The sequence below is a fragment of the Bombina bombina genome, chromosome 5, assembly GCF_027579735.1.
Source record: "Bombina bombina isolate aBomBom1 chromosome 5, aBomBom1.pri, whole genome shotgun sequence".
Taxonomy (NCBI): domain Eukaryota; kingdom Metazoa; phylum Chordata; class Amphibia; order Anura; family Bombinatoridae; genus Bombina; species Bombina bombina.
Genome location: NC_069503.1, coordinates 957,527,133 through 957,599,221, shown reverse-complemented (window position 1 = coordinate 957,599,221; position 72,089 = coordinate 957,527,133). Strand labels below are relative to the sequence as shown.

General features: G+C 38.3%; 2 protein-coding genes across 2 annotated transcripts; both read right to left on the bottom strand.

Annotated features, from left to right (window-relative positions):
* Positions 1–14,200: 14,200 nt before the first annotated feature.
* On the bottom strand, positions 14,201–28,354 carry LOC128661016 (fatty acid-binding protein, adipocyte). Its single transcript, XM_053715159.1, has 4 exons — positions 28,199–28,354; positions 24,388–24,560; positions 15,847–15,948; positions 14,201–14,401 (listed from the first exon to the last, which is right to left on the bottom strand). Exons 1-4 carry the CDS (start codon positions 28,278–28,280, stop codon positions 14,351–14,353), a joined length of 408 nt encoding a protein of 135 aa, XP_053571134.1. The 5' UTR covers positions 28,281–28,354; the 3' UTR covers positions 14,201–14,350.
* Positions 28,355–38,786: 10,432 nt separating this feature from the next.
* On the bottom strand, positions 38,787–51,382 carry LOC128659574 (fatty acid-binding protein, adipocyte-like). The gene is made up of 4 exons (XM_053713166.1): positions 51,233–51,382; positions 43,990–44,162; positions 43,585–43,686; positions 38,787–38,989 (listed from the first exon to the last, which is right to left on the bottom strand). Exons 1-4 carry the CDS (start codon positions 51,312–51,314, stop codon positions 38,939–38,941), a joined length of 408 nt encoding a protein of 135 aa, XP_053569141.1. The 5' UTR covers positions 51,315–51,382; the 3' UTR covers positions 38,787–38,938.
* Between the last annotated feature and the right edge of the window lie 20,707 nt (positions 51,383–72,089).

Genomic DNA, 72,089 nt, shown 5'->3' with positions numbered 1-72,089 from the left:
TCCACCTTGGCATTGGAACAAATGACACAGATATCCTCTGAGTCAGACATGTTTAACACACTAGCAATAACTTGCAACCTGGTTATAGTCTTTTTTAGCAAAAACGTACTGTGCCTCAAAGAGGTACTTAAACGATTAAAGATTAAATGACAGTTGAGATAATATACTGAGAACAGTTATAGCATCAACTTTAAAACAACACAACTTTTAGCAAAGGTTTTGTTCCCATTAGTAAGATAACATAACTAAATTTGACATAAAAATTACTGAGTAACGTCTTTATCCACAGTCAATATAACAAATTCTCACAGCTCTGCTGAGAGAATGTACCTCCCTTCAAAAAGTTTGAAGACCCCTGAGATCTGTCAGAGATGAACCGGATCATGCAGGAAAAATAATAGCTGACTGGAAATTGTTGATGCGTAGCAAAGAGCGCCAAAAACGGCCCCTCCCTCTCACACACAGCAGTGAAGAGAAACGAAACTGTCACAATTCAAAATAAACTACTGCCAAGTGGAAAATAAAGCCCAAACATTTATTTACTCAGTACCTCAGCAGTGTAAACGATTCTACATTCCAGCAAAAACGTTTAACATGATATAATACTTATTAAAAAGATTAGTGACCTTTAACAAAGTAGTTCCGGTGAAGTACCATTCCCAGAATACTGAAGTGTATACATACATGTCATTATAACGGTATAGCAGGATTTTCTCATCAATTCCATTCAGAAAATAAAAACTGCTACATACCTCAATGCAGATTCATCTGCCCCTGTCCCCTGATCTGAAGCTTTTACCTCCCTCAGATGGCCGAGAACAGCAATATGATCTTAACTACTCCGGTTAAAATCATAGCAAAAACTCTGGTAGATTCTTCCTCAAAGTCTGCCAGAGAAGTAATAACACGCTCCGGTGCTATTATAAAATAACAAACTTTTGATTGAAGTCATAAAAACTAAGTATAATCACCATAGTCCTCTCACACATCCTATCTAGTCGTTGGGTGCAAGAGAATGACTGGGACTGACGTAGAGGGGAGGAGCTATATCAGCTCTGCTGGGTGAATCCTCTTGCATTTCCTGTTGGGGAGGAGTTATATCCCAGAAGTAATGATGACCCGTGGACTGATCACACATAACAGAAGAAATATCTGAAGGAAACACCTTTATACCACAGGGGGAAGGCTGTGGGACAAGTCTGTATCATTCAGTTGTTATAAAGTCTCTCTTCTGTCTAACTTTGTGAATAAAAATTCCCAGGGTTTATGGGTCTCACATTGGTCTGAGCTTCCACATTTAAATTCATAAGCAAGTAGCTGGAAACACATTCTCAATCTAGAGAAACTATTCTAGCAGAAGAAATAGACAAAGGAAACAAGACCTTCAAATACAAAAACCATATATCCAAATGATGCACAGGTCAAAAGAAGAAACCTGCAAAAATCTTAAAATCAGATTTATATTACATAGAGGGGATTTTGGATTAATCACTGGCTTAAAGGAACATTAAACCCAAAAAATGTATTTCATGATTCAGATAGAGAATAACATTTTTAAAAAGGTTCCAATTTACTTCTTTTATCAAATGTATTTCATTCTCATAGTGTTCTTTGTTGAAGAGATAGGTAGGTAGCATGCACATGTCTGAAGCACTACATGACAGGAAATTTAAAGACCTCACAAAATATCTGGGAAGTTTCTTATAAACGAGAAGCCATCAGATCGATTTCCAGAAGACACCACAGGTCCACAAACTGACTGAAGATTTCCAGATGAAGTTACCATTCCCCTGGATAAAGGGATTGGCAACTGAGAAAATCACTCCTGGAACATGAACTGCAGAAATTAGAGGAATTGCTTTCTGCCCAAGTCAGAATTTGGTAAACCTCCCTCATCGCCAGAGAGCTGTGAGTTACCTCTTGATGATTGATGTAAGCCACTGCTGTGACATTGTCTGACTGGAAATGCATATGTCTTTTTTTCAGAAGAGGCCAGAACTGAAGGACTCTCAAAACTGAATGGAGTTCCAGAATATTTATGGGTAACCTCATCTCCCAAAGTAACCAAACTCCCTGTGCTCTCTGAAATTGAAGGTGATCCCTGTGAATATGGATAAGATAAGCATCCTTCCGATCTATAGAGCACATTAACTGCCCTTGTTAAACAAGAGGAAGAATAGTCTGAATAGTTTCCCTCTTGAAAGAACTCTAAGAAACAGGGCCATAATACCCAAATGTTTAAACACTTGAAAGTGATGCAGCATAGCTGTAAAAAGATGACTAGAAAATATCACCTTAACATCTCTATGTAAAAAAGAAGCATAGTTTACCTCAAAAGTTCCTCAGTAGCCACCTCCCATTGTAAAGGATTTCTAAGCAGCATATTAGTATGTCTGTCCTAGGACAGCTTAGGGGATGAGCCTTGTGCACTCTCATATTATTTCACCAATCAGGTAAAGGAAGCTTACTATGAAATCTCATGAGAGCTAAGTCAAATCTCATGAGATCATAAAAGAGTTCATGACCTCAGCACTGCTGATGCTGATTGGCTGCAGTTAATTTCTTCATTTTCTTTTTTTTTTACCTGCAGCTGGGAGCAGTTGAGTATAACTTTTTACACAGAACTTACTCTGCTGAGCTGAGGAGATTGTGAGGTAAAATATCTTCCTTTTTTACATAGAGATGCTCAGGTGATATTTTCCTGTCAGCTTTTTACAGTTATACTGCATCAGTTTCAAGTGATTTAGCATATGAGTATTATGTCCCTTTAATGTTTTCAAATCTAGAACAGGTCTGTAAGTTCCTTCTTTCTTGGGAACAATAAAGAGGTTGGAATAAAATCTGTGACCCTGTTACAATTCTGGAACTATTTACCCATAGATTCCAGATCTAAAACGGACTGAAAAAAAGCTCTTGCTTTCACAGGATTATTTGAACACGAGACAGGAGAAACCTTTCTTTTTTAGGTCTTGGGGGGATATTTATCAAAGGTCTGGCGGACCTGATCAAACAGTGCGGATCAGGTCCGCCAGACCTCGCTGAATGAGGAGAGCAATGCGCTCTTCATATTCAGCATTGCACAGCAGCTCTTGTGAGCTGCTGGTGCAATGCCGCCCCCTGCATATTCTCGGCCAATCGTCCGCCAGCAGGGAGGTGTCAATCAACCAAATCGGGATGAATTGCAGCAATATCTGTCTGCCTGCTCAGAGCAGGCAGACAGGCTTATGGAGCAGCGGTCTTTAGAACGCTGCTTCATAACTGCTGTTTCTGGCGAGCCTGCAGGCTCGCCAGAAACACTGGCCCTCAAGCTCCATCCGCAGCTTGATAAATGGGCCCCTTGATCTGCAACCTATTCTGTTTCCTTGGGAAATTATGCTCAGAATCCATGGCTCTTGAAAAGACTAAAACCAAGCCCCCTGAAAAAGGCATAATCTGACCCTTATTAGAAGATCTGGATAGGAGGCCACACCTTCATGCAGATTTGGTAGTTGAAACAAGCTTCTTCGGTAGTTTAGACCTGTTCCAATTAGGGTTTGGTTTCCAGGAAAAAACGGAAGAACCCTATTTCTTGAATTACTGGTTATTTACAAAGGGGGTGGGACTGGGACCGGCAAAGTGTAAGGGAAAGAGGGAGAGAGGGGAAATAAATGTTGTGAAAGGGATCGGGGAGGGGGAGGGTATTGAGGGGGGACAGCTACACTACAGAAAATTGACATTTAGTGATAAAAATGAAAAACATTTTTTTAGCAAAAAGGGTACTGGCAGACATTTGCCAGTACCCAAGATGGCGGCAAAAAGACTTTCTGTCAGTACTTGAAGGGGCAGTATACACCAATTTTCATATAACTGCATGTAATAGACACTACTATATAGAATAATATGCACAGGTACTGATATACAAATCCAGCATAAAAACGTTTTACAACTTACTTAGAAGCTTCCAGTTTAGCTCTGTTTCAAAGGTTACTGGAACACCCACTGCAAGTGGAAAATATTAGACACTCCCCTTCCACTGCATATGAAAAGACCCTTTACACAAACAGAAGCAAGCTGGAGTAGGTATACGTTGGTATTCTCATAAAACTTTGAGTCTTGGTTAGGAGTCTGAAAATCAGAGCAATGTTGTTTAAAAATAAGCAAAACTAAAAACCTGTATGGGCTATATAAATAGATAATCTACAAAACATTTATGCAAGGAAAAATCTAGTTTATAATGTCCCTTTAAGATGGAGGTGACAATTGTGAGGGTGGGGGGGAGGGACGAGAGCTGTTTGAGGGGGATCAGGGGGTGGGATAAGTCAGGTGGGAGGCTAATATTTACACTATAGCTAAAATTAACCCTACAAGCTACCTAATTAACCCCATAACTGCTGGGCATAATACAAGTGTGATGCACAGCGGCATTTAGCGGCCTTCTAATTACCAAAAAGTAATGCCAAAGACATATGTCTGCTATTTCTGAACAAAGGGGATCCCAGAGAAGCTTTTACAACCATTTGTGCCATAATTGCACAAGCTGTTCGTAAATAATTTCAGTGAGAAACCTAATATTTGTGAAAAAGTAAAAAAAAAATTAATTTGATCGCATTTGGCAGTGGTCAGGAATTATACCAAAATGGGCCTAGATCAATACTTTGGGTTGTCTACTAAAAAAAAAAAAAAAATATATATATATATACACATGGTTATTCAGGGTTTCCTGACATATCAGTGTTACAATTTAACTATTGCTAGTTTAAATAAATAAAAAAAATGGTTTGGAAATAGCGAAGTGCTACTTGTACTTATTGCCCTATAACTTGCAAAAAAAAAAGCAAAGATCATGTAAACTTTGGGTATTTCTAAACTCAGGACAAAATTTAGAAACTATTTATCATGGGTGTTTTTTGGTTGTTGTAGATGTGTAACAGATTTTGGGGTTCAAAGTTAGAAAAAGTGTGTTTTTTTCAATTATTTCATAATTTTTCTTAAAGCAAATTATAAGCTATGATGAAAATAAAGGTATCTTTAGAAAGTCCATTTAATGGCGAGAAAAACGGTATATAATGTGTAGGTACAGTAAATGAGTAAGAGGAAAATTACAGCTAAACACAAACACTGCAGAAATGTAAAAATCGCCCTGGTCCTTAAAGGGACAGTCAAGTCCAAAAAAACTTTCATTTTTCAAATAGGGCATGTAATTTTAAACAACTTTCCAATTTACTTTTATCGACAATTTTGCTTTGTTCTCTTGGTATTCTAGTTGAAAGCAAACCTAGGAAGACTCATATGATAATTTATAAGCCCTTGAAAGCCACCTCTATTTTATTTACTTTTCACAGCAGGGGAGAGCTAGCTCTTGTAGGCCATATAGATAGCATTGTGATCATGCCCGTGGCTAGTGGCAGACACTGCACTAATTGGCTAAAATGCAAGTCAATAGATAATAACTAAAAGTCATGTGATTAGGGGCAGTCAGAAGATGCTTAGATACTTTTTACTTCTGTGACTAACGTGTATTAATATAACAGTGTTGGTTTTGCAAAACTGGGGAATGGGTAATAAAGGGATTATCTATCTTTTTAGATAGAAAATTCTGGTGTTGACCATCCCTTTAACAGTAAGGAAATTAAAATATGGTCTGGTCACTAAGGGGTTAAAGGGGCATTCTACTTAATGTTTAAATAGAACAAAAATAGATAACGCTTTTACTACCCATTCTCCAACTTTGAACAACCAACATTGTTTAATGAATATACTTTATAAACCACTTAAGATTGTTAAACTCCTGCAGGTGCCCCTTATCTCAGTGCTTTTTAAAATTTGCACAACAGCCAGACAGTGCTAGTGCATGTGTGCCATATAGATAACATTGTGCTACCTACCATGGAGAAAAATGGTTATACAAGAACCAGCAATGAAGGGCTAAAATGCAAGATTTTTAAAAAGCACTGAGATAAGGGGAAGTCTGCAGGGGCTTAGCGTAATCAGAGGCAAAACCAAGTAAATTAAATGTGTTGGTTCTGCAAAACTGGGGAATGGATTATAAAAGGGATTATCCCTTTTTAAACTTACTTTTCAAGTAGACTGTCCGTATAATTCCGTTGTATGGAAAAATAAATTTGTACAAGAGGGAAACAATTTCTGGTGCAAAGTAGAAATTTTAATAAAACTACACAGCAGAGCCATTATTGCAGTGGTGGTTAATGTATGACCTATAAGCACATCAGGCCAATACAGCTTTCTCCCCATAACTGACAATTAACGTAACGTTTCTACACATAGCATATGGACCCATGGTTTAGGTGACTATCCAATGTCTGTATGCCAGCAAATGCAGGCACTTGTCTTGCCCACTTCCCGTTGTGGACTCCTGTCTTCTCAAGTTCTCTTCTGTTCTCACCAGCAACTCTCCTCACTGGTGACTCGCTCAGCTGTCTGCTCTCTCTCTTCCTGCCCAGACCTAGATGAGAGAGAAGAGACTGACAGACTCAGTCACGTGAATGCGGCAGCCTCTATTGGGAGAGGAAGAGCCTTAAACGTCAATGGGTGGCACTGTTTCGCGGCTCATCCATTGCGCAATATGATCAATTTGCCAGGCAGCCTTTGCTTTACATCATGGTGGCAGATTACAGAATTTTTTTAAATTTAACATTATCACACAAAATAAAAATTACACATCGCTGCAGTGGACTGCACAGGAGTGTTTCATAGTGTATTCTGTAAATACCCTCAAACCAAAAAACCTGCATACAAAAATAGAAGTAAATGTAGGGTTATACTCAAAGTAATCAGATTTGTATTGGCAGCAGTATTTACTTTTAAAGTGCACCTCCCTGTTAACTTCACTCTCCCTAGCAAAGTTTCTCTTTCCGGCAAGTTTCAGAACATTCTATGGGAGTTCTCACAGGTAAAGTCCCACCACCTTTTTTTATTCCCAGGTCTGACCCAGAAAAACAATTTATGTAAGAACTTACCTGATAAATTCATTTCTTTCATATTAACAAGAGTCCATGAGCTAGTGACGTATGGGATAATGACTACCCAAGATGTGGATCTTTCCACACAAGAGTCACTAGAGAGGGAGGGATAAAATAAAGACAGCCAATTCCTGCTGAAAATAATCCACACCCAAAATAAAGTTTAACAAAAAACATAAGCAGAAGATTCAAACTGAAACCGCTGCCTGAAGAACTTTTCTACCAAAAACTGCTTCAGAAGAAGAAAATACATCAAAATGGTAGAATTTAGTAAAAGTATGCAAAGAGGACCAAGTTGCTGCTTTGCAGATCTGGTCAACCGAAGCTTCATTCCTAAACGCCCAGGAAGTAGATACTGACCTAGTAGAATGAGCTGTAATTCTGAGGCGGAATTTTACCCGACTCAACATAGGCAAGATGAATTAAAGATTTCAACCAAGATGCCAAAGAAATGACAGAAGCTTTCTGGCCTTTCCTAGAACCGGAAAAGATAACAAATAGACTAGAAGTCTTACGGAAAGATTTCATAGCTTCAACATAATATTTCAAAGCTCTAACAACATCCAAAGAATGCAATGATTTCTCCTTAGAATTCTTAGGATTAGGACATAATGACGGAACCACAATTTCTCTACTAATGTTGTTGGAATTCACAACTTTAGGTAAAAATTCAAAAGAAGTTCGCAACACCGCCTTATCCTGATGAAAAATCAGAAAAGGAGACTCACACGAAAGAGCAGATAATTCAGAAACTCTTCTAGCAGAAGAGATGGCCAAAAGGAACAAAACTTTCCAAGAAAGTAATTTAATGTCCAATGAATGCATAGGTTCAAACGGAGGAGCTTGAAGAGCTCCCAGAACCAAATTCAAACTCCAAGGAGGAGAAATTGACTTAATGACAGGTTTTATACGAACCAAAGCTTGTACAAAACAATGAATATCAGGAAGAATAGCAATCTTTCTGTGAAAAAGAACAGAAAGAGCGGAGATTTGTCCTTTCAAAGAACTTGCGGACAAACCCTTATCTAAACCATCCTGAAGAAACTGTAAAATTCTTGGTATTCTAAAAGAATGCCAAGAAAAATGATGAGAAAGACACCAAGAAATATAAGTCTTCCAGACTCTATAATATATCTCTCGAGATACAGATTTACGAGCCTGTAACATAGTATTAATCACGGAGTCAGAGAAACCTCTATGACCAAGAATCAAGCGTTCAATCTCCATACCTTTAAATTTAAGGATTTCAGATCCGGATGGAAAAAAGGACCTTGTGACAGAAGGTCTGGTCTTAACGGAAGAGTCCATGGTTGGCAAGATGCCATCCGTACAAGATCCGCATACCAAAACCTGTGAGGCCATGCCGGAGCTATTAGCAGAACGAGCATTCCCTCAGAATCTTGGAGATTACTTTTGGAAGAAGAAGAACTAGAGGTGGAAAGATATAGGCAGGATGATACTTCCAAGGAAGTGATAATGCATCCACTGCCTCCGCCTGAGGATCCCGGGATCTGGACAGATACCTGGGAAGTTTCTTGTTTAGATGAGAGGCCATCAGATCTATCTCTGGGAGCCCCCACATTTGAACAATCTGAAGAAATACCTCTGGGTGAAGAGACCATTCGCCCGGATGCAACGTTTGGCGACTGAGATAATCCGCTTCCCAATTGTCTACACCTGGGATATGAACCGCAGAGATTAGACAGGAGCTGGATTCCGCCCAAACCAAAATTCGAGATACTTCTTTCATAGCCAGAGGACTGTGAGTCCCTCCTTGATGATTGATGTATGCCACAGTTGTGACATTGTCTGTCTGAAAACAAATGAACGATTCTCTCTTCAGAAGAGGCCAAAACTGAAGAGCTCTGAAAACTGCACGGAGTTCCAAGATATTGATCGGTAATCTCACCTCCTGAGATTCCCAAACTCCTTGTGCCGTCAGAGATCCCCACACAGCTCCCCAACCTGTGAGACTTGCATCTGTTGAAATTACAGTCCAGGTCGGAAAAACAAAAGAAGCCCCCTGAATTAAACGAAGGTGATCTGTCCACCACGTTAGAGAGTGCCGAACAATCGGTTTTAAAGATATTAATTGATATATCTTCGTGTAATCCCTGCACCATTGGTTCAGCATACAGAGCTGAAGTGGTCGCATGTGAAAACGAGCAAAGGGGATCGCGTCCGATGCAGCAGTCATAAGACCTAGAATTTCCATGCATAAGGCTACCGAAGGGAATGATTGAGACTGAAGGTTTCGACAGGCTGTAATCAATTTTAGACGTCTCTTGTCTGTTAAAGACAGAGTCATGGACACTGAATCTATCTGGAAACCCAGAAAGGTTACCCTTGTTTGAGGAATCAAAGAACTTTTTGGTAAATTGATCCTCCAACCATGATCTTGAAGAAACAACACAAGTCGATTCGTATGAGACTCTGCTAAATGTAAAGACTGAGCAAGTACCAAGATATCGTCCAAATAAGGAAATACCACAATACCCTGTTCTCTGATTACAGACAGAAGGGCACCAAGAATCTTTGTGAAAATTCTTGGAGCTGTAGCAAGGCCAAACGGTAGAGCCACAAATTGGTAATGCTTGTCTAGAAAAGAGAATCTCAGGAACTGATAATGATCTGGATGAATCGGAATATGCAGATATGCATCCTGTAAATCTATTGTGGACATATAATTCCCTTGCTGAACAAAAGGCAATATAGTCCTTACAGTTACCATCTTGAACGTTGGTATCCTTACATAACGATTCAATAATTTTAGATCCAGAACTGGTCTGAAGGAATTCTCCTTCTTTGGTACAATGAAGAGATTTGAATAAAACCCCATCCCCTGTTCCGGAACTGGAACTGGCATAATTACTCCAGCCAACTCTAGATCTGAAACACAATTCAGAAATGCTTGAGCTTTCACTGGATTCACTGGGACATGGGAAAGAAAAAATCTCTTTGCAGGAGGTCTCATCTTGAAACCAATTCTGTACCCTTCTGAAACAATGTTCTGAATCCAAAGATTGTGAACAGAACTGATCCAAATTTCTTTGAAAAAACGTAACCTGCCCCCTACCAGCTGAACTGGAATGAGGGCCGTACCTTCATGTGAACTTAGAAGCAGGCTTTGAATTTCTAGCAGGCTTGGATTTATTCCAGACTGGAGATGGTTTCCAAACTGAAACTGCTCCTGAGGACGAAGGATCAGGTTTTTGTTCTTTGTTGAAACGAAAACGATTGTTAGTCCTGTTTTTACCTTTAGACTTTTTATCCTGTGGTAAAAAAGTTCCTTTCCCACCAGTAACAGTTGAAATAATAGAATCCAACTGAGAACCAAATAATTTGTTTCCCTGGAAAGAAATGGAAAGTAGAGTTGATTTAGAAGCCATATCAGCATTCCAAGTCTTAAGCCATAAAGCTCTTCTGGCTAAGATAGCCAGAGACATAAATCTAACATCAACTCTAATAATATCAAAAATGGCATCACAGATGAAATTATTAGCATGCTGGAGAAGAATAATAATATCATGAGAATCACGATTTGTTACGCTAGAGTTTCCAACCAAAAAGTTGAAGCTGCAGCAACATCAGCCAATGATATAGCAGGTCAAAGAAGGTTACCTGAACATAGATAAGCTTTTCTTAGAAAAGATTCAATTTTTCTATCTAAAGGATCCTTAAACGAGGTACCATCTGATGTAGGAATGGTAGTACGTTTAGCAAGGGTAGAAATAGCCCCATCAACTTTAGGGATTTTGTCCCAAAATTCTAATCTGTCAGGCGGAACAGGATATAATTGCTTAAAACGTTTAGAAGGAGTAAATGAATTACCCAATCTATCCCATTCCTTAGCAATTACTGCAGAAATAGCATTAGGAACAGGAAAGACTTCTGGAATAACCGCAGGAGCTTTAAAAACCTTATCCAAACGTATAGAATTAGTATCAAGAGGACTAGAATCCTCTATTTCTAAAGCAATTAGTACTTCTTTAAGTAAAGAGCGAATAAATTCCATCTTAAATAAATATGAAGATTTATCAGCATCAATCTCTGAGACAGAATCCTCTGAACCAGAAGAGTCCAAAGAATCAGAATGATGGTGTTCATTTAAAAATTCATCTGTAGAGAGAGAAGATTTAAAAGACTTTTTACGTTTACTAGAAGGAGAAATAACAGACAAAGCCTTCTTTATGGATTCAGAAACAAAATCTCTTATGTTATCAGGAACATTCTGCACCTTAGATGTTGAGGGAACTGCAACAGGCAATGGTACATCACTAAAGGAAATATTATCTGCATTAACAAGTTTGTCATGACATTTAATACAAACAGCTGGAGGAATAGCTACCAAAAGTTTACAGCAGATACACTTAGCTTTGGTAGATCCAGCAGGCAGAGGTTTTCCTGTAGTATCTTCTGGCTCAGATGCAACGTGAGACATCTTGCAATATGTAAGAGAAAAAACAACATATAAAGCAAAATAGATCAAATTCCTTATAAGACAGTTTCAGGAATGGGAAAAAAATGCCAAACATCAAGCTTCTAGCAACCAGAAGCAAATGAAAAATGAGACTGAAATAATGTGGAGACAAAAGCGACGCCCATATTTTTTGGCGCCAAATAAGACGCCCACATTATTTGGCGCCTAAATGCTTTTGGCGCCAAAAATGACGCCACATCCGGAACGCCGACATTTTTGGCGCAAAACAACGTCAAAAAAATGACGCAACTTCCGGCGACACGTATGACGCCGGAAACGGAAATGAATTTTTGCGCCAAAAAAGTCCGCGCCAAGAATGACGCAATAAAATGAAGCATTTTCAGCCCCCGCGAGCCTAACAGCCCACAGGGAAAAAAGTCAAATTTTTGAGGTAAGAAAAATATGATAATTAAAGCATAATCCCAAATATGAAACTGACTGTCTGGAAATAAGGAAAGTTGAACATTCTGAGTCAAGGCAAATGTTTGAATACATATATTTAGAACTTTATTTATAAAGTGCCCAACCATAGCTTAGAGTGTCACAGAAAATAAGACTTACTTACCCCAGGACACTCATCTACATGTTTGTAGAAAGCCAAACCAGTACTGAAACGAGAATCAGTAGAGGAAATGGTAAATATAAGAGTATATCGTCGATCTGAAAAGGGAGGTAAGAGATGAATCTCTACGACCGATAACAGAGAACCTTATGAAATAGACCCCGTAGAAGGAGATCATTGCATTCAAATAGGCAATACTCTCCTCACATCCCTCTGACATTCACTGCACGCTGAGAGGAAAACCGGGCTCCAACTTGCTGCGGAGCGCATATCAACGTAGAATCTAGCACAAACTTACTTCACCACCTCCCTTGGAGGCAAAGTTTGTAAAACTGATTTGTGGGTGTGGTGAGGGGTGTATTTATAGGCATTTTAAGGTTTGGGAAACTTTGCCCCTCCTGGTAGGAATGTATATCCCATACGTCACTAGCTCATGGACTCTTGTTAATTACATGAAAGAAAGTTTTAATACTCAGACTCTGTGTGAAAGGATGTTAGGTCAGAAGTAAATAGATATAAAGAGAGCAATCTGCATAAACATTAATTAAAATCATATCACAAGCTTCTGAGAAGAGACTGCATCCCTTAGACTAATATCCAGTGATATTTACCAATACCAGGAATGGGGGGGGGTTAAGAGAAGAATCTGATAATGTATGGAAAGCTGCAGCTACATTACAAGATTTTGAGAGTTTTTGGGGTGCAGCTGGAACAGTGGAAGCCAGATACCAGGATATAAAGCAGACAATGGGAGTTGAGGGACTGTAGTTAGTGTTCGAGCAAATCCATGAAGGAAAGAGCGATCAGCTACACAGGAAAGTTGACCTTTGGCTAATTTTGACCAGAGATCTAAGAAAAGTGAAGAAAAAAAAAAAGTTATTTCCCTCTGTCACAGGGGATGAGAAAGGAGTAGTGACAGAAAAGATAAAGCTGTGTAAGAGGCAGCAGAGTGAAACGGAAAACAAATTTTCCGTTTCACTAGCCAAGTGCCAAACAATTGTTTCACAAAAAAAAAAAAAAAAAAAAAAAAAAAAAAGGTCCCTTTCAAATGTACACACCAGTGTGTCCAAAACAGAAATGGTATTGCATCCATTAACTCAATGTTTTGTTCTTCATGATGCACGGTTAAATGTGACCACTTGCCATGATCTCTAGACTTGTGCATCTGCATCTCTCGCACCAATGTGTTTCAGCTCTTGCTGAAAACGCACCACTGGAGTGACATTTTCCACTTAACTGAGAAGTTATTGAATTCTTCCTACAATTTATTAAAAGGAAGGTAAAATTAATTTCTCTTTCCCCTAATCAGGAAAGATGTTTCATTGTCACCAATCTACATCATAGCTCCTGCTTTCAGACTGACCACACACTTTATTTACCATTCCTCAGTTTTGCATTACCAACACAGTTATAGAAATCTACTTTTTAACTCAGAAGCTTAGATACAAGGTAATTGTAAACTGCATCCTTCTCAGATCTTTTGACACTTTAATTTCAGGCAATCAGTGCTGACTCAACTCCATGGGCACAATGTTATTTATATGAAACATTAACACCCTCTAGCTGTTAAAAACTCAAATGCATTCAGATAAGAGGCAGACTTCAAGGGTTTAGAAATTCACATGAGCCTAGCTAGGTTTATCTTTCAACTAAGAGAACAAAGTAAATTTGATAAACATAAATTAGAAATTTGTTTAAAATGATATGCCCTATCGGAATCATAAAAGTTTAATTTGGACTTAACTATCCCTATAAACATCCTTTCATCTGTTATAGCTAACCATTTTCTGTGTCTAGCCTTGTTCCTTTGTGTTCCTGTAGGTTAGTGTGGGAAACCAATTACTAGAGTTAAAATTAAATTATCTATATCTATCAAATAAAATGCAAGAGCACATTCCACAAGCATGCAGATCCTATGGGGGGGGGGGTAAAAACTAAACCAGACCCACCCCCCAGAATACTTTTTAGTTGCTATAGAAGCTGTACGCAGACACATACCACTTACCTATTTTGCCATATGGATATGTTTCACAACTCACTGTGCAAGTAACCTTTCCTAAAAAAGGATAATTTGTACCTTTATTCCACAAACCAGATTTGCTCACCTGAGACCATACTGTCTCAAAAGTGCTTAAAGAGGTTGTTTTCCTTTAGCCACACAAGTTTAACAATTCACTTTCAATGAATCAGACAAGAATACTGGAGGCCAAAAACACTTTAATTTTATATCATGGCACATCCAACTGTTTACACCAATGCTATGTCACACATTCATATTGTACACAAGCCACTGGGATGAGTGCTCATTGAACTGAGCTTAGTTTAACTTCCAGACCAAGGCTGAAATTCTCATTTTTTCTCATAAACACGAACACATTTCACATCTCCAAAGATGCAGGTCTAGGGAGGAAAAAAAAATAAAAATAAATAGAAAATAAAAATGGCATTTTGTAAGAACATTCAAAATGATGAAGTCTCTGAAGACAGATTCAGCATAAAAGCTGCAGTGAGTTTTACATTTTAGTTTAACCTAGGAACCTATTCACATGCTAGTGAATTTAGACCAGCAAACAGTACAGTTTACCACCACTAAAAATGTGCTAGTATAATTACTTACACATTAAAATGCCATAAAAAAAAAAATAAAAAAAAACACACATTAGTATTTTTGAGAAGCTATCATCCTGAACGAACAATAAGGGTTCCAGATATTCATGTGTTCCATCACTATGGATCTCACTTTATTGAAGAGGGATATTAAACAGTGCCGCTTCAGTAAAAAGAAAAACTGAAAATTCAAGTAAACTTTAACAGATTGAGAATTTGTAAACAAGTTTAATAGTCTAGCCCAGTCCCCAGTGTATCACTGAGCTACCATTGCAAAAATTAAGATTTTACCTTATAACTTTTTAAGTATTGAATACATATTGCAATGATTTCTCTCAAGTAAAACACTGCTTAATGCTTTTTTATTACAACAATGAACAGACCGTTTAATATCCCTTTAAAGCAGTGTTCTCACTAGTGAATTGATCATTTAATTTAGGGACACAGAAACCAGCCTTGTATATAACATGTCTAGCTTTGATGTAGAAATGTTAGACTTTCTAAAGAACAATTTGACCAGATTTGATCTAATGGAAAACAAGTAGAACAGTTACCAGATACAGGGAAACCACTGAGGGGGCTATTTTAGCAACCCAACATTTTGCTTTTAGACACCATAAAAATGATTTTGAACTTAGTTTTATGATATACCAAGTATTCAATTTAAAAAAACAAAAAAAACCTTCACACATTACCAAATATGTTAGAAGTCCATTAAGACTACAGCACAGCGGTGTAGTGTGTTTCAAACACTGTTTGAAACACCAGACCTAAAAGCTTTAGGGGGTTAGCCTTAAAGGGACACTGGACCCAAATTTTGATTCGGATAGAGCATGCAATTTTAAACATTCTAATTTACTCCTATTAATTTCTTTGTTCTCTTGCTTTCTTTATTTGAAAAAGGTATTTAAGCTATTTTTTGGTTCAGAACCATGGAAAGCACTTGTTTATTAGTAGGTGAATTTACACACCAATCAGCAAGAACAGTGTTCACCAAAAATGGGCCGGCATCTATACTTACATTTCAAATGAAGATACCAAGAGAATGAAAAGAATTTAATAGGAGTAAATTAGAAAGTTGCTTAAAAAAACTGCATGAGCTATCTGAAGCACGATAGAAAAAAAATTTGGGTTCAGTGTACCTTTATCTTGGCTGTACTAAAATTATTATTCTTAATTATCCAGAATTACATTTAACTTGTTAATGCCCTCCACAATGTACCCGAGGAGTCACTTACCGCTATTAGCTCAGAATTTTTCACTTCTCGTGTTATTTTAGTCTCTTTATCATCCCATTTCTGCGTCTGACATAATACACCATTTTCTAAAGTCACTATTGTCTAAATGAAGACAAAGAAACACAAAACCAAAATTTTAATGGCAAGATAATGGACTTTATAAAGAGGTCTCACAAAACTGTAGAAAATATGGATATCTAATCTAAACAAATCCAGTGTGATTTACAAATTGTAGGTGGTATCGCCATTGGAGAAGGAACACCTAGAAACGCATGCAGATTTCACATTAAACACAGCTAAACTTATGCCAAACACAAGTGAGGCACCAACTATATTTGAAAGGCAGTTAAAAAAAATAAAAAAATTAAACTTTAAAGATTTACGTTGTGAAACAAAGTATTACAGAATCTAACATTTGATGGTATATACACTTTTTAACCCCTTAAGGACAAGGCCATTTTTCAATTTCTTTCCCTTAAAGGGACATGAAACCCACATTTTTTTATTTCATGCTTTAGAAAGAGCATGTCATTTTAAACAACTTTCTAATTTACTTCTATTATCCAATTTGCTTCATTCTCGATATGACTTGCTGAAAAGCATATCTAGATATGCTCAGTAGCTGCTTATTGGTTACTGCACATAGAGGCCTCATGTGATTGGCTCACATGTGCATTGCTATTTCTTCAAAGGATATCTAAAGAATTGATCAAATTAGATAATAGAAGTGAATTGGAAAGTTGTTAAACTTTCATGATTCAGATAGGGCGTGTAATTTTAAATTTTGACTAGACTGTCCCTTTAAGGAACAGGGCTAATTTTACATTACTGCGGTGTTTGGCTGTAATTTTCCTCTTACTCATTTACTGTACCCACACATATACCGTTTTGCCATTAAATGGACTTTCTAAAGATACCATTATTTGCATCATCTTATAATTTACTATAAAAAAAAAAAAATTATAAAAATATGAGAAAAAAAAAAAAACAATTTATGTAAGAACTTACCTGATAAATTAAATTCTTTCATATTAGCAAGAGTCCATGAGCTAGTGACGTATGGGATATACATTCCTACCAGGAGGGGCAAAGTTTCCCAAACCTCAAAATGCCTATAAATACACCCCTCACCAAACCCACAAATCAGTTTAACGAATAGCCAAGAAGTGGGGTGATAAGAAAAAAAAGTGTGAAAGCATATAAATAAGGAATTTGAATAATTGTGCTTTATACAAAAAAAAATCATAACCACCACAAAAATGGTGGGCCTCATGGACTCTTGCTAATATGAAAGAAATGAATTTATCAGGTAAGTTCTTACATAAATTAAGTTCTTTCATGTAATTAGCAAGAGTCCATGAGCTAGTGACATATGGGATAATGACTACCCAAGATGTGGATCTTTCCACGCAAGAGTCACTAGAGGGGGAGGGATAAAATAAAGACAGCCAATTCCGCTGAAAAATAATCCACACCCAAAATAAAGTTTAAATTATAAGCAGAAGATTCAAACTGAAAACAGCTGCCTGAAGTACTTTTCTACCAAAAACAGCTTCAGAAGAAGAAAATACATCAAAATGGTAGAATTTAGTAAAAGTATGCAAAGACCAAATTGCTGCTTTGAAAATCTAATCAACCGAATCATTCCTAAACGCCCAGGAAGTAGAAACTGACCTAGTAGAATGAGCTGTAATCCTTTAACAGAGTTTTACCCGACTCGACATAAGCATGATGAATTAAAGATTTCAACCAAGATGCCAAAGAAATGGCAGAGGCCTTCTGACCTTTCCTAGAACCGGAAAAGATAACAAATAGACTAGAAGTCTTTCTGAAATTCTTAGTAGCTTCAACATAATATTTCAAAGCTCTAACTACATCCAAAGAATGCAATGATCTCTCCTTAGGATTAGGACACAATGAAGGAACCACAATTTCTCTACTAATGTTGTTAGAATTCACAACCTTAGGTAAAAATTTAAAAGTTCGCAACACCGCCTTATCCTGATGAAAAATCAGAAAAGGAGAAACCTTTATCCAAACCATCCTGAAGAAATTGTAAAATTCTCGGAATTCTAAAAGAATGCCAAGAAAAATGATGAGAAAGACACCAAGAAATATAAGTCTTCCAGACCCTATAATATATCTCCCTAGATACAGATTTACGAGCCTGTAACATAGTATTAATCACAGAGACAGAGAAACCTCTTTGACTAGGAATCAAGCGTTCAATCTCCATACCTTTAAATTTAAGGATTTGAGATCCTGATGGAAAAAAGGACCTTGTGACAGAAGGTCTGGCCTTAACGGAAGAGTCCACGGTTGGCAAGAGGCCATCCGGACAAGACCCGCATACCAAAACCTGTGAGGCCATGCTGGAGCTACCAGCAGAACGAGCATTCCTTCAGAATCTTGGAGATTACTCTTGGAAGAAGAACTAGAGGCGGAAAGATATAGGCAGGATGATACTTCCAAGGAAGTGACAATGCATCCACTGCTTCCGCTTGAGGATCCCTGGATCTGGACAGATACCTGGGAAGTTTCTTGTTTAGATGAGAAGCCATCAGATCTATTTATGGAAGTCCCCACATTTGAACAATCTGAAGAAATACCTCTGGGTGAAGAGACCATTCGCCCAGATGTAACGTTTGGCGGCTGAGATAATCCGCTTCCCAATTGTCTATACCTGGGATATGAACCGCAGAAACTAGACAGGAACTGGATTCCGCCCATACCAGAATTCGAGATACTTCCTTCATAGCCAGAGAACTGCGAGTCCCTCCTTGATAGATGTATGCCACAGATGTGACATTGTCCGTCTGAAAACAAATGAACGACTCTCTCTTTAGAAGAGGCCATGACTGAAGAGCTCTGAAAATTGCACGGAGTTCCAAAATATTGATCGGTAATCTCACCTCCTGAGATTCCCAAACCCCTTGTGCTGTCAGAGACCCCCAAACAGCTCCCCAACCTGTCAGACTTGCATCTGTTGAAATTAGTCCAGGTCGGAAGAACAAAAGAAGCCCCCTGAACTAAACGATGGTGATCTGTCCACCACAGAGAGTGTCTTACAATCGGTGTTAAAGATATTGAGATATCTTTGTGTAATCCCTGCACCACTGGTTCAGCATACAGAGCTGAAGAGGTCGCATGTGAAAACGAGCAAAGGGGATTGCATCCAATGCTGCAGTCATAAGACCTAGAATTTCCATGCATAAAGTTACCGAAGGGAATGATTGTGACTGAAGGTTTCGACAAGCTGATATCAACTTTAGACGTCTCTTGTCTGTCAAAGACAGAGTCATGGACACTGAATCTATCTGAAAACCTAAAAAGGTTACCCTTGTCTGAGGAATCAATGAACTTTTCGGTAAATTGATCCTCCAACCATGATCTTGAAGAAACAACACAAGTCGATTCGTATGAGATTCTGCTAAATGTGAAGACTGAGCAAGTACCAAGATATCGTCCAAATAAGGAAATACCACAATACCCTGTTCTCTGATTACAGACAGAAGGGCACCGAGAACCTTTGTAAAAATTCTTGGAGCTGTTGCTAGGCCAAACGGCAGAGCCACAAACTGGTAATGCTTGTCTAGGAAAGAGAATCTCAGAAACTGATAGCTATCTGGATTAATCGGAATATGCATCCTGTAAATCTTTTGTGGACATATAATGCTCTTGCTGAACAAAAGGCAGGATAGTCCTTATAGGTTACCATTTTGAATGTTGGTATCCTTACATAACGATTCAATATTTTTAGATCCAGAACTGGTCTGAAGGAATTCTCCTTCTTTGGTACAATGAAGAGATTTGAATAAAACCCCAGCCCCTGTTCCAGAACTGGTATAATTACTCCAGCCAACTCTAGATCTGAAACACATTTCAGAAATGCTTGAGCCTTCGCTAGGTTTACTGGGACACGGGAAAGAAAAAAATCTCTTTGCAGGAGGCCTTATCTTGAAGCCAATTCTGTACCCTTCTGAAACAATGTTCTGAATCCAGAGATTGTGAACGGAATTGAACCAAATTTCTTTGAAAAAACGTAATCTGCCCCCTACCAGCTGAGCTGGAATGAGGGCCGCACCTTCATGTGGACTTGGGAGCTGGCTTTGGTTTTCTGAAAGGCTTGGATTTATTCCAGACTGGAGATGGTTTCCAAACTGATACCGCTCCTGAGGATGAAGGATCAGGCTTTTGTTCCTTGTGACAAAAGGAACGAAAACGATTAGACCTAAATTTACCTTTAGATTTTTTTATCCTTTGGTAAAAAAGTTCCTTTCCCTCCAGTAACAGTTGAGATAATAGAATCCAACTGAGAACCAAATAATTTATTACCCTGGAAAGAAAAGGGAAAGCAAAGTTGACTTAGAAGACATATCTGCATTCCAAGTTTTAAGCCATAAAACTCTTCTAGCTAAAATAGCTAGAGACATATACCTGACATCAACTCTAATGATATCAAAGATGGCATCACAAATAAAATTAGCATGTTGTAGAAGAATAATAATGCTATGAGAATTATGATCTGTTACTTGTTGCGCTAAAGCTTCTAACCAAACGGTTGAAGCTGCAGCAACATCCGCTAAAGATATAGCAGGTCTAAGAAGATTACCTGAACACAAGTAAGCTTTTCTTAGAAAGGATTCAATTTTCCTATCTAAAGGATCCTTAAAGGAAGTACCATCTGCCGTAGGAATAGTAGTACGCTTAGCAAGAGTAGAGACAGCCCCATCAACCTTAGGGATTTTGTCCCAAAATTCTAATCTGTCAGATGGCACAGGATATAAATGCTTAAAACGTTTAGAAGGAGTAAATGAATTACCCAAATTATTCCATTCCCTGGAAATTACTTCAGAAATAGCACCAGGGACAGGAAAAACTTCTGGAATAACTACAGGAGATTTAAAAACCTTATCTAAACTTTTAGATTTAGTATCAAGAGGACTAGAATCCTCAATTCTAATGCAATTAGGACTTCTTTAAGTAAAGAACGAATAAATTCCATTTTAAATTAATAAGATTTATCAGCATCAACCTCTGAGACAGAATCCTCTGAATCAGAAGAACCAATATCAGTATCAGAATGATGATGTTCATTTAAAAATTCATCTGAAAAATGAGAAGTTTTAAAAGACTTTTTACGTTTACTAGAAGGAGGAATAACAGACATGGCCTTCTTAATGGATTTAGAAACAAAATCTCTTATGTTATCAGGAACACTGAGTATTAGATGTTGACGGAACAGCAACAGGTAATGTAACAGTACTAAAGGAAATATTATCTGCATTAGCAAGTTTGTCATGACAAACAATACAAACAGCTGGAGGAACAGATACCAAAAGTTTACAGCAGATACACTTAGCTTTGGTAGCTCCAGCACCAGGCAGGGATTTTCCAGAAGTATCTTCTGACTCAGCTTCAACGTGGTACATCTGGCAAAATGTAATAGAAAAAACAAAGCAAAATTGATCATATTCCTTAAATGACAGTGTCAGGAATGGGAAAAAAAAATGCCATAGAACAAGCTTCTAGCAACCAGAAGCACAAAATAATGAGACTTAAATAATGTGGAGACAATAGTGACGCCCATATTTTTTTAACGCCAAAAAAGACGCCCACATTATTTGGCGCCTAAATGCTTTTGGCACCAAAATGACGCCACATCCGGAACGCCGACACCTTTGGCGCAAAAAAAACGTCAAAAATGACGCAACTTCCGGCGACACATATGACGCCGGAAACAGAAAAAAAAATTTGCGCCAAAAAAGTCCGCGCCAAGATTGACGCAATAAAATGAAGCATTTTCAGCCCCCGCGAGCCTAACAGCCCACAGGGAAAGTTAAATTTTTAAGGTAAAAAAAAAAAAAAAAAGTATTCATATGCATTATCCCAAATATGAAACCGACTGTCTGAAATAAGGAACGTTGAACATCCTGAGTCAAGGCAAATAAATGTTTGAATACATATATTTAGAACTTTATATGAAAGTGCCCAACCATAGCTTAGAGTGTCACAGAAAATAAGACTTACTTACCCCAGGACACTCATCTACATGTAGTAGAAAGCCAAACCAGTACTGAAACGAGAATCAGCAGAGGTAATGGTATATATAAGAGTATATCGTTGATCTGAAAAGGGAGGCAAGAGATGAATCTCTAAGACCGATAACAGAGAACCTATGAAATAGACCCCGTAGAAGGAGATCATTGAATTCAAATAGGCAATACTCTCCTCACATCCCTCTGACATTCACTGCACGCTGAGAGGAAAACGGGCTCCAACCTGCTGCGGAGCGCATAACGTAGAATCTAGCACAAACTTACTTCACCACCTCCATAGGAGGCAAAGTTTGTAAAACCGATTTGTGGGTGTGGTGAGGGGTGTATTTATAGGCATTTTGAGGTTTGGGAAACTTTGCCCCTCCTGGTAGGAATGTATATCCCATACGTCACTAGCTCATGTACTCTTGGCTAATTACATGAAACACTTTTTCTAACTTTGACCCCCAAAATCTGTTACACATCTGCAACCACCAAAAAACTCCCAATGTTTACATGCTCTTTGCAAGTTATAGGACAATAAGAACAAGTAGCACTTTGCTATTTCCAAACCACTTTTTTCCAAATTTGCGCTAGTTACATTGGGACACTGATATCTTTCAGGAATCCCTGAATATCCCTTGACATGTATATATATTTTTTTTAGAAGACATCCCAAAGTATTGATCTAGGCCCATTTTAGTATATTTCATGCCACCATTTCACTGCCAAATGAGATCAAATTAAAAAATTCACTTTTTCACTGAAATTATTTGCCAAGAACTTGTGCAATTATGGCATAAATGGTTGTAAACGCTTCTCTGGGATCCCCTTTGTTCAGAAATGGCAGACATTTGGCTTTGGCATTGCTTTTTGGTAATTAGAAGGCTGCTAAATGCCACTGCGCACCACACGTGAATGCCCAGCAGTGAAGGGGTTAATTAGGGAGCATGTAGGGAGCTTCTAGGGTTAGTTTTAGTGTAGTAGACAACCCCAAGTATTGATCTAGGCCCATCTTGGTATATTTCATGCCACCATTTCCCCGCCAAATGCAATAAAAAAAAAAACCACATGTTCACTTTTTCACACTTAGGTTTCTCACTGAAATTATTTACAAACAGCTTCTGCTATTATGGCACAAATGGTTGTAAATGCTTCTCTAGGATCCCCTTTGTTCAGAAATAGCAGACATATGGCGTTGCTTTTTGGTAATTATAAGCCGCTAAATACCGCTGCGCATCACACGTGAATTATGTCTAGAAGTTAAGGGGTTAATTAGGTAGCTTAAAGGGTTAATTTTAGCTTTAATGTAGAGATCAGCCTCCCACATAGCTCTCTTCCCTACCCCACGATTGTCTCTCACCCCCCCCCCCCCTGCTCTCTACCTTATTGGTAGCCATCTTTGGTACTGGCAGCTGTCTGCCAGTACCCAGTTTACTAAAAAAAAAAAAAACATTTTTTTACTGTAGTGTAGCTTCCCCCCAGCCAAAGAGCAACCCCCCCCACCTCCCAGATCCCTTAGATGTCTTTAAATGTATAATTGTTTTATCCCACTTATTTTTTTACATTTCTGTAGTGTAGCCGTTCCCACCCAGTGCACGCACCCGCCCTCCCGTGCGCCCCCCTCCATGTCATAGCACACATCGATGGCCGCCCACTGCAGCTCCCACCCACGATACCAGCCATCGATGTCGGGTGCAGAGAGGCTCTCTGCATCGGATGGCCAAGGGGTGTTCTTGCAGGATGCCTCAATATCGAGGCATCATTGCAATAACCAGAAAGCGGCTGGAAGTGAGCAGGATCGCTTCCAGCCGCTTTAAACCCCTAATTTCTTACAGGGTACGTTTCTGGTCTTTAAAGACCAGGTTGTGTGTGACGTACCCTGTACGACATGTGTCGTTAAGGGGTTAAATACTTTTATAGTTTACCAAGTATAATAGAATGGTGCAATTTCCAAATTTACTTATATCAAAATCATGGAAAACTTGTGGAAATTAAACCCAATTTTTTTCATGATTCAGACAGAACAACTTTAAATATTCCAATTTACTTCTATTTTTGAAATTTGCTTCATTTTTAGTTATCTTTTGTTAAAGAAATAGCAGTGCACATGGGTGAGCCAATCACAGGAGGCACCTGTGTGCAGCCACCAATCACCAACGGTTAAGCCTATCTAGATATGCTTTTCTGCAAAGGAAGCAAATTAAATTGAAGTTAGAAAATAGTTTAAAATTTTGGGTTTCATGTCCCTTAAATTTTCCACACAAAAAAAAAAAAAAAAAAAAAAAAAAAAATAAACATAAAAAAAAAAAAGTTCCCAGGTACCAGTGCAGAGGACTGGCTGAAGATTTCCCAAGCCTAGTATTTAGTAATAGTGGTGACTTCAACTCATTTTTAGATGTAATAGAGCAAGAACCCACATAGTAATTGACATTCATTGCAGTGGTTCATTAATTTTATTCAGAAGGTTTTGACTTTTTAAAAAAGGGCACACAAAACTAACCTTTGTTTTTCTGCCATCAGGTGTCTCTTCATCAAACTCTTGACCCAGCTTGAAACTAAATTCTGATTTTTTGAAAGTGCTCTCTGTCCTCACTGTCCACACCCCATCATTACAAGATATGATCACATCAGGTTTCAGAGTTCCAGCAGCTTTCCGGGTTATCATGCTAACACCTGAAAAGGAAAGGAGGGAGAAACGAATTAAAGCCACCAGTCAACATATACTTGTTTAAAGTCAGCCATTATTTTCTAGGGATAGACTAAGAGCCTGATTCTCAAACTCATTGGCATAGAGAGAATTCTGCTTATTTTACTGAGCATATTGTAAAAGTAGTGTCTCTCCTTAAAGCATATTAGTGGACTCTCCGGAATGAGATGCTTAGTTCTCAAGGTAAAAATGGTCTTAAAAACACAAGCCCTGAGGGGCTTTGCAATACAGAACAAGCATCTTCTAGAATCTGCCAAACTAGAGAGCTTCAGAGAATCAGGACCCAAGCATCTGAAAATAGACATTAAATTGTGAAGGGAAGAAACTTTCAGATTTGTTAACATTTAATGTCCCTACACAAGACAAAAAAAAAAAAAAAAAAAAAATCCAAGCAGCCCAGGTCATACAAAACAAGGGTTTGTCAACATTTTAGCCCATTCTTAAAATTTAGTAGATACAATGTAACTACTAATCAAAGCAGTAAATTATCTTAGAATTTTGCCTTTAACCCCTAACAACCAGGGACGTACCATGTACATAAAGGGTTTTTTGGCCTGTAATAGTGCGGGTCTCACTGCCAGCAGCAAGACTGGCGCTATAACAGGGAAGGTTTAAATAGGGTAGTCTTGCTGTTGGTGGTAAGACTGGCGCTATTACATTTAAAAAGCCAGAGATGTACAGGGTATGTCATGGTTAAAGGGACAGTCAACACCAGAATTTTTTGTTTAAAAAAAATAGATAATCCCTATTAGTCATACCCCAGTTTTGCATAACCAACAGTTATAATTACACATGTTTACCTTGTATTACTTTGTATCTAAGCTTCTGCCCCCTTATTTCAGTTCTTTTGACAGACTTATTTTAGCCAATCAGTGCTCACTCCTAGGTCACTTCACATGCATGAGCTCAATATTATCTATATGAAACAAATGAACTAATGCCCTCTGGTCAAAATGCATTCAGATTAGAGGCAGTCTTCAAGGTCTAATAAATTAGCATATGAACCTCCTAAATTTAGCTTTCAACTAAGAATACCAAAAGAACAAAGCGACATTGGTGATAAAAGTAGATTGGGAAGTTGTTTTAAATTACATTGCCTATTTAAATCATGAAATTCTTTGGGACTTTACTGTCCGTTTAAATATATTAAAAAAAAAAAAAAAAAAAACAGTGTATGCCAACATTAAACTGAACCCAGGAAAATCACTGCACTAAGTACTTTGAGAAAGCTTGTAAGAATTTTTTTTTTTTTTTCTTATTATTGGTTTGCCTCACTTTAAAGGGCCATAACAGTTGGGGGAGGAAGCTACCTTTATTTTAGCATGGGCTAACTGCTAACCTAAGAGCCTCCGGCTGCCCAATGAGTTGACATTTCCATCTCTTAGCCAATAGCCGTGCTAGACATACGACACTGTGGTATGCTAGCGCAGCTATTCACTAAGAGGTTTAAAAAATTGAAATTTCTTAGCTGTGTCGTAGGCTTAGGTTAGCAGAGCCCAAGGACAAAATAAGGTGATTTTTACAGTTTTGTGGGGGTTATTTTGTTTGTTTTTTAAGCTCAATGTCACTTGTGCTGGTAAATCATAGCATTTTTTGAAACACTAGGATTTTCCATCACTTAAAGGACCAGTAAATACAGTAGATTTGCATAATCAAATGCATGATAAAAAGACAATGCAATAACATAGTATAGTGTAAACTTCAAATGAGTAGTAGATTTTCCCCCCCAAATTCTTTTAAAGTTTTCTCTATCACTCCCTCTGTATCAGGTGACAGCCATCAGCCAATCACAAATGCATAGTCTGATTTTTTGCACATGCTTAGTAGGAGCTTTTGGCTGAAAAGTGTAAATATAAATAGACTGCACATTTTGTTAAAGTAAATTGCATGCTCTGAATCATGAAAGTAATTTTCACTGGAGTGTTTTTACATTGTCATCATAAGAACTTTGAAAGTATTAAAGCATTTTGAATAACTGCATGCCTTGGATATTCAGGTGCCTTTTTGCATAGATGGTGGAAAAACTACACACCTGAAGCAATGTAGGCTACAGACAATCTACCAAATCACTGCAACATAACAGATCACAGTCCTGTAATAAACAGACAAATCTGCAAAACATTCTGAATATATTAACACCTAGTTTGATGCAATTCTATTTAAGACTAAACAATTACCACTTCCCTTGTTTGGAGGAGCCACTACACTGTAATACATACTGTATGGCACTATCGTTATCAAAACTTTCATTGTTTTGTAGTACCTTATCACCTCTACTGAGGCCCATTAGGAACAGAAATTAGCAGGGTTGGGCTTGAAAAGCTTGCCTTGTGCACTTCTATTTCTTAGAATTGGAAAGCCCACAATTTACATAGTTAAGGTGATGTTAAAATTTCCCCTTTGTATACATTGATACAGAATGTTAGTAATATTTTAGCAGGAGCATCTTTGTACTGTGGTGCCATTTTAAAGACTAGAGTATTTATAGTCAATGCTTTGCTGCTTAAGGAGGGTCAGTCTACGCTAGAATTTTTATTGTTTAGAGAAATAATCCATTTATATTACCCATGCCCCAGTTTTGCATGGCCAACACTGTCCTATTAATATACTATTTAGTTCTGTAAATACCTTGTATGTAAGACTCTTCAGACTGCCCCCTTATTTCAGCTCGTTTGACACTTGCATTTTAGCCAATCAATGCCTTCTCATAGGTAACTCCACCGGCATGATCACAAAGTTATCTATATGGCACACAGCAACTAACACCCTCTAGCTGTGAAAAACCTGTCACAATTCATTCAGATAAGAGGCAGCCTTCAAAGGATTAGAAGTTAGCAGATGAGCCTAAATAGGTTCAGCTTTCAATTAGAATACCAGGAGAACAAGGCAAATGTGATGATAAAAGTAAATTGTTAGGTTGTTAAAAAATGACATGCCCTATCTGAATCATGAAAGTTTAATTCTGACTAGAATGTCCCTTTAATTTAAAAACTGAAAGACCCAAAGGAAATGCCAAAGTGTTTTAGTTAATCATTTTAGCAGACAAATTCTTGAGGGGGGGGGGGGGACAAAAAAAAAAAAAAAAAAAGATTTTTTTATATATATTCAAGGGGGGGGAGAATATATATATATATTAATATTAAAGTGGAGCAAACAGGGTTTCACAGTCTATTGGTAGAGAGGAACAAGCCATCATTAGAAAATGCAGAAGATTTGGTAAACAAAACATAAAATGTTATTAGCTATCTATCCCGCGCTGTTAGGTGATGCTGAACAGGTGCAACTAATAGAATGAGAAATAGTCACGGTGCACCTTAACCATGCTAAAGGCACCTTATAAAGGGGTTGGAGTGGAACAAAAAGTCACTTACCCTTTAGTTAATTGCACTCTTGGCTTTAAGTCTCTTGCTACCAAAATTGTATCTCCAGGTACTATGACTTAATGCGTTTAAAGAGGTTTTTTGCTATCGTAGTTTAAACATAAGTTTACTATTGAACTGTTTTGTAAAAAATAAAAATATATTTTTTTTAAAGCTTTAAATCTGTTGCAAAAGACTATTTTAATGAGGTGGAGCTACATACTATTTACATATAAGCAACTTACCGATACCCTCCATATACTTATCGAAATTTTCTTTGTCGTTTTTGACTAATTTCCAGCATCCCAGGAACGCCGACTCACACATGTTCACTATCTGAGGGGAACCAGTGAAGTTCTCTAGAAGTCAAAGTCAAGTAGAGAGTGAGGACGAGAGGGAGATGGGGTTTATAAAGCAGAGTAAGGGCAGTGCTGTCTGACGTCACGCGCATCCATTGAGCAACAAAAACCTCCCTCTCATTAGAGCTGACTCAGGTGATCTTGAGAAAACTCTATTGAAGGTGTAACAAGATCTTGCTTGTTATAACTCCATTTCCTCAAATTGTAGTTTATTCCACACCCACCCTGTATGTTATGACAAAGGGGGGAGGGGGTTTTCATGTATCCCTTGTAAGCATCTTTCAAATTGCTGTGCGTTTTTGCTAATATACTTTACCGGGTGCCATTGTTTATGCTGTGATTTCCCACAAGTGTACTGAGCACAGTAAGAAACAATACATGGTTTATAAGCTTAGCAGCTTGACTAAATAAAAGCACAGATTTTAACCATTTCACTCCTAAACTATTTCATATAATGATGATGCCATATTTTTTATTTCATTTTACATGAACTGCATTGAGCAGCTTAAACACTTTTTTTCTTAAAGTTTCCCTCCACACAAATCACACCTTAGGTTTTTTTTTTTGGTTTTTTTTTCAAAAATAACTTTGCAGGAACATTTAAAGGGATATGAAACCCAACAATTTTCCTTTGTGATTCAGACAGTGCATACTATTTTATAAAAGTTTACAATTTACTTCTTTTATTAAATGTGCTTCCTTCCCATGATATTCTGGGTTGAAGAGATACTAGGTAGGTATCTGAAGAACTACATGACAGGAAAATGCTGCCATCTAGTGCTCTTGCAAATGTATAAAATTGTTGCAAAACTGCTGCCATATAGTGCTCCAGAAATGGGCTGGCTACTAAGCATACGTCCCTGCTTTTCAAAAAAATACCAAGAGAACGAAGAAAAACTGGTAATAGAAGTAAATTAGATAGTTGTTTAAAATTGCATGATCTATCTGAATCATGAAATTAAAAATGGGTTTTATATCCCTTTAAATCTGGAGCTAAATTTTTGCATCAGTTGTAATTATTTCATTCCTTAAATAAAGATAGCAAGAGAACAAAGAAAAATTGATAACAGGAGTAAATTAGAAAGTTGCTTAAAATTGCATGCTGTATCTGAATAACAAAATAAAAAAATTGGGTTCAGTGTCCCTTTAATATTTCAAACACTTTTCACCAAGATTTAGCAGAGCTCCTAATTGTCCTGAATCTTCATTTGGGAGCTCTTCCTTACTGTCCCAGTATCTAGAAGTTAATTCAGGGAGGTTCTATCCATGCCCTAGACTCCCCTGACCTAAACCCATAGAATACACAACCCCACCAACAAAATGACCTACCTCATCCCTGAAACACCCATGCTCCCATTAAAGGGATATAAAACCCAAACATTTTCTTTTGTGATTCAGATAGAGCATACTATTTTTACAAAGATTCCAATTTACTTCTATTATAAATTTGCTTTGTTCCCATGATATTCTGTGTTTAAGACATACGTAGGTAGGCATCTGGAGCACTAAATGGCAGGAAATTGTGCTGTCATATAGTGCTCTTGCAAATGAATAACATTCTTGCAAAACTGCTGACATATAGCGCTCCGGAATTGGACTGGCTCCTAATCATATGTCCCTGCTTTTCAAAAGATACCAAAAGAACGTAGAAAAATTTAAAATAGAAATAAAATAGAAAGTTGTTTAAAATTGCATGCTCGGTCTGAATCATTCAATTATGAAAATGATCCAAAGAGCACCCATCACGCCACCTATAGGTCTCCCTTAGCCTCTATGTACCAGATTGCATCTGAGAAAGGTGAATATGATTTAGGATTAAATATATAAATTACTATTTGAACATTTAGAAAATGTGTTATATTTTGTCACTTTGCAGCATTTTTAAATGTACACAGAAAATGAATAGGAATAAAATATACATCAATAAAAATATATTAGATACATTACATTGTAGAGGGGTGAGTGACTTTTCTGCTTCCCCTGTCCAAACTCACTTAAAGGAACATGGTACTCAAAGATTTATCTGCTCTATTTAAAACAAAAGGTTTTGGCATTGTAGAGCTTTGTGTTTTGAAAAATGTGTGTTCCTGTGATGAATACACATTACAGTGAGCCAATAAGCAGCCTCAGGACTCAGTCACACAGTTATTGTTGCTGTTTCTCATGCACACACACCTCTAGCACAACTCCCTTCTTCAAAATGATGAGCCTTGTAGAAAATTTCTTTGATGAAATGGATTTTTTAGAGTTGCCAAATTTTTTAGAGTTACCAAAACTCTGAAATGGATTTTTTAGAGTTGCATAGCACCCCTAGAATTGCTACTGGGTGCAGTGCATAACTTAAAGATAGTATTATAACTTTTTAAACATTAATTAGTATTAGTAAGGCCTTGACAAATTCTGGATACCCAGGCAGTAAAATATGGCCCTAGCTTGGACCCTTCCCTCCCCATCAACACCCTACAAATGGCACTGACAGAGGCAGTGTACCACACTCTGGTAACCTGAACCCAGTGGACTCATTGATGTAAAAATAAAATGCTCTAATTTGTTAAGACGTTTTATTTTAGCACAAATATCCCTTGCAAACTATTGGCAAGATTACGAGCGGTGCGCTAACTGTAGCACAAATGCGACATGGTTTTGTTTTAGGCTCCCTATAGCGTCATCAGCCTCTCTAGCCTCACCAGTCCCTATGTTATTAAATAGTAACAGTTAGCGAACCACTCGTAATCTAGGCGTATGTGTTTAACCCCCTTAACGTGGTTAAACACATAGCTAAAATCCCACTTGCAGATCCAAAGTAACACACAAGTGATAGGTGGCTACACATGTAAGACACTCCTAAGTGGCTAAATGGCAGTTTCCAACTCAGGAGCTATAATATGTGTTGTGGCAGCTTTTGCAAGGCTGGATCTAATGCCTAGAGCCAACTGTAGGGGGTCCTAGTGGAAGTTTGTTATTTAGTAATATAAGTATTATTTAAAGGAGCAGTGAACGCAGTAGAATTGCATAATTAACACGTGCATAATAAAGACAATGATTTAACACCTAGTCTGAATTTCAAATAAACAGTAGATTTTTTTTTTAAATCTTTATTTAGTACCGACAATGTGTACAGCATACAAAAAAGAAAAAAAAAGTAAAGGGATAAGTATATCAATTAGACGCCACGCAGGGCGCATAGCAAAGAAAAAAGCATAAGAATATACACGGTACCATGTTCATTTTCATTATCATTTCCTTTCAGTGTACACATTGTAGGGGGTTTTAAATTTTAACTAATAAAAAAAAGAGAAAAATACAAAACAAAGAAAACACCACATTGTGGGATGATAATTTACAATGCAAGAAAACATTTTCTATTAGTAAAAGTTATCTTGTTATTATTTAGCGTATACAGATGCCTATAAGACTGACCAACAAAATGTGATAGTAGCCTAATCCTCCCCTCTCTCTACTCCTCAAGGTACCAGGGCCACCACTAGAAATTGTGGGGCCCCTGACTTAACCATTGATCAGCCCCCCCCCCCCCCCCTCCTTTGACATGTGCAATTTTTGACCAAGTGACTAAAACGTATATGCACTTTATTCTTAAGTGTGTATTTAAACTTGGAAATGTTGTAAAGGTAGTAACATACAAACACACAGACACACTCATACACTGAAACACACACACACACTCACACATAAGGATTCACATATAGAGGCTGAATTATCTAATGTCTGTCGGACCTGATCCGACAGTGATGATCAGGTCAGACAGACATTGCTGAATGCGGAGAGCAATACGCTCTCCGTATTCAGCATTGTACCAGCAGCTCACAAGAGCTGCTGGTGCAAAGCCGCCCACTGCAGACTCGCAGCCAATGTACCGCCAGCAGGGAGGTGTCAATCAACCGTACTTGATCGGGTTGAATTGTGGCGATTCCTGTCCGCCTCATCAGAGCAGGCGGACGGGGTTATGGAGCAGCGGTCTTTAGACCGCTGCTTCATAACTGGTGTTTCTGGCGAGTCTGAAGACTTGCCAGAAACACGGGCCCTCAAGCTCCATACGGAGCTTGATAAATGGGCCTCATAGACATTCTAGAAGACACGCAAAGAAACACACTCAGACACCCAAACAGACACTCAGCACTTGTTTACATTGACCTGACAAGTAATGAGGTAAACTACAGTTTTGTTAAAAAAAAGGAGATTTAGAAAACAAAATATGGAGTTCTGATTATCTTTTTGTAAAGGAAGATGACAACTAAATTATGACAACAGCATGCAGTGGCTGAAAGGAAGGGCCCTGAACTGCCTAAACAATAATTTAAAGGTTAATTGGTGGAGTGGTGACTTCCGGAAAGGTCTTGTTAGTCTCAAAGTCTGTAGAAAGATGTGAATAATCAGTAGTAAGGTCAAAATGTCCTAAAAAGGAACAGACAATGGACACACACACACAAACTCAAATTTGCACATACACCCAAGGAAACACAGACAGAGACAGCCTCAGAAAACACACAAAGACATACACACAAACACAGAGACACCAACAGAAAACACACAGACATACACACACACAGAGACAACCACATAAAACACAGAAAGACATACATACACACACCCTCACTGAGACATCCACAGAAAACACACAAATACATACACACACCCTCACAGAGACACCCACAGAAAACACACACCCTCACAGAGACACCCACAGAAAACACACACCCTCACAGAGACATCCACAGAAAACACAGACATACATAGATACATACACACACACACACACACACATCCTCACAGAGACATCCACAGAAAACACAGACAACATACACACCCACCCTCACAGAGGCATCCAGAGAAAATACACAAAGACAAACATACACACACCCTCACAGAGACACCCATAGAAAAAGCTCAAAGACATATGCACACACCCTCCCAGACATCCACAGAAAATGCACAAAGACATACACACCCACCCTCACAGAAAGACCCACAGAAACAAAATACATACACACTCATATAGACACAAACCAAAGCACAAAGACATAAACACAGACACCCATAGAAACACTCACAGGAGGAAACATGTATGCACCTTGCATACCCTAAATCAGTGTGTGACATGCATGATAAAAAAAATTGCAGAAATTAAGAGATCACTTTTTAAAGAATCATATTTGTAAATGTGCAAACAAAAATAATTCTGTGAATTCAAAATTGTACATTAATGATCTGGGCAGATGGCTAGATGAAGAAAAGTACTTTTAAAAGGTTGACATTAAGTCTTCATACTCTTGATTCAGGAATTCCAACTAACCTAATATTCTGTCTACTACGGTTTTCAAGGTCTTCTAGTTTTGTTTGGAGTTTTAAGGTCAGAGTTTGGTTGTCTGCCAGGTATGTTTTCAGTGTGGCATTAACATCCTCCAGGTCAGACAGCCGTTCTAGTTCTACTACTTGAGTGGTGTATTCTCTGACCTCCTGCCAAAGTGAAGATATCTCTGATTTAAATTCTATCTTTAGAGACTCGAAATAGGGTGATAAAGATTCAATAATGTCTTTAACTAAGAGTTGTCTCGATAAAGGGTCATATGGTGTAGATGAGCTAGTATCAGAGTGAACTTCCACTAAGGTTTCAACTGGTTTATTTTTCTTATCTTTTAGTGGTCATTATTGGTGATTTTACTCTAGCCTGTAAGGTAGGGGAAATTAATTTCTCCATAGAAAAGTAAAAAAGAAATAGTTCAAATATTGGAGGATAATAAAACCAATATTTAGTCTAATATCTGATAAAGAACCAAAGTGAAATATGTTTCTGAATTAAATAAATATTAGATGGAGAAACAAGGATGAAAATACATTGTTTTTTTTTAGGCCTCAAAGGGCCATCAAATCTATATCAATAGAATCAAATATCACAAGGTTTACAAGTTAATAATTCACCCTTTCTCTATATAGATTCTATATAAATTCTTATTGAAAAAAAGTGAAGTTACTATTTTCTTGATTCACTAAATTTTTTTGCTGGGGTAGCTCAGTTTGGATGGAAAGAAAGAAGTATAAGAATTTTTAGCAAATCCTAGTCATGGTCATATACAGCAAGCAGGAGAAAAATATTAAAGTTATTGAATATAAACTCATTTATCAGGTGTATAAAAAAAATACCAATAAGGTGAAATTGTTGAAAAAGAGAATTTCAATTAAAGGGGCTTAAAACCCAATATTTGTCTTTCATGATTCAGATAGAGCATACATTTTTAAACAACTTTCCAATTTACTTCTGTTATTACATTTTGTTTTCTTATCCTTTGCTGAAAAGCTGGGATGTAAGCTCATAAGTGTGCACGTGTCTACAGCACTATATGGCAGCAGTTTTGCAACAATGTTATACATTAGCAGGAGCACTAGATGGCAGCACTATTTTCTGTCATGTAGTGTTTCAGGCATGTGCACACTACCTACCTAGGTATCCCTTCAACAAAGAACATGAGAACAAAGCAGATTTGATAATAGAAGTAAATAGGAAACTTTTTTTTAATTGTATTCTCTATCTGAATAATGGAAGACATTTTTGGGGTTTAATGTCCCTTTAAGTATAAAGTCACAACCTATTCCCGGCAAGTGTAAGGTCACTTTAAAGGGACACTGAACCCAAAATTTTTCTTTTTTGATTCAGATAGAGCATGCAATTTTAAGCAACTTTCTAATTTACTCCTATTATCAAATTTTCTTCGGTCACTTGCTATCTTTATTTGCATCTAAGTAATTTTTTTGGTTCAGCACTTGTTTATTAGTCGGTTAAATCAATCCACCAATCAGCAAGAACAACCCAAGTTGTTCACCAAAAATAGGCCGGCATCTAAACTTACATTCTTGCTTTTCAAATTAAGATACCAAGAGAATGAAGAACATTCGGTAATAGGAGTTAATTAGAAAGTTGCTTAAAAATGCATGCTCTATCTGAATCATGAAAGAAAAAAAATTTGGGTTCATTGTTCCTTTAAGTGTGTTGGTAAGTGTATTGGTATCTTCACTGGGTTAACAGAACTAGCAGCAAAAAGAGGTTATGCAGTCTTGCAAAGATACGCTTCACTTGTATAGCATAGGACACTGAATTCTGCACCAATACTATTTTACCAAGCATACACAAGAATCACTCTTTAATGTTATTAATAGGGATGTTTCAAAGCAAGATGAACCTTAGATTTAACCTGGGCTGGTGGCTTCACTGGGGTTAGAAAGAGATTTAAGGTGATAGCAATGAATATACTTCAGAGGATGTAACCCAAAACCAGTATAGCCAAACTGTAGTTCATACCCCAGACTCACAAACCTAACCACAGGGCTTACTTCAGCAGATACGAGAGCTGCATAGTGTATGGGTGTCTTCACTGGGGTAACAAGCCACCTGGAAAAACAGAGGCTGACAGCTATTATAATACCGCAGAAATACCCAGCATACAGTCCCAATTTAATAGAAGAAATATTTAAGGTATTCCTGCAAGGTTTCCCAGAACAGCACACAAATTAGAAATTCACCTGGGTTGGTGTCTTCACTAGGGTCAGGGTAACAGCATATGTAATTAATCTCAAAACAGTCAGATAAGGCCAAATGCACCATAGACTCCCAGACTCGGGTACCTAACCACAGGACTTACCTCCACATTCAGCCTCTTAAACTCCGGTGCCCAGACTGAAGGCAACAAATGCCTAGAATTAGGGGCTCAAAGAACAAGTCCTCCCCTTGCACCATGGGGGGGGGCAGCGCAGATGGAAAGTGCTGTGGAGGTGGAGCGGATGACTATATCTGAGCAGCTTCTTCTTCCTGCCGTAGCAGGCACCAAACATTAGGCCCCACGCCAAGGTGAACCTCTTGTAGGAGCCCTTCCTCACCGCACAGAGGCACAGGATGCGTGCATGCTCCTTGACTCCAGGCACTCAAAGTAGATTTTTTTTTTTCTGACAAATTATTTTTCCCCCCCCCCATTTTCCAGCCCCCTGTATCATGTGACAGACATCAGCCAATCACAGACTAGTATACATATACCCTGTAAGCTTCTGCACATGCTCAGTAGGATCTTGTTCCCCAGAAAGTGTGTATATAACAAGACTGCAAAATTTGATAGTGGAAGCAAATTGGAAAGTATTAAAACAGCATGCTCTTTCTGAATCATAAAAGTTTATTTTGACTTGAGTGTCCGTTTAAGTGTAACTATATAATAAACATTTTGATGTCTATTGATTTTACGCTATTTTATACATGTGAAATTGGTATTACAGGGTCAAGGAATGGCTGAATAAAAGACATTCCTTGGCAGGTTTTGAAGTCAGCACAATATTATGACACATGAACTAACACGGTCTAACTTGTGAACATTGTCAAAATTCCCTGAGATATGGAGGCCTTCAAATACAAACACATAATACCAAGCAAATTTGATAAGTAAATTGAAAAGTTGCATGCCCCCATCTGAATGATGAGTTTAATTTTACTTTACTGTCCCTTTAAAATGTACACACCGGAGTGTCCAAAACAGAATTGGTATTGCATCCATTAATGCAATGTTTTGTTCTTCATGTTGTCTGGTTAAAATGTGACCACTTGCCATGATCTCTAGACTTGTGCATCTTGTGTTTCAGCCCTTCCATTGAGAGATTTGCTCAGAACGCACCACAGAGTCTGACTTTTTCCACTTAACTGAGAAGTTATTGAATTCTTCCTAAAATTCTTTAAAAGGAAGGTAACAATAAAGGAACATGCCACCCACATTTTTTCTTTTATGATTTAGAAAGAGAATGCAATTTTAAACATCTTTCTAATTTACTATTATTATCTAATTTGTTTTATTCTCTTGATATTCTTTTATGAAAAGCATATCTAGATATGCTCACTAGCTGCTGATTGGTTGCTGCACATAGAAGCATCGTGCGATTGTCTCACCATGTGCATTGTTTTTTCTTCCACTAAGGATATTTAAAAAATGAAGCAAAATAAATAATAGAAGTAAATTGTAATGTTTAAATTTCTATTCTCCATCTTAATCATGAAAGTTTGAGTTTAGTGGACCTTTAATTTCTCTTTCCCCTAATCAGGAAATAGCAAATAGGTTTCATTGTTACCAATCTACATCATAGCTCCTGGTTTCAGACTGACCATCCAACCACATCAAGTAAAGCTGTGTTACCAGCCTTATTTGAGGCAGTTGTATTTATTAAAGGGCTAGTAAACACTATAAATGTTAGTTAAATTTTTTTTTATATATTCTTTACCATTCCCCAGTTTTACATTACCAACACAGTTATAGAAATATACTTTAACTCTGCAATTACCTTGCATCTAAGCTTCTGCAAACTGCATTCATCTCAGATCTTTTGACAGACTTGCATTTCAGGCAATCAGTGCCGACTCAATTCCATGGGCATAAGCACAATGTTATTTATATGAAACACATTGATACCCTCTAGCTGTGAAAACTCAAATGCGGCCTTCAAGGGCTTAGAAATTAGCATGAGCCTAGCTAGGTTTAGCTTTTAAACTAAGAATACCAAGAGAAGTAAATTTGATAAACGCAAGTTAGAAAGTGGTTTAAAAATTATATTCACTTTAATTTAAACGTTACTATCCCTTTAAAGATCCTTTCATCTGTTATAGATGACCATTTTCTGTGTCTAGCCTTGTTCCTTTGTGTTCCTGTAGGTTAGTGTGGGTAAGTTATATACAGACAAACACCACTTACCTATTTTGCCACATGATAGGTTTCACAACCCACTCTGCAAGTTTAACTGTTGTGACACCAGCGTGTCCAGCCCTAGGGGGCACTATAGTTTCACCAAAGGATTAGGAAATAGGATGTGTGAGTCTAATATAGAAAATACTGTAAGTGTGGAGTAGTTGGAGTATTATCTCAATATTTCCTATAATGTCTAAAACATAGGAGTAAACCTGAGGAAACAGCTAGTTGAGCTGAGAAACATGTTGCAATCTGTTACATTTGTTTTTATACTATTTTGGGTGAAGTCTAAAACCCTATGTTTAAAACCATTTTAAATATATGTTGTACCATATGGAAGCCTGAGCCCGTTTTACCTACCACACCACATGGAATTCCTGGATCCCAACATCCTATTGCAGGATCAGTGTAGCTGGGCCACTGTGATACCCCAGCCTGCGCCATTTAGCACATTTGGTGCTGCTCCCCTTGAGTATTATTTCAGTACAAGATCCGCTTTATTTATATCATCATCTCAGTGTTGCACTAGGCGGCGCCTCTTTGTGATTATATTCACAGATTCGACTCTGCAAGTAACCTTCCCTAAAAAGGATAATTTGTACCTTTATTCCAAAAACCAGGATTTGCTCACCTGAGACCATACTGTCAAAAGAAGGGCTTAAAGAGGTTGTTTTCCTTTAATAGCCACGTGAGTGATTTGTGTATACATACACACAAGTTTAACAATTCACTTTCAATGAAACAGACAATACTGGAGGCCAAAAACACTTTAATTTTATATCATGGCACATCCAACTGTTTACACCAATGCCATTTCACACATTCATATTGTACACAAGCCACTGGGATGAGTGCTCATTGAACTCAGCTTAGTTTAACTTCCAGACTAAGGCTGAAATTCTCATTTTTTCTCATAAACACGAACACATTTCACATCTTCAAAGATGCAGGTCTAGGGAGGAAAAAAAATATGAATAGTAAATAAAAATGGCATTTTGTATGAACATTTAAAAATGAACCGTGTCTCTGAAGACAGATTCAGCATAAAAGCTGCAGTGAGTTTCATATTTTATAGTTTAATCTAGGAACTCATTCACATGCTAGAGAATTTAGAACAGCAAACCAGTACACAGTTTACCAGCACTAAAAATGTGCTAGTATAATTTACACATTGAAATGCCATGAAAATCTAACATCTAGTAATTTTTGGAGATACTTTCATCATGAACAATCAGAGGTTTCCAGATATTCATGTCTTAAATCACTATGGGTCTCACTTTATTGAAGAGGGATATTAAACAGTGCTGCTTCAGTAAAAGGTTAAAGTCAAGTAAACCTGAAAACAGATTGAGAATTTGTAAGGAGGAGACAGACACAGACATCTAACAGTCTAGCCCTAGCCCCAGTGTTAACACTTAAAATCTTTAAGTTTTGCAATGGTTTCTCTCAAGTAAAACACTGCTTTGTGCTTTTTATTACAACAAGGAACAGACTGTTTAATATCCCTTTAAAGCAGTGTTCTCACTAGTGAATTGATCATTTATTTTAGCGACACAGAAACCAGCCTTGTATATTACATGGGTAGCTTTTAGACATGTGCGGTTCGTTTTGGATTTATTCGGAGATTCGGATCGATTCTAATTTCCGAATTAAAATACTTCCGAATGAATCCGAAATAGCTGCCGTATCTCCGAATTAGCTCGGTAAAATTTGGCATTTCCCCATAGGAAACAATGGGAGTTTCGGCTGAAAAAAAAAAAAAAAAAAACATCGCAGCCCCATTGTTTCCTATGGGGAAACACTAAGTCTGCACCTAACACCCTAACATGTACCCCGAGTCTCTAAACACCCCTAATCTGCCGCCCCCGCTATCGCCGACACCTGCATTATCTTATTAACCCCTAATCTGCCGCCCCGCTATCGCTGAGACCTGCATTATCTTATTAACCCCTAATCTGCCGACCGGATATCGCCGCCACCTACATTATAGCTATTAACCCCTAATCTGCTGTCCCTAACATGCCGACCCCTACATTATAGTTATTAACCCCTAATCTGCCCCCGCCCCCCCCCCACCATCACCGCAATCCAACTACAAGTATTAACCCCTAATCTGCCTACCTGATATCGCTGCAACCTAAAATTATAGCTATTAACCCCTAATCTGCTGTCCCTAACATCGCCGACCCCTACATTATAGTTATTAACCCCTAATCTGCCCCCCACACGTCGCCGCAATCTAACTACAAGTATTAACCCCTAATCTCCCGCCCCCTAACATCGCCGCCACCTACAATTAACCCCTAATCTCCCGCCCCCAACGTCGCCGCTACTATAATAAGGTTATTAACTCCTAAACCCAAGTCTAACCCTAACACCCCCTAACTTAAATATAATTTAAATAAAACTAAATAAATTTACTATAGTTAAATAAATGAATCCTATTTAAAACTAAATACTTACCTGTAAAATAAACCCTAAGATAGCTACAATATAACTAATTACATTGTAGCTATCTTAGGGTTTATTTTTATTTTACAGGCAAGTTTGTATTTATTTTAACTAGGTACAATAGCTATTAAATAGTTATTGACTATTTAATAGCTACCTAGCTAAAATACAAATTTACCTGTAAAATAAATCCTAACCTAAGTTACAATTACACCTAATACTACACTATCAATAAATTAAATAAATCCTATTTAAAACAAAATACTTACCTGTAAAATAAACCCTAATATAGCTGCAATATAACTAATAGTTACATTGTAGCTATTTTAGCATTTATATTTATTTTACAGGCAACTTTGTATTTATTTTAACTAGGTACAATAGCTATTAAATAGTTATTGACTATTTAATAGCTACCTAGTTAAAATAATTACAAAATTACCTGTAAAATAAATCCTAACCTAAGTTACAATAAAACCTAACACTACACTATCATGAAATAAATTAAATAAATTAACTACAAGTACCTACAATTAAATACAATGGGTTTTTTTGTACTTTAGTTTAGTTTATTTCAAACACTAAATTACAAAAAATAAAAAAATATTACAAGAATTTTAAACTAATTACACCTAATCTAAGCCCCCTGTTAAAATAACAAAGCCCCCCCCCAAAAAAAAAAATGCCCTACCCTATACTAAATTACAAAAAGTTAACAGCTCTATTACCTTACCAGCCCAAAAGAGCCTTTTGCGGGGGCATGCCCCAAAGAAAACAGCTCTTTTTTTTTTTTTTTTTTTACAGGCAAAAAACAATACCCCCCCCACATTACAACCCACCACCCACATACCCTTACTCTAACCCAAACCCCCCTTAAATAAACCTAACACTACCCCCCTGAAGATCTCCCTACCTTGAGTCGTGTTCACCCAGCCTGGCCGAAGTCTTCATCCGATGGGACAGAAGAGGACATCCAGACCGGCAGAAGTCTTCATCCAAGCGGGGCAAGACATCCATCCATCAGAAGTCTTGATCCAGGCGGCATCTTCTATGTTCATCCATCTGGAGCGGAGCAGCAGCATCCTGAATACATCCGACGCGGAGCATCCTCTTCTTTCTTGATCCGACGACTAAATGACTGCACCTTTAAGTGACGTCATCCAAGATGGCGTCCCTTGAATTCCGATTGGCTGATCCAATCAGATTTTCCTACCTTAATTCCGATTGGCTAATAGGATTCTATCAGCCAATCGGAATTCAAGGCACGCCATCTTGGATGACGTCACTTAAAGGTACAGTCATTTAGTCGTCGGATCAAGAAAGAAGAGGATGCTGCCGCTCCGGATGGATGAACAGAGAAGATGCCGCCTGGATCAAGACTTCTGATGGATGGAAGACCTCTTCTTGCCCCGCTTGGATGAAGACTTCGGCCCGGCTGGGTGAACACGACTCAAGGTAGGGAGATCTTCAGGGGGGTTTGGGTATGTGGGTGGTGGGATTGTGTTTTTTTTTTTTTACAGGCAGAAGAGCCGTTTTCTTTGGGGCATGCCCCGCAAAAGGCCATTTTAAGGGCTGGTAAGGTAATAGAGCTGTTAACTTTTGTAATTTAGTATAGGGCAGGGCATTTTTTTTATTTTGGGGGGCTTTGTTATTTTATTAGGGGGGCTTAGATTAGGTGTAATTATTTTAAAATTCTTGTAATGTTTTTTTATTTTTTGTAATTTAGTGTTTGTTTTTTGTAGTTTAGTTTATTTAATTGTAGATAATTGTAGGTACTTGTAGTTAATTTATTTAATGATAGTGTAGTGTTAGGTTAGGATTTATTTTACAGGTAATTTTGTAATTATTTTAACTAGGTAGCTATTAAATAGTAATTAACTATTTAATAACTATTGTACCTAGTTAAGATAAAAACAAAGTTGCCTGTAAAATAAATATAAATCCTAAAATAGCTACAATGTAACTATTAGTTATATTGTAGCTAGCTTAGGGTTTATTTTACAGGTAAGTATTTAGTTTTAAATAGGATTAATTTATTTAACTATAGTAAATTTATTTCGTTTTATTTAAATTATATTTAAGTTAGGGGGTGTTAGGTTTAGGGGTTAATAACCTTATAGTAGCGGCGACGTTGGGGGCGGGAGATTAGGGGTTAATAAAATGTATTAGTGTTTGCGAGGCGGGAGTGCGGCGGTTTAGGGGTTAATACATTTATTATAGTGGCAGCGATTAACGGTCGGCAGATTAGGGGTTAATACTTGTAGTTAGATTGCGGCGACATTGGGGGGGCAGATTAGGGGTTAATAACTATAATGTAGGGGTCGGCGATGTTAGGGACAGCAGATTAGGGGTTAATAGCTATAATTTTAGGTTGTGGCGATATCAGGTCGGCAGATTAGGGGTTAAATGTTATTATAGGGTTTGCGATGTGGAGGGCCTCAGTTTAGTGGTTCATAGGTAGTTTATGGGTGTTAGTGACTTAGTGTACTAAAACATACCGAATTTCGGGACCGAATTTATTCGAATCCGAAACTAATTCATTCAAATTTTGCCAAATTCGATTTGATCCGAACCGAAATTCGAAAAGTCTGAATCGATCCGAACCAAATTTTTTTAGCCATGAACATGTCTAGTAGCTTTGATGTAAAAAGTAAGACTTTCTACAGAAAAACAAATTTGACCAGATTTGATCTAATGGAAAACAAGTAGATCATTTACCAAATACAAGTAAACGAGGAGAGGCTATTTTTGCAACTTGCCAACATTTTGCTTTTAGAGACCATAAAAATGTTGAACTTCGTTCTATGATATACCAAAGTACTCCATTAAAAATATTAATTTAAAAAAAAATACACACTACCAAATAGGTATATTAAGTCTATCAAGAGTTTAAGTTTAGTTATTGATGCTATGAGTAATGTGGTACATTTCCTCAACCTACAGCACAGTGTGTTCCAAATATGGATGGAAAACACCAGACCAAAAAGCTTTAGGGGGTTGGCCTAAATTTCTTAGTACAGCCAAGATATTCTTAATTATCCTGAATCACATTTAACGTGTTATTGCCCTCCACAATGTACCGCCGGAGTTACTTACCGCTATAAGCTCAGAATCTTTCACTTCTCGTGTTATTTTAGTCTCTTTATCATCCCATTTCTGCGTCTGACATAATACACCATTTTCTAAAGTCACTATTGTCTAAATGAAGACAAAGAAAAAACACAAAACCAAAATTTTAATGGCAAGATAATGGACTTTATAAAAAGAGGTCTCACAAAACTGTAGACAATATGGATTATATCCAATCTAAAATCCAGTGTGATTTACAATATGTAGGCGGTATCGCCATTGGAGAAGGAACAGCTAGAAACATGCAGCTTTCACATTCAACACAGCTAAACTTATGCCAAACACAAGTTAAGTGAGGCACCAACTAGTTGAGAGGGGGAAAAAAAAAAAAAAAAAAAAAAAAAAAAAAAAAAACCACCCCACAAAACTAACCTTTGTTTTTCTGCCATCAGGTGTCTCTTCATCAAACTCTTCACCCAACTTGAAACTAAATTCTGATTTTTTGAAAGTGCTCTCTGTCCTCACCGTCCACACCCCATCATTACAAGATATGATCACATCAGGTTTCAGAGTTCCAGCAGCTTTCCGGGTTATCATGCTAACACCTGAAAAGGAAAGGAGGGAGAAACGAATTAAATCCACCAGTCAACATATACTTGTTTAACCCTTTAAGGACACAGCTTTCTGTTTGCTCAATTGTTTTATGACTGAAAAATTCCGTCATATGTCCTTAAGAGGTTAAAGTCAGCCATTATTTTCTAGGGATAGACTAAGAGCCTGATTCTCAAACTCATTGGCATAGAGAGAATGCTGCTTAGTTTACTGAGCATATTGTAAATGAAGTGTCTCTCCTTAAAGGGACACTCATGTTAAATTCAATTTTCATGATTCAGATACAGCATGTCATTGTAAACAACTTTCCAATTTACTTCCATTAAAAAAATTTGCACATTCTTTTATATTTACACTTTGAGCCACCAGATCCTACTGAGCATGTGCAAGAATTCACAGACTATACGTATATGCATTTGTGATTGGCTGATTGCTATCACATGGTACAAGGGGAGTGGAAATAGACAACTTTGAAATTTGTTATAAAAAAAAAAAAAAATATCTACTATTTATTTGAAATTCAGACTAAGTGCTATTGCATTGTCTTGTTATCTTGTATTTGTTGATTATGCAAATCTAATGTGTTGACTGGTCCTTTAAAGCATATTAGTGGACTCCCCTGAATGAGATGCTTAATTAGTCCTCAAGGTAAAAATGGTCTTTAAAAAAAAAAAAATTAAATAAAAACCCTGAGGGGCTTTGCAATACAGAACAAGCATCTTCTAGAATCTGCCAAACTAGAGAGCTTCAGAGAATCAGGACCCAAGCATCTGAAAATAGACATTAAATTGTGAAGGGAAGAAACTTTCAGATTTGTTAACATTTAATGTCCCTACATAAAAGACAAGGACAAACGAAAACTGTCCAAGCAGCCCAGGTCATACAAAACAAGGGTTTGTCAACATTTTAGCCCAGTCTTAAAATTTAGTAGATACAATATAGCTACTAATCAAAGCAGTAAATTATCTTAGAATATTGCCTTTAACCCCTAACAACCAGGGACGTACCATGTACATAAAGGGTTTTTTGGCCTGTAATAGTGCGGGTCTCACTGCCAGCAGCAAGACTGGCGCTATAACAGGGAGGAAGGTTGTAATAGGGTAGTCTTGCTGTTGGTGGCAAGACTGGCGCTATTACATTAAAAAAGACAGATGTACAGGGCATGTCATGGTTAAAGGGACAGTCAACACCAGAATTTTTTTTTTAAAAAAAAAAAAAAAAAAAAAAAAAAAAAAAAAGGATAATCCCTATTAATCATTCCCCAGTTTTGCATAACCAACATTTATAATTACACATTTTTTACTTTGTATCTTAGCTTCTGCTGACTGCCCCCTTATTTCAGTTCTTTTGACAGACTTATTTTAGCCAATCAGTGCTCACTCCTAGGTCACTTCACATGCATGAGCTCAGTTTTATCTATATGAAACAAATTAACTAATGCCCTCTAGTGGTCAAAAGGCATTCAGATTAGAGGCAGTAGCTTTCAACCAAGAAAACCAAGAGAACAAAGCGAAACTGGCGATAAAAGTAAATTGGGAAGTTCTTTAAAATTACATTAACTATTTAAAGCATGAAATTCTTTGGGACTTTACCGTCCCTTTAATTATATTAAAAAAAAAAAAAAAAATTGTATGCTAACATTAAAAACTAAAGCCAGGAAGATCACTGCACTAATACTTTTTGAGAAAGCTTGTTAGAAAAATTGTTTTATTATAGGTTTGCCTCACTTTAAAGGGCCATAACAGTTTGGGGAGGAAGCTACCTTTATTTTAGAATGGGCTCACTGCTAACCTAAGCCGGCGTCGTCCGTCCAATGAGTTGACATTTCCATCTCTTAGCCAATGCCGTGCTAGACATGCGGCACTGTGGTATGCTAGCGCAGCTATTTACTAATAGGTAAAAAAAAAAATTAAATTTATTAGCCGTGCCGTAGGCTAGCAGTGAGCCCAAGGACAAAATAAGGTGATTTTTACAGTTTTGTGGGGGTTATTATGTTTTTGTTTTTTTAAACTCATGAATGTCACTTGTGCTGGTAAATCATAGCATTTTTTGAAACACTAGGATTTTCCATCACTTAAAGGACCAGTAAATACACTAGATTTGCATAATCAACAAATGCATGATAAAAGACAATGCAATAACACATAGTAAGTGTAGTGCAAACTTCAAATGAGTAGTAGATTTTTCCCCAAATTCTTTTAAAGTTTTGTCTATCATCACTCCCTCTGTATCAGGTGACAGCCATCAGCCAATCACAAATGCATATATGTATAGTCTGATTTTTGCACATGCTCAGTAGGAGCTTTTGGCTGAAAAGTGTAAATATAAATAGACTGCACATTTTGTTAAAGTAAATTGCATGCTCTGAATCGTGAAAGTTTAATTTTCACTTGAGTGTTTTTACATTGTCATAAGAACTTTGAAGGTATTAAAGGACAGTCAACACTTCCGTTAACATTATTTGATATAGAAAAATAAAAACCGAAGATCCGCATGCACTATACCCCTGCCTTGCTTCTGTACTAATCACTGTTGCCAACTTCTAATACCGTGTAAATATGGCAGCCGAATTCCCCCCACCATTACGTAGCTGCCTTCTTCGAATGATCAGCAAATCAGAATCCAATCCTGGGTCAGAAATTGCAAGCGCGTGCAATATCTGACCGAGGATTGGAGAACAAGGCAAATGTGATGATAAAAGTAAAATTGGAAGGTTGTAAAAAACAAAAACAAGTCCTATCTGAATCATGAACGTTTAATTCTGACTAGAATGTCCCTTTAATTTAAAAACTGAAGGACCCAAAGGAAATGGCAAAGTTAAAAAAAAAAAAAAAAACACGGAGAATATATATATATAGTAAAATCTTAGTTTAGCGTTCTAAATTATTTTCTCAGCCATCTCATTTTCCTACAAAAATTGGCGTGGGGGTTCAGATGAGGGCTACCAACAATGCTGCAGTGTTTGTGCCTTCAGGAACAAAAAGGGAGCCATATTTTGGGGTGTAAAGTCCCTGTTTTTCCCATAGACTTTCCACAGCCGGCTCTGCTCACCTACATGGATACATTGTATCAAACCCTCAGCCTACAGGTTTTTATACATTTGTAACTGTTTACTGTACACAGACACTTAAAGCAGCCCTCTCGGTAACAACTGTGCAAACTGCTGAGGAAATGTTCACACAGCCTTATAGGGCAGGATAGCACCTGGTCACACAGTCTTAAAGGGTGAGACAAAAAAAAAAAAAAAAAAAAAGCCTTGAAAGGGTCAACTAGCACCACATGCACAAAGTCTTAAAGAGACAGATCGCAGTAATGGCCGCAAATCTGCAGGGGGTGGCATTGCACAAGCAGTTCACAAAACTGCTTGTGCAATGATAAATGGCAAAAGCGTATGCTGTTAGTATTTATTGATGTGCGTCGGACATGATACGCTACATTGTAAATCGGTCCCTCAGAGATGGCTCAAGGCAATCATAAAAAGAGTTAGAGAGATTAGTGATGTCGCGAATAGGTCGCCGGCGAATAGTTCCCGGTGAACATAGCATGTTCACTGCGGCAGGCGAACATATGCGATGTTCGATCCGCCCCCTATTCATCATCATTGAGTAATACTTTGACCCTGTACCTCATAGTCAGAAGACACATTCCAGCCAATCAGCAGCAGACACTCCCTCCCAGACCCTCCTACCTCATGGACAGCATCCATTTTAGATTCATTTGGAAGCTGCATTCTTAGTGAGAGGAGGGACAGTGTAGCTGTTGCTGATTTAATAGAGAAATTGATAGCTAGGCTAGTGTATTCAGTGTCCACTACAGTCCTGCAGGACTCATCTGATCTCTGCTGTAAGGACAGCACCCCAAAAAGCCCTTTTTAGGGCTAGAACATCAGTCTGCTTTTTTTTCCCCTGTGTAATCTAATTGCAGTTGCCTGCCTGCGTGTGTGTCAGGCTCACAACGTATACTGTGCCCATTTGCCCAGTGCCACCACTCATATCTGGTGTAACAGTAGTGTAGATTTAAATAAAAAAACAACAAACACTTTGACTGTATTAAATAATAGCAGTCAGGTTCCTTCACACGTGTGCATTTCAGGGCCTGCCTGCCAGGGCACAGTGTCACCCCAGTGAAACTGGGGTGACACTACCTGATCGATACATCATACCTGATGTTTTAAAGCACATTATTCCAAACAATTTAGGAATGTTAGGTGATTTATGCCCTTTATGGATTAAAAGCAGACTCTGCATCAACTATGTAATTTTCCATGGGAATTTTGCCATGGATCCCCCTCCCGCATGCCACAGTCCAGGTGTTAGTCCCCTTGAAACAACTTTTCCATCACTATTGTGGCCAGAAAGAGTCCCTGTGTGTTTTAAAGTTCGCCTGCCTATTGAAGTCTATGGCGGTTTGCAAACTTTTGGGGAAGTTCGAACCCAAATTTTTAGGTTTGCGACATCACTATTAGAGATTTTAGCGCATTCACACAAAGCCATGAGCTGTGGTGTGTGTGTGTTGTTGAGCTAACAGTTTGAATGGTTCCCCAATCAGCTCTCTAGTCATACCGCACCTTTGTTTTTTGAGATGATTGGAAAATATTTCAAACTGTTAGTTCAATAAAAATATTACTTTTCAAGTTGGTGGCCAGAGGGCAGGGTATTTGGATTTCACCGCTACCATAAAAAGTAAGTTATAGCAAATCTTCATAACAACTGAAGAGTTAAACTCCTAAAATATCTATAACATTCAAGATTTGTTTAGACAAAGGGGAAAGTTTACTATCACTTTAAGCGCTGTGTGCATTGTGTGGGGGTGTCTGTGCCTTTAAGACGGCAAGCGCAATGTGATCTGTGCTGTTAAGGCTGTGTGTGCTGTGTTTGCGCACCTGTACCATTAAAACTGTGTGGTGTGAGCTCCCCCTTTAAAAGTCTGCGTTTGTGTGTCACTTTAATACTGGGTGCCCCTTTAAGGCTGTGTGCATTTGGGTGTGCTTAAAAGCCTGTGTGCCTGCCCCTTCAAGACTGTGCATGGTGTGAGATGTTCCTTTAAGGCTGTGTGCATTGCATGCGGATGTATACAGTTATTGCTCCCTTTAAGACTGTGTGCATGTGGTGTGACTTTACCCACTAAAGGTTGTGTGTGCCTGCCCCTTTAAGACTGAGCAGGCATGAACTGCCCTTTAAGGCTGCACTAGGTGTGCATGGTGTGAGCTGTTCCTTTAACACTGTGGTTATGGTGCAAGTTGTCCTTTTAAAGGCTGTGCACGTGCCCCTGCCCCTTTAAGACAGAGCGTCCCTTTAAGGCGGTGTGCTTTGCGTTTGGATCTCACTTTAAAACTGTGCGTTTAAGCACTAAAGGTTGGGTGTGCCTGTACGCAGGTGTTTAGCTGCCCTTTAAGGTTGTGCTGCATGAAGATTACGGTGATCTGTCCCCTTTAGGCTGTATGCATGTGGTGCAAGTTGTCCAAGTGGTCCTTTTAAAGGCTGAGAGTGCTGTGTGTGTGCACGTGCCGCTTTCCCGTTAAGACAGAGCGTCCCTTCAAGGGTGCGTGCATCACATGGGGATGCATACTATCGCTCCCTTTAAAACTGTGCGTGTAAACTCATCCTTGAGTTGACCTTTAAGACTGAGCAGGTGCCGAGCTGCCCTTTAAGGTTGCGCTGCATGCACATTACAGTGATCTGTCCCTTTAAGGCTCTGTGTGCAGGGGTCGAGCTGCCCTTTAAGGTTGCGCTGTGTGAACATTACTGCAATCTGTCCCTTTAAGACTGTGCGTGTGGTGCTAGTTGACCCTTTCAAGGCTGTTTTTTTTGTCTGTCCCTTTAAGACTGTGACCAGGTGCTATCCTGCCCTTTAAGGCTGTGTGAACATTATTTCCTCAGCAGTTTGCACAGTTTTTACCAAGAGGTCTGCTTTAAGTGTCTGTGCACAGTAAACAGTTACAAATGTATAAAACCTGTAGGCTGAGGGTTTGATCCAATGTATCCATGTAGGTGAGCAGAGCTGGCTGTGGAAAGTCTATGGGGAAAACAGGGACTTTACACCCCAAAATATGGCTCCCTTTTTGTTCCTGGAGGCACAAACACTGCAGCATTGTTGGTAGCCCTCATCTGATCCCCCACGCCAATTTTTGTAGGAAAATGAGATATGGCTGAGAAAATAAATTTAGAATACACACACACTCAAAGTGGGGGGGATATAAAAAAAAAAAAAAAAAAAAAAAAAAAAAAAATTTAAAGTAGAGCAAGCAGGGTTTCACAGTCTATTGGTAGAGAGGAACAAGCCATCATTAGAAAATGAAGATTTGGTAAACAAAACATCAAATTGTATTAGCTATCTATCCCACGCTGTTAGGTGATGCTGAACAGGTGCAACATAGAGTGAGAAATAGTTTAGTAAAATACAATGAAATAACACACGGTCCACCTTATCCATGCTAAAGGCACCTTATAAAAGGGGTTGGAGTGTAACAAAGTCATTTACCCTTTAGTTAATTGCCCTCTTGGCTTTAGGTCTCTTGCTACCAAAATGTTATCTCCAGCTACTATGACTTAAAGGGACACTGAACCCAAATTTTCTCTTTTGTGATTCATATAGAGCAAGCAATTTTAAGCAGCTTTCTAGTTTACTCCTATTATCAAATTTTCTTCGTTCTCTTGCTTTATTTGAAAAAGACGACATCTAAGCTAAGGAGCCAGCCAATTTGTGGTTCAGAACCATGGACAGCACTTGTTTATTGGTGCTGTCCAATCAGCAAGGACAACCCAGGTTGTTCACCAAAAATGGGCCGGCATCTAAACTTAAATTCTTGCTTTTCAAATAAAGAAAATTTGACAATAGGAGTAAATTAGAAAGATGCTTAAAATTGCATGCTCTATCTGAATCATGAAAGAAAAAATTTGGGTACAGTGTCCCTTTAATGTGTGTAAAGAGGTTTTTTGCCATCATAGTTTAAACATAAGTTTACTATTGAACTGTTTTGTAAAAAAAAATTTAAAAAAAAATTGTTGCAAAAGACTATTTTAATGCGGAGGAGCTACATACTATTTACATATAAGCAACTTACCGATACCCTCCATATACTTATCAAAATTATCGTTGTCATTTTTGACTAATTTCCAGCATCCCAGGAACACCGACTCGCACATATTCACTATCTGAGGGGACCCAGTGCAGTTCTCTAGAAGTCAAGTAGAGAGTGAGGACAAGAGGGAGATGGGGTTTATAAAGCAGAGTAAGGGCAGTGCTGTCTGACATCACGCACATCCATTGAGCAACAAAAACCTCCCTCTCGTTAGAGCTGACTCAGGTGATCTTGAGAAAACTCTATTGAAGGTGTAACAAGATCTTGCTTGTTATAACTCCATTTCCTCAACTTGTAGTTTATTCCACACCCACCCTGTATGTTATGACAAAGGGGGGAGGGGGTTTTCATGTATCCCTTGTAAGCATCTTTCAAATTGCTGTACGTTTTTGCTAATATACTTTACCAGGTGCCATTGTTTATGAGCACAGTAAGAAATAATACATGGTTTCTAAGCTTAGCAGCTTGACTAAATTAAAGCACATATTTTAACCCTTTCACTCCTAAATTGTTTCATATAATGATGATGCCAATTTTATTTATTTTTTATTTCATTTTACATGAACTGCATTGAGCAGCTTAAACACTTTTTTCTTAAAGTTACCCTCCACTCAAATCACACCTTGGTTTGTTTTGGGGTTTTTTTTTCAGGAAAAATGTTTTGCAGGAACACTTAAAGGGATACGAAACCCAACAATTTTCCTTTGTGATTCAGAGCATACCATTTTACAAAAGTTTCCAATTTATTTCTATTATCAAATTTGCTTCCTTCCCATGATATTCAGGGTTAAGGAGATACCTAGGTAGGTATCTGAAGCACTACATGACAGGAAAATGCTGCCATCTAGTGCTCTTGCAAATGTATAACATTGTTGCAAAACTGCTGCCATATAGGGCTCCAGAAATGGGCTGAATACTAAGCATACGTCCCTGCTTTTCAAAAAAATACCAAGAGAACGAAGAAAAACTGGTAATAGAAGTAAAATAGAAAGTAATTTAAAATTGCATGATCTATCTGAATCATGAAATAAAAAAATGGGTTTTATATCCCTTTAAATATGGAGAAAAGCCACCATATGAAATGCAAAGCTAAATTTTTGCATCAGTTGTAATTATTTCATTCCTTAAAGGGACTCGTCTCTGAACCCAAATTTTTGCTTTCATGATTCAGATAGAGCATGAAATTTTAAGCAACTTTCTAATTTACTCCTATTATCAAATTGTCTTCATTCTCTTGGTACCTTTATTTGAAATGCAAGAATGTAAGTTTAGATGCCGGCCCATTTTTGGTGAACAACCTGGGTTGTCATTGCTGATTGGTGGATAAATTCATCCACCAATAAAAAAGTGCTGTCCAGAGGGATGAACCAAAAAAGCTTAGATGCCTTCTTTTTCAAATAAAGATAGCAAGATAACAAAGAAAAATTGATAACAGGAGTAAATTAGAAAGTTGCTTAAAATTGCATGCTGTATCTGAATAACAAAATAAAAAAAATGGGTTCAGTTTTTTAGCAGAGCTCCTAATTGTCCTGAATCTTCATTTGGGAGCTCTGCCTTACTGTCCCAGTATCTAGAAGTTAATTCAGGGAGGTTCTATCCATGCCCTAGACTCCCCTGACCTAAACCCATAGAATACACAACCCCACCAACAAAATGACCTACCTCATCCCTGAAACACCCATGCTCCCATTAAAGGGATATAAAAGCCGAACATTTTCTTTTGTGATTCAGATAGAGCATACTATTTTTAAAAAGATTCCAATTTAATTCTATTATAAATTTGCTTTGTTCCCATGATATTCTGTGTTTAAGACATACGTAGGCAGGCATCTGGAGCACTAAATGGCAGGAAATTGTGCTGTCATATAGTGCTCTTGCAAATGAATAACATTCTTGCAAAACTGCTGACATATAGCGCTCCGGAATTGGACTGGCTCCTAATCATATGTCCCTGCTTTTCAAAAGATACCAAAAGAACGTAGAAAAATTTAAAATAGAAATAAAATGGAAAGTTGTTTAAAATTGCATGCTCGGTCTGAATCATTCAATTATGAAAATGATCCAAAGAGCACCCATCACGCCACCTATAGGTCTCCCTTAGCCTCTATGTACCAGATTGCATCTGAGAAAGGTGAATATGATTTAGGATTAAATATATAAATTACTATTTGAACATTTAGAAAATATGTGTTATATTTTGTCACTTTGCAGCATTTTTAAATGTACACAGAAAATGAATAGGAATAAAATATACATCAATAAAAATATATTAGATACATTACATTGTAGAGGGGTGAGTGACTTTTCTGCTTCCCCTGTCCAAACTCACTTAAAGGAACATGGTACTCAAAGATTTATCTGCTCTATTTAAAACAAAAGGTTTGGGTATTGTAGAGCTTTGTGTTTTGAAAAATGTGTGTTCCTGTGATGAATACACATTACAGTGAGCCAATAAGCAGCCTCAGGACTCAGTCACACAGTTATTGTTGCTGTTTCTCATGCACACACACCTCTAGCACAACTCCCTTCTTCAAAATGATGGGCCTTGTAGACATTTTTTTGATGAAATTGATTTCTTTAGAATTGCCAAACATCCCCCTTGAGGTATTTGTCATTGCTACAACAGTAACTTGGTAGTTAAATGGAACACTCTGTGGAAACAGGAAGATTGCTGCTTTCAAATAAGGGGTCTTATGTCCCTTATTGTGGCAGGTGACAAAGGGGTTACCTCACTCTCCTCATTTTGTTCCATACATCTATGATCCTATCAAGTGATCACTGTTGTCATGGTGATAATCTGATAACCTTTTTTCTTTCATGTAATTAGCAAGAGTCCATGAGCTAGTGACGTATGGGATATACATTCCTACCAGGAGGGGCAAAGTTTCCCAAACCTCAAAATGCCTATAAATACACCCCTCACCACACCCTCAAATCAGTTTTACAAACTTTGCCTCCTATGGAGGTGGTGAAGTAAGTTTGTGCTAGATTCTACGTTGATATGCGCTCCGCAGCAGGTTGGAGCCCGGTTTTCCTCTCAGCGTGCAGTGAATGTCAGAGGGATGTGAGGAGAGTATTGCCTATTTGAATTCAATGATCTCCTTCTACAGGGTCTATTTCATAGGTCCTCTGTTATCGGTCGTAGAGATTCATATCTTACCTCCCTTTTCAGATCGACGATATACTCTTATATATACCATTACCTCTACTGATTCTCGTTTCAGTACTGGTTTGGCTTTCTACTACATGTAGATGAGTGTCCTGGGGTAAGTAAGTCTTATTTTCTGTGACACTCTAAGCTATGGTTGGGCACTTTTATATAAAGTTCTAAATATATGTATTCAAACATTTATTTGCCTTGACTCAGGATGTTCAACGTTCCTTATTTCCGACAGTCAGTTTCATATTTGGGATAATGCATATGAATAAATCAATTTTTTTCTTACCTTAAAATTTGACTTTTTTTTTTCTCTGTGGGCTGTTAGGCTCGCGGGGGCTGAAAATGCTTCATTTTATTGCGTCATTTTTTGGCGCGGACTTTTTTGGCGCAAAATTTTTTTTTCTGTTTCCGGCGTCATACGTGTCGCCGGAAGTTGCGTCATTTTTTGATGTTTTTGCGCCAAAAGTGTCGGTGTTCCGGATACGGCGTCATTTTTGGCGCCAAAAGCATTTAGGCGCCAAATAATGTGGGCGTCTTTTTTGGCTCTAAAAAATTTGGGCGTCACTATTGTCTCCACATTATTTAAGTCTCATTATTTATTGCTTCTGGTTGCTAGAAGCTTGTTCACTGGCATTTTTTCCCATTCCTGAAACTGTCATTTAAGGAATTTGATCAATTTTGCTTTATATGTTGTTTTTTCTATTACATATTGCAAGATGTCCCAGATTGACACTGAGTCAGAAGATACTTCTGGAAAAACGCTGCCTGGTGCTGGATCTACCAAAGTTAAGTGTATCTGCTGTAAACTTGTGGTATCTATTCCTCCAGCTGTTGTTTGTAATGAATGTCATGACAAACTTGTTAATGTAGATAATATTTCCTTTAGTAATGTTACATTACCTGTTGCTGTTCCATCAACATCTAATACTCAGAGTGTTCCTGTTAACATAAGAGATTTTGTTTCTAAATCCATTAAGAAGGCTATGTCTGTTATTCCTCCTTCTAGTAAACGTAAAAGGTCTTTTAAAACTCATTTTTCAGATGAATTTTTAAATGAACATCATCATTCTGATTCTGATAATGGTTCCTCTGGTTTGGAGGATTCTGTCTCAGAGGTTGATGCTGATAAATCTTCATATTTATTCAAAATGGAATTTATTCGTTCTTTACTTAAAGAAGTCTTAATTGCATTAGAAATAGAGGATTCTGGTCCTCTTGATACTAAATCTAAACGTTTAAATAAGGTTTTTAAATCTCCTGTAGTTATTCCAGAAGTTTTTCCTGTCCCTGATGCTATTTCTGAAGTAATCTCCAGGGAATGGAATAATTTGGGTAATTCATTTACTCCTTCTAAACGTTTTAAGCAATTATATCCTGTGCCATCTGACAGATTAGAATTTTGGGACAAAATCCCTAAAGTTGATGGGGCTGTCTCTACTCTTGCTAAACGTACTACTATTCCTACGGCAGATAGTACTTCCTTTAAGGATCCTTTAGATAGGAAGATTGAATCCTTTCTAAGAAAAGCTTACTTATGTTCAGATAATCTTCTTAGACCTGCTATATCTTTAGCGGATGTTGCTGCAGCTTCAACTTTTTGGTTAGAAGCTTTAGCGCAACAAGTAACAGATCATAATTCTCATAGCATTGTTAATCTTCTTCAACATGCTAATAATTTTATTTGTGATGCTATCTTTGATATCATTAGGGTTGATGTCAGGTATATGTCTCTAGCTATTTTAGCTAGAAGAGCTTTATGGCTTAAAACTTGGAATGCTGATATGTCTTCTAAGTCAACTTTGCTTTCCCTTTCTTTCCAGGGTAATAAATTATTTGGTTCTCAGTTGGATTCTATTATCTCAACTGTTACTGGAGGGAAAGGAACTTTTTTACCACAGGATAAAAAATCTAAAGGTAAATTTAGATCTAATAATCGTTTTCGTTCCTTTCGTCACAATAAGGAACAAAAGCCTGATCCTTCATCCACAGGAGCGGTATCAGTTTGGAAACCATCTCCAGTCTGGAATAAATCCAAGCCTTTTAGAAAACCAAAGCCAGCTCCCAAGTCCACATGAAGGTGCTTCCCTCATTCCAGCCCAACTGGTAGGGGGCAGATTACGATTTTTCAAAGAAATTTGGATCAATTCAATTCACAATCTTTGGATTCAAAACATTGTTTCAGAAGGGTACAGATTTGGCTTCAAGATAAGGCCTCCTGCAAAGAGATTTTTTCTTTCCCGTGTCCCAGTAAATCCAGCGAAGGCTCAAGCATTTCTGAAATGTGTTTCAGATCTAGAGTTGGCTGGAGTAATTATGCCAGTTCCAGTTCTGGAACAGGGGCTGGGGTTTTATTCAAATCTCTTCATTGTACCAAAGAAGGAGAATTCCTTCAGACCAGTTCTGGATCTAAAAATATTGAATCGTTATGTAAGGATACCAACATTCAAAATGGTAACTATAAGGACTATCCTGCCTTTTGTTCAGCAAGGGCATTATATGTCCACAATAGATTTACAGGATGCATATCTGCATATTCCGATTCATCCAGATCACTATCAATTTCTGAGATTCTCTTTCCTAGACAAGCATTTCCAGTTTGTGGCTCTGCCGTTTGGCCTAGCAACAGCTCCAAGAATTTTTACAAAGGTTCTCTGTGCCCTTCTGTCTGTAATCAGAGAACAGGATATTGTGGTATTTCCTTATTTGGACGATATCTTGGTACTTGCTCAGTCTTCACATTTAACAGAATCTCATACGAATCGACTTGTGTTGTTTCTTCAAGATCATGGTTGGAGGATCAATTTACCGAAAAGTTCATTGATTCCTCAGACAAAGGTAACCTTTTTAGGTTTCCAGATAGATTCAGCGTCCATGACTCTGTCTCTGACAGACAAGAGACGTCTAAAATTGATTTCAGCTTGTCAAAACCTTCAATCACAATCATTCCCTTCGGTAGCCTTATGCATGGAAATTCTAGGTCTTATGACTGCTGCATCGGACGCGATCCCCTTTGCTCGTTTTCACATGCGACCTCTTCAGCTCTGTATGCTGAACCAGTGGTGCAGGGATTATACAAAGATATCTCAAGTAATATCTTTAAAACCGATTGTACGACACTCTCTGACGTGGTGGACAGATCACCGTCGTTTAGTTCAGGGGGCTTCTTTTGTTCTTCCGACCTGGACTGTAATTTCAACAGATGCAAGTCTGACAGGTTGGGGAGCTGTTTGGGGGTCTCTGACAGCACAAGGGGTTTGGGAATCTCAGGAGGTGAGATTACCAATCAATATTTTGGAACTCCGTGCAATTTTCAGAGCTCTTCAGTCATGGCCTCTTCTAAAGAGAGAATCGTTCATTTGTTTTCAGACAGACAATGTCACAACTGTGGCATACATCAATCATCAAGGAGGGACTCACAGTCCTCTGGCTATGAAAGAAGTATCTCGGATACTGGTATGGGCGGAATCCAGCTCCTGTCTAGTTTCTGCGGTTCATATCCCAGGTATAGACAATTGGGAAGCGGATTATCTCAGTCGCCAAACGTTACATCCGGGCGAATGGTCTCTTCACCCAGAGGTATTTCTTCAGATTGTTCAAATGTGGGGACTTCCAGAAATAGATCTGATGGCTTCTCATCTAAACAAGAAACTTCCCAGGTATCTGTCCAGATCCAGGGATCCTCAAGCGGAAGCAGTGGATGCATTGTCACTTCCTTGGAAGTATCATCCTGCCTATATCTTTCCGCCTCTAGTTCTTCTTCCAAGAGTAATCTACAAGATTTTGAAGGAATGCTCGTTTGTTCTGCTGGTGGCTCCAGCATGGCCTCACAGGTTTTGGTATGTGGATCTTGTCCGGATGGCCTCTTGCCAACCGTGGACTCTTCCGTTAAGACCAGGTCCTTTTTTCCATCAGGATCTCAAATCCTTAAATTTACAGGTATGGAGATTGAACGCTTGATTCTTAGTCAAAGAGGTTTCTCTGACTCTGTGATTAATACTATGTTACAGGCTCGTAAATCTGTATCTAGGAAGATATATTATAGAGTCTGGAAGACTTACCTTTCTTGGTGTCTTTCTCATCATTTTTCCTGGCATTCTTTTAGAATTCCGATAATTTTACAGTTTCTTCAGGATGGTTTGGATAAAGGTTTGTCTGCAAGTTCCTTGAAAGGACAAATCTCTGCTCTTTCTGTTCTTTTTCACAGAAATATTGCTAATCTTCCTGATATTCATTGTTTTGTACAAGCTTTGGTTCATATAAAACCTGTCATTAAGTCAATTTCTCCTCCTTGGAGTTTGAATTTGGTTCTGGGGGCTCTTCAAGCTCCTCCGTTTGAACCTATGCATTCATTGGACATTAAATTACTTTCTTGGCAAGTTTTGTTTCTTTTGGCCATCTCTTCTGCTAGAAGAGTTTCTGAATTATCTGCTCTTTCTTGTGAGTCTCCTTTTCTGATTTTTCATCAGGATAAGGCGGTGTTGCGAACTTCTTTTAAATTTTTACCTAAGGTTGTGAATTCTAACAACATTAGTAGAGAAATTGTGGTTCCTTCATTATGTCCTAATCCTAAGAATTCTAAGGAGAAATCATTGCATTCTTTGGATGTAGTTAGAGCTTTGAAATATTATGTTGAAGCTACTAAGAATTTCCGAAAGACTTCTAGTCTATTGGTTATCTTTTCCGGTTCTAGGAAAGGTCAGAAGGCCTCTGCCATTTCTTTGGCATCTTGGTTAAAATCTTTAATTCATCTGCCTATGTCGAGTCGGGTAAAACTCCGCCTCAAAGGATTACAGCTCATTCTACTAGGTCAGTTTCTACTTCCTGGGCATTTAGGAATGAAGCTTCGGTCGATCAGATTTGCAAAGCAGCAACTTGGTCTTCTTTGCATACTTTTACTAAATTCTACCATTTTGATGTGTTTTCTTCTTCTGAAGCAGTTTTTGGTAGAAAAGTACTTCAGGCAGCTGTTTCAGTTTGATTCTTCTGCTTATAATTTCAGTTTTTTTCATTATAAGATTTAAACTTTATTTTGGGTGTGGATTATTTTCAGCGGAATTGGCTGTCTTTATTTTATCCCTCCCTCTCTAGTGACTCTTGCGTGGAAGATCCACATCTTGGGTAGTCATTATCCCATACGTCACTAGCTCATGGACTCTTGCTAATTACATGAAAGAAAACATAATTTATGTAAGAACTTACCTGATAAATTCATTTCTTTCATATTAGCAAGAGTCCATGAGGCCCACCCTTTTTGTGGTGGTTATGATTTTTTTGTATAAAGCACAATTATTCCAATTCCTTATTTTTTATGCTTTCACACTTTTTTCTTATCACCCCACTTCTTGGCTATGCGTTAAACTGATTTGTGGGTGTGGTGAGGGGTGTATTTATAGGCATTTTGAGGTTTGGGAAACTTTGCCCCTCCTGGTAGGAATGTATATCCCATACGTCACTAGCTCATGGACTCTTGCTAATATGAAAGAAATGAATTTATCAGGCAAGTTCTTACATAAATTATGTTGTCTGTCACCTAATTTAAAAGAGGAACATTTCCTCTTGCTATAGTGATTACCTGTAAATTAGAGGGGTATATGACCACTCATTCAAAAGAAAAAAAGTAGACAATGGGGCACCTTAAAGGACTACTATGTAAAGTAGCATCTAATAATTGAAAAATACCCAATAAAAGGACAACGCAATAGCACTTACTTTGAATTTGAAATGAGCATAGAATATTTTCTGGCAAATTTCAAAGTTATTCTAATTATGTATTATATGACAGCCATCAGCTAATCACAAATTGCATATATGTATATACTAGGTACTTTTGCACATACTCAGTATGAGCTGGAGCCTTAGGAAGTATATAGGAAAGTTTTTTTTTTTAATTCTATGCTTTATCTGAATCATGACACTTTAATTCTGACTTAGTGGCCCTTTAATAACCCCCCCCCATAGCAAATCTCCCTGGTGTCCAGTGATTATTGTTTCTGATGAAGACTACCTGCATTCTATTACACCCTCGTTTGAAAGAGGGGCATCTCCCCTATATATATATATATATAGAGAGAGAGAGAGAGAGGTATATTTATTTTACAAAAAAAATAATTATATATTTATATAGAAATATCTATTAAAAAAAAAAATTCTAGAGCATTGGAATGTAAAATATGCATAACTACCTTAGGGTTTAGCGCACTTGGTTAAACGAGGTCGGGTTAGCACGAGAGCGATTGGTGTTAGGTTGTTTTTCCATATGCGCTCTCTATTGAAATCTACATGAAGAAGAAGCAGTTGCGACATCTGAAGTCCTTATGTTAGTGTGGGATGGCTTTCACTTGCGGGCAAACATTTCACTTTCAGCTTGCTAATTTGCATGCGTTAAATGATTACTTCTGGCAGGGGTTTGCCCACAAGTGAAAGAGCTAAATAGTGCGCCACTTGTAATGTGGCCCAAAGGCGTCAAATTATGGACAGCTGACACATGTGTGGGTTGATGATGCCACTGTAATGAATGAATTAAGGTGCATAGCACCCCTAGAATTGCTACTGGGTGCAGTGCATAACTTAAAGATAGTATTACAACTTTTTAAACATTAATTAGTATTAGTAAGGCCTTGACAAATTCTGGATGCCCTGGCAGTAAAATATGGCCCTAGCTTGGTCCCTTCCCTTCCCATCAACACCCTACAAATGGCACTGACAGAGGCAGTGTACCACACTCTAGTAACCTGAACCCAGTGGACTCATTGATGTAAAAATAAAATGCTCTAATTTGTTAAGACGTTTTATTTTAGCACAAATATCCCTTGCAAACTATTGGCAAGAATACGCGTGGTGCGCTAACTGTAGCACAAGTGTGATATGGTTTTCTTTTAGGCTCCCTATAGCATAATCAGCCTCTCTAGCCTCACCAGTCCTTATGCTATTAAATAGTAACAGTTAGTACACCACTCGTAATCTAGGTGTATGTGTTTAACCCCCTTACCATGGTTAAACACATAGCTAAAATCCCACTTGCAGCTCCAGAGTAACACACAAGTGATAGGTGGCTATACATGTAAGACACTCCTAAGTGGCTAAATGGCAGTTTCCAATTCAGGAGCTATAATGTGTTGTGGCGCCTTTTGCAAGGCTGGATCTAATGCCTAGTGCCAACTGTAGGAGGTCCTAGTGGAAGTTTTTTAATTGCTAATATAAGTGTTATTTAAAGGACCAGTCAATACAGTAGAATTGCATAATTAACATGTGCATAATAAAAAGACAGTGATTTAACACCAGGGCGTTTATTTAACAAGGGCCGCATGGCCCCTGTTCCCCTTGTTTCTGTGTGAGCCTTCAGGCTCGCTGGAAACAGGAGTTAAGAAGCAGCGGTCTTAAGACCGCTGCTCCTTAACTCATACGCCGCCTATGAGGCGGCATATAGCAATCCGCATGATCATGTACGGTCGGGCTGATTGACACCCCCCTGCTAGCGGCCGATTGGCCAGAAATCTGCAGGGGACGACATTGCACCAGCAGTTCACAAGAACTGCTGGTGCAATGATAAATGCTGAAAGCATATGCTGTCGGCATTTATCGATGTTCGGCGGACATGGTTCGCTATAGCGGATCATATCCGTCTGCACAATGATAAATGGACCCCCTAGTCTGAATTTCAAATAAACAGTAGATTTTTTTTCTGACAAATTTATTTTTTCTTCCATTTTCCGGCCCCCTGTATCATGTGACAGAAATCAGCCAATCACAGACTAGTATACGTATACTCTATGAGCTTGTGCACATGCTCCATGCTCAGTAGGATCTTGTTCCCCAGAAAGTATGTATATAACAAGACAGTGCAAAATTTGATAATGGAAGTAAATTGGAAAGTGTCTTAAAACAGCATGCTCTTTCTGAATCATAAAAGTTTATTTTGACTTGAGTGTTCGTTTAAAGTGTAAATAAAATATAGTAAACATTTTGATGATGTCTTTATTAATTTTACGCTATTTTGTTATTATGTATTTTATACATGTGAAATGGGTCTTACAGGGTCAAGGAGTGGCTGAATAAGGACATTCCTTGGCAGGTTTTGAAGTTTGTTCATGGTCCTCACAATACACAGTTAAGCAAGGAGTGTACCGCCTGTTTCCATAAGGGAGTGACAAAACTGAATCACATACGCAGTTGGTGTCAGTGGGGAGTGTGCTCTTGTTGAGAATAATTTCTTGGATGAACTTCTTTTTGTCTGTGTCAACTTATTTATTGTTATTATTATCAACATATTTATTTGTAATTTGCCAAAATATTTCACAGTGCTATATAGAGGATACAATAAATACAGATGATACCAGGAAGGCAAAATAGAACAGAAGGATTACTGGGCCCTGCTTGCTAAAAAGTTTACAACCTCATTCCCCCCAACCGTTCCAAATACTGCAGGATTGTCATGGGTTAAAAGGTCTGCCCTCTTTCCCCTCCACAGCTTCCCCATCAGAGCAAATGTTCAAGTTTTCAAGGACTTCCCTGGCTCCACCCTTCACAAGCCCAACCTTGCAACTGACACGCACAGACCACTGCAGGGCCGGTGCTACAATAGAGGCAGTTTAGGCATCGGCCTAAGGTCGCCCCTGCCGGGGGGGGGGGGGTGGCACAAATTTAAAGGGATAGCCTAGTCAAAATTAAACTTTCATGATTCAGATAGAGCATGCAATTTTAAGCAACTTTCTAATTTACTCCTATTATCATTTTTTCTTTGTTCTCTTGGTGTTTCAGCACCTGGGTACACTTGCTGATTGGTGGCTACATTTAGACATCAATTAGAAAGTGCTAACCAGGTGTTGAACCAAAAATGGGCCAGCTCCTATGCTTACATTTTTGCTTTTTAAAATAAAGATACCAAGAGAATGAAGAAAATTAGAGTAAATTAGAAAGTTGCTTAAAATTCCATGCTCCATCTGAATAATGAAAGTGTAATTTTGACTAGACTATTCCTTTAATGCATTTATATTTTTTATTTTATCTGTATATATATATATATATATATATATATATATATATATATATATATATATAATTATTATTATTTTTTTGCTGCCTAACGTGTGCTTCACAGGAGGGGCTATATGTGGTAACATAATAGCTTGAATGGTAGGGCACTCTACTGAAACAAAGGGAGGCAGAGAGTACATGTCAGCCAGAACAGCTGTAAGCATTTGGCTAAAATATCTAACTGCACAGCCCCAGCACTCTGCAAAACTTTAGCAGCTATCATAAAAGTTGTTGGAGTTGGTAACAGCAGTGGGACTTACTCCCACCCACAGACTAATGGGTATAATGAGGGTTGATGGGCAACACTGATAATACCTCATATTTTAAATATACCAAAAGACATCAGTGCATCCTCTCATGCACAATGTCTGGTATATATCATATATGTATTTATAAAATCTGTTTATCTAAAGTCATAATTGCACAGTGCCACGTCTATTATCTGTATACTCTACATACATATCTATACATTAAAGTGTATAGATGGTCATAATCATTATTCTACACATATTTCTGTGTATAGATACTTGGCATATTTATTTAGTGCAGTGTGTTCATTTTCAGTGAATAACTGTTTGGCATCATTACTGCTCGCCATCAGTGTATAGGCACCCATTATCATTATACAGGGCAGCCTGTTCTGTTTTTTAGTGTGAGAACCCGCAACATCATTATACAGTGCAGCATATATGTTATCAATGTATAGGTACTCTGCATTAATTATAGAATGCAGCATATTTATTAGGCCATAGATGCCTTGTATTATTACATAGTGCAGAGTGTTGTGTTTATTAGTGTGTAAATGTTAAAAGTCATCACTATACATAGGCACTTTTTCAAAGTAAGTTGTACTGGTCGGTACATACAAAGAAAAGCGGGTCTCAAGCGAAAAGGTGAAATCCAAAAAACACCTTTATTGTGAACAACATGGAAAGTAAAATGATGGAACTTTAAAATAAGCTACATGTAGACAAGACGGTCAGATGCGTTTCGGCTCACGCCTTCATCTGTGACCTGTACTGGTCCCCTGGCCAAAACTTGCCATTACTCCACTTCAAGTTAATTTAGGGCTTGAAAAAAATAATCAAGATGAATTCACAGCTTCTGAGAGCTTGCGGTTAAGGCTTGCAAGAGTGAGTCTGCAAAGACAAATTTAAGTTTGTGTCTCTGCTTGTTATCCTATATGGCAAAGATAAACCATCTCAAACTTGTTTGTTCAGTTTGATTGACATGCCCTTCTCTTATGCAATTGGTTACCCAAGAGCAAGGTGCAGGGTTGAGCAACGGAGCTCTTCTGCAATCTTAAAGTTTGCCAAGTGTCAGTTTCAGGTGGACAGGTTCTCTGCTTGCTTAATGCATCACTAGGACATTTTGTTAAGAAGCAGTAATGGCAGGGTATATAATTTCTTATGGGGGCAAAATGTGTCTTTGCCTCTGTAGCCAAAAATCCTAGCTCCAGCCCTGACCCTCTGGGTCCCGGCACGTACCAGCCCCACCAACAAGGCCCCCTTATCTCTCTGTCCCAGAAATACTCTGGAGATAGGCATTCTTTGTGAAAAATCTCCTATAATTTTTATTTTATTTTGAAAACTCATCTGCAGTCATCTCTCTTTTTTCTATGCACTATGCAAAATAGACTGGAATCTCTGCAAAGAGGTTGAACACATAGTGAAAATCAGCACCACAGCAGCAATGTACTATGGGGACCTATCTGAACACATCTGATGAGCCAATGATTTAACTTAAGCAAATGTAGTATTTGTTTACTAAAACAATAGGAATAATTCAATCTTATTTAAGCAGTAATTGCAATTATAAACATCCTTTAATTTAATTAGTATTTTTCTTGAAGGCAGGGCTTAAACTGTGGTTTGCTTCATTGCATTAGACTCACTAACAGTTACTGTACTACTTTATCAAAACATTTGGCATCAGTCTAAATATGTACGTTTTCTACCACAGAGAGTAGCATCAAACCTCATTTGCATGATTTGGTTGTAGAGCTTTTGCAATAACCATTAGATACCTTTTGTAATGCTACATGTTACATAATGGTGTTAAGTATCACAAATACAATTATTGGAGACAACTTTAACATAATTATGTAGTTCAAATAAATATATCTCTCAGACATTGACAGTAGTTCACATAAAGTTTGATACTTCGGCCCCTAGTTATCAATGTCTGTCGTACCTGATCCGACAGTGTGGATCAGGTCCGACAGACATCGCTGAATACGGCAAGCAATACGCTCGCCGTATTCAGCATTGCACCAGCAGCTCACAAGAGGGGTGTCAATCAACCCAGTCGTACTCGATCGGGTTGATTTCCGGCGATGTGTGTCCGCCTGCTCAGAGCAGGCGGACAGGTTATGGAGCAGCGGTCTTTGTGACACGGGGCATACGGAGCTTGATACATATGCCCCTTCTAGTCTACTTCAGTAACAGATACACCCAGAATGCATCTGAAATACAAAGCAGCACCTTTCTCCAAACAAGCATCCTGTGAATGAGAACAGTGATGCTTACTGTGACATCACTGGCATACAGAGCATGCGTGATCAAGAAATGCATGTGCATGAGACGCTCCGTAGGTCATGTGTCCAGTAAAAGTTATCACTAAAAGAACAATAATATGTATATAACAATGGGCTCATTTCCATTGAGGTGGTAAATTGTGGAAACTGGTGATAAAAATATTTATCTCCATTAAAGTCTATGGAGAATTTTTATCTTACCACCAGTTTCCAAGCTTTACCACCGCAATGGAAACTAGCCCAATGTTTGCAAATATAACCATATAGCAAAAATGCTTTTAATGAACGTGCATTTTAATGACAAAAATGATCCATTAATAATCATGTCATATATGCAGTAACCTTGTTTATTTTGTGAAATTATGTTCAAGCTTCTTATTCACATTATTCCTAGAGACAGAGAAAGCTGTTTTCTTCATTGGTTCATGTAAAATAGGATCAGTTGAATCCCTTTTTAAGCCACTGTTCTTTTGGTGAATAAACCGATGTTTAATTGATGTGGTTGTATAAGCTTGTCAGACTCTTGTTCTCATTCCTCCCGTCCTATTAGCTTTTTTGTATTCCTCGGATTCTCAACTTTAACATGTTATTTAACATAATAATAATTTTCTCTGCACTTTCAGAACTCTGCTTTAGATTGGAAATGAACACAACCCCGTAAAATTGTCAGTAAATCCATTCAGTAGTTTTTTTTTTTAAAACTACTTTTTGAAAGTGGAAAAAAATTCACTTATTTAAAGGAACAGAAAGGTCAAACTTAAAACGTTCGTGGGTGCATTTTAATTTTAAGCATTTTTGGAATATACATCCATTAGCAAAAATTGCTTCTAGTAAACGTTGCTACTATTTAAGCGGCATATGCACATATGCTTCATGTTTCTAGAGCATCAGGATTCAAACAATATGCCTGCTCAGAGAGTGCTAATGAGAAGGGGTGGAGTTTGAGCACTATCAGCATAAGTGCGTATGCTGCAGAAAAGTAGTAGTAACTTTTAGCAAAATGCATTTTGCTAATGGAAGTATGGTGTAAAAATAGTTCTATTCGAAATTAAAATGCATCCATGCACATTTAAATTGTAACTTTTCTATTCCTTTACATGGCACTATATTATGCTCTAAGATAATTTAGTACAATCAGAGTAAAAACTACTGAACATATTTGATTACAATTTGGTAGAAAAAACAGTAACGTATATTTAACAGATTCAGATAATGATTGCATATTGTATGTACAATTTTTTTTTCTATAATATTATCAAATTATGTTTTGGTATTTCATAAAGAAAATATTTTATACATCACATCATAACATTTCTTTATTCCAGGGCTGGGAATGCAGTGGAGTTGGCTGGTCTGGTGTAGTGGCTGGGTGAGCGATGGATGGATGAGGTCAGGCAGTCATGGGTGAAAGAAGTAATAGAAGGGACAGCTGAACATAGTAACCAAACCAGGACCTTCCAGGGAGGTTTGATATTTACATTGTTTTTGCCATACATTTTTATTATAAAGCTATAGAGAATGCATTAAAACAATTTAATGCATTGAACAGACGTGCTTTAGAGGAGCTCTGCTTGATGAGCACTATAATAACTATTTTAGAGAGTCTATTTCCACATTTATAACTAATTACTTAGTTGCCATTACGCAATAAGAACATCCAGAAGGTGATCAGCCCTGATTGAGAGTTATACCACTTTGGGATCAGACCTTACTCCTGCAGTGGCTCTGTGTGGTGACCGGCTTAGAGGAGATAGAGACTGTGACTGCGGGGGATCCCGTTCTCCAGAGGATTGGGGCTCCGCTCCGGAGGCCAGACTACCAGAGTTCATCCTCTCACTTTGAAGACTCCCTGCGTCACTGAGGGGTGCCCTTTCCTGAGAATCAGAACCGGTAACCTGCCCTAAGAAGAGGGCGTAATACTCTGAGGAGCAACTAACTGGTGATCGCCGCCTCCTGGCGCCTGCTCCTGTCTGGTGCCGCTGCTCCAAAGGGTCGGGGCTCCACTCCGGAGCGACTTAGTCCATCCATGTAAGTACTCCAGGCGGGTTGAGTGGGGGGCGGGAGGTCCGGTCACTGCTATTGCCTGTGATCCTGAGGCCTTCTAGAGGTTCTGCCAATTGAGACCCTGAGGGGTCCGAAATAGACTGGATCAGTCATCTGAGACAGATGAAATAGCCTGTGGTTGTTTGCTGAGTCCATGGGGCCCCAGAATTTGCCTCAATTTGAAGCTCAGCAGGCGCAGCCAGAGTGGCGCGAATGGCCGCCATCTTGGACCTCAGGCCTACAAAGAAGTGCTAAGCAAAACAAGCACTAAGGTGCTCCAATGACCCACCCAGAGTAACATATGCGTTTTAGCCTCACAATATCCTGGCCTGAGGACTAATAATTGCTGACTTCCTGCATTTGGGGTGTTTTGGATCACTACAGAACCAGGAGCATCCAACCACGTGGGTCTTCTGGGTAAGATACCTTCTACACACTTCCACATCACAATACCCAGATACCAATTACCCCTGCTCACTGCTTCTGAGCACTCCCACCAACTACAGGGGAATCTAATAAGACTTACACCGGGGCCTCAGGCTGATGAATGACCTATAGCATTGTGCTGCCCTAACCTAATCCATAGGCACATTACATACCCGGAGAACTGGCCCCTTTCCTGCTCTACCGGGAGTTTGCTAATCTTAGCTGTCACTGCATAACTTGTAGAGCAATACACCACCCAAAGGACCAGACATCAAGGACTCTAGCCCTAAGATTTACCCTTGGAGCTGAAGGGTCTTGCTTTGGCTACAGGTGTCCCACATTATCAAGTTACACCCTGAGTGCTAACAGGCCCGGGCTCTCTCCCAAATTTGTCATTTCCTACTCTTGCAAGGTCACCATTGCCTCCGAACCATCTATCAGGAGTGTCTGGGGATTTTCACATTGAGAGGCAGCTCATCTAACTCAGATTGCACCTGCTTAACTACAAAAATCCACTCAACAGCAGTCATACAGCATACTGGCTTGTGCAACTCAGGATTCCCAACAAGAACTGAACTCATTCAATAGCTGCTGCACCAGCCTAACTGTCTTTGGGGATTGAACCCAAAGTGTAGTGCTATTATATTGTTCTCTCTCAGTATACAGTCTTAAGATCTTTTAATCTGACACATTGCAGCCACACTGTCTCTTGTATAATTTGTTTACATTGTGATAGCACTGAGTTAACTTTGTACATCTATCCACACCTTGTCTCCCGCCTCCCTGCTCCTGCCCTTGTCTGGGTGGGTCACATCCCCTCTCCTTTTCCCCTTCCTTCGGGTTGTATCCCCATTACCCTGAGGCGGGAGCCATACCTTTTTTGAACACTACTTAAAAGCCTTGCATAAATGCCCTTTTGTGTGTTTTACTTTTTTTGATTCAAGGTAACACCTCATACTATACCTCTCCACATTGGTTCTAGTTGGGTTGGGGTGGCGTCCCTTCAGGCCCTAGGTTACCCTTATTAGTCCCCTCTAACTGAGTTTCTAACCTAGTGCTTAAGAGACATATTGGTGGCCTTGTAATCTAAACAAAATTTAACCCTGAAACTCCCTAACTCCCCCCCCCCAACCTCAAGGCAGCTTTAAGTAACTAACTTTTCCTCTGATATTAGAACGCTTCTCACCTAGCCACTAACTTAAAGGGACACTGAACCCAAAAATTTTTCTTTCATGATTCAGATAGAGCATGTAATTGTAAGCAACTTTCTAATTTACTTCTATTATCAATTTTTCTTCATTCTCTTGCAATCTTTATTTGAAAAGAAGGCATCTCAGCTAATGAGCCAGCAAATTGTGGGTTCAGAACCATGGACAGCACTTGTTTAAAGGTGCTGTCCAATCAGCAAGGACAACCCAGGTTGTTCACCTCAAATGGGCCGGCATCTAAACTTACATTCTTGCTTTTCAAATAAACATAACAAGAAAATGAAGACAATTTGATAATAGGAGTAAATGAGAAAGTTGCTTAAAATTGTATGCTCTATCTGAATCACAAAAGATATTTTTTGGCTACAGTGTCCCTTTAACCAACATGACCTAGAGGTCCCGACAGGTTATCACCTATCCCTGCTCCGCAGTAACAATTTGTAAAAGTAGGGTAATCTGATTTAGTTAACCTGCTCTCTAAAGGGTAACATTACAGTGCTCTTGAATAACTTCTTTTTTTACCAGGAACCTGACCTTATAATCTCTAAAGATGCCTCATACCTCTAGGAGACAAGTGAAGACCCCCACTGTCGCTAAAAAAGACAGTGTATGATCATTTCACTCAAATGCAGAGCTTAGTGATCCTGAATCACTTGATGAAGAATCTCAGTCAAGTATACGCTCAGCGGCACCTTCACATCATTTCATCACGAAATCTACCTTACAGAAGATGCTGGCTAACTGGACACACTCTATCACACAAGAGATTCAACGTAATTCTGCAGAATTGAAGAAGGATATCTCTGAGATAGACGAGAGGGTAGACGCTCTCGAACGTAAACAAGATGATATGGCGGTTGACCAGACCAGCTTATTATCCTATATGGAAAATCTAGCGGAACAGCTAATGCAACTGGAGTTTAAAATGGCTAATATCGAGGATAGATCCCGACGGAACAACATACGTTTCAGAGGGTTCCCGGAGAGTGTCAGAACAACCAACCTGCAACTTCTGCAAGCCTTTTCAAGAGAACTCTATGTACAACTCATAGGTACCCCGGAGGGCCTAGTTAATACTATCGAGAGAGCCCACAGAGCTTTGAGGTCTAGATCGGTACCGTTGGAAAAAACAAGAGACGTGATAGTCTGCTTTCATAGTTACATCTACAAAGACAGGCTGATGCAGGCGGCGTTCAGGAAACCGACCCTGTCAGATAAATTCAGTGACATTCTCTTACCTGATCTCTCTGTACACACCTTGCAATACCACAAAACCTACCAACCGGTCATCTCAGCTCTCCAAAAAGCTAACATTAAATACAGATGGGATCACCCAATAAACCTGATGGTCACAAAAGACAACCAAACCCATGTGATATCCACTCTTCATCAGGGACTAGCTCTCCTCACATCTTGGGGTCTTCACTCAGATCTGTCTCCTCCCCAACCAGCTATCAACCCAAAACGGAGAGCCTTGGCTCCTGAATGGACTACCAAGGAGAAAAGAGCAAAAAGGCCAAAAACCAATCCACCTCAAGGTCTAACTTGATCTTCATCACTCCTGACTCTCTCCTTTGTAGAGACTTCGCACTCCAGGGTACTGGACTTACTTATTATGAAGAATTCCTAAAGTTAGCGCAAGTGTACATGTTTATATGCACTTTACAAGTCTTATCTTGGATATGTTTGTTGATTGCACTGTTAATTTTAGTTACTCTTATTGCACTTTTTCTATTATACGATAAGAAAAGTTATGTCTACAGAGCAGGGTTAACATGGTTGACTTCTGCTTCTCATTACTGTTCTCCCCCCCCCCAACAGAAGCCAACACTAGGGTTCCACTGCGGCGGACTATTTCTGCCAACTCCCCTTCCCTATATACCTTCTTTCTTACCCTACCCCACATCTCCTCTCACATAACCTTCCTTTTCTGATCCCCACTCTCCAATACTGACTACATGCCTTCTCTCAAACTTTTGACACACAACGTCAGAGGTCTCAACTCCCCGCATAAGCGTAGTTTACTGGCAAGGTCCCTTAAACACCATAACCCTGATGTAGTTTTTCTACAGGAGATTCACTGGATTCCTGACAATCCTCATCATACAATATCTAAAGACTTTACTGTGTTAGAGTATTCCACATTTTCAAAAAAAGCCAGGGGTACCGCAGTTCTGATCCACAAGAGAATAGCCTTCAAGCAAACTCAGGTTATAAGAGATCCCCAGGCCAGGTTTTTAATTCTAGTTTGTAAACTTGATCACGTTAACTATACACTAGTAACTATTTACTTCCCCAACTCCAACCAAGTGTTTAAAATGAACACTTCTTGCAGTAGACCGGGTGAAAATCAGTAGAGTTATACTAGCAGGGGATTTTAATATGATTTGGGACCTTACCATTGATAGAAAAACTAGTAGATGACACACTTTG

Excerpts from the sequence above, each read along its gene's own strand:
- LOC128661016 (XM_053715159.1), bottom strand. The coding sequence starts at position 28,280 with ATGTGTGAGTCGGCGTTCCTGGGATGCTGGAAATTAGTCAAAAACGAC. Across the intron at positions 24,561-28,198 it reads TAAGTATATGGAGGGTATCG|GTGTTAGCATGATAACCCGG; the intron begins GTAAGTTGCTTA and ends TTTCCTTTTCAG. Across the intron at positions 14,402-15,846 it reads AAAATTCTGAGCTAATAGCG|ACCTGCATCTTTGGAGATGT; the intron begins GTAAGTGACTCC and ends TTTCCTCCCTAG.
- LOC128659574 (XM_053713166.1), bottom strand. The coding sequence starts at position 51,314 with ATGTGCGAGTCGGTGTTCCTGGGATGCTGGAAATTAGTCAAAAATGAC. Across the intron at positions 43,687-43,989 it reads CTGATGGCAGAAAAACAAAG|ACAATAGTGACTTTAGAAAA; the intron begins GTTAGTTTTGTG and ends GTCTTCATTTAG. Across the intron at positions 38,990-43,584 it reads AAGATTCTGAGCTTATAGCG|ACCTGCATCTTTGAAGATGT; the intron begins GTAAGTAACTCC and ends TTTCCTCCCTAG.